The sequence below is a fragment of the Juglans regia genome, chromosome 2, assembly GCF_001411555.2.
Source record: "Juglans regia cultivar Chandler chromosome 2, Walnut 2.0, whole genome shotgun sequence".
Classification (NCBI taxonomy): domain Eukaryota; kingdom Viridiplantae; phylum Streptophyta; class Magnoliopsida; order Fagales; family Juglandaceae; genus Juglans; species Juglans regia.
Window position 1 is genome coordinate 14828804 of NC_049902.1, and position 72089 is coordinate 14900892.

General features: G+C 37.4%; 2 protein-coding genes across 3 annotated transcripts; both read right to left on the minus strand.

The window, feature by feature from the left end:
* Nucleotides 1-1469: 1469 nt before the first annotated feature.
* LOC108995708 lies at nt 1470-2099 on the minus strand. Its single transcript, XM_018971320.1, has 2 exons — nt 2039-2099; nt 1470-1849 (listed from the first exon to the last, which is right to left on the minus strand). The coding sequence occupies exons 1-2, from the start codon at nt 2097-2099 to the stop codon at nt 1470-1472; spliced, it is 441 nt and encodes a 146-aa protein (XP_018826865.1).
* A 26837-nt stretch (nt 2100-28936) lies between these two features.
* LOC108995892 (DNA repair protein recA homolog 1, chloroplastic) lies at nt 28937-57284 on the minus strand. Of its 2 annotated transcripts, none has more exons than XM_018971565.1 (13): nt 56928-57284; nt 48370-48461; nt 48124-48199; nt 43602-43664; nt 43343-43472; nt 43080-43159; nt 42872-42997; nt 42536-42640; nt 42381-42437; nt 41572-41634; nt 41420-41496; nt 33730-33802; nt 28937-29463 (listed from the first exon to the last, which is right to left on the minus strand). In XM_018971565.1, the coding sequence occupies exons 1-13, from the start codon at nt 57162-57164 to the stop codon at nt 29356-29358; spliced, it is 1287 nt and encodes a 428-aa protein (XP_018827110.1). In that variant the 5' UTR covers nt 57165-57284; the 3' UTR covers nt 28937-29355. The 2 variants fall into 2 exon arrangements, with proteins under 2 accessions (XP_018827110.1, XP_018827101.1); XM_018971556.1 differs by having other exon boundaries at nt 43080-43165.
* Nucleotides 57285-72089: the final 14805 nt, after the last annotated feature.

Genomic DNA, 72089 nt, shown 5'->3' on the forward strand with positions numbered 1-72089 from the left:
TTTTGATGTAAAGTAGATCTAACGTATTATATGAACCCACATCAGTTTGTAGGTTTAATTTTGTATGATCCCTTTATGTCTGTAGTACTTCTCTTCTATAAATACACCATGAAACCGGGTCGAGTTGCTTGTTGCAGGTTATGGGTATGGATCCTAGTTCATGGTTAGGTCTTGGCCCATCAAACAATTAGTCTAATGGGCTTGGGTCTTCGTTCCAAGACCAACATCCTAACCCAATTTCATTTACTACCAATTCTAAACCTAACAATCTAAACACTATAATCTAGGGTTTAAAATCCAAACCGTCCTATTTAACCTCAAATAAAAAACTGAAGCCTACTCAAATATCCAAATCCGAGCTAGGATCCCCAAAAATAATACATTGGATAAAATGATCGAGCACACCTAATAAATATAATAACATAAAATTACACATAAAATAATACATAAATCATAATAATTAATACTACAAAATAATAATAAAATAAATTATCTCCTAAATCATACTAGGGTTACACGGACGTTGGAAAGAATTTATTATTTTATGTGCTATTAAGGTGAATGTTAGGGTGAAATTATTATTAGCCTTTTAATCAAACCCATTGTTGAGGTTTATATTTTTAAGCTTGAATTAGACTCCAGAAGGTATGATGGTTGACACTAAGTGCGCAGACGTGTAAAGACATTAGAGAATGAGAATCTTAGAATATTAGGCTCAACTAAATTATCAAGAATTAACAGAGACGTGGAAATGTTGTAATGAATAAGTATGTATGACTTCGATCTTTGAGGTATTAGCAAATTCCGCGAGTGAAATTTTTGTAAGGAGTGGAGATTGTAACACCCGAACTTTGAAGGGTTCCATTTTATTATTATTTAAGATTATTATTACATGTGGGTAGTTTTATTATTTTGTAAGGTTCAAGTTGCTGACTATCAGAACAAGAACCAAGAACTAGGAATAAAAGCTCAGAAATAACCACACACAAGAACTGACTGAACAAGATTTCATTCGTAAACCTTGTCGAGATTTTCAAGGAACTCTCAACCTCCCAAACAAACTTTCAAGATCATTAACAGTACAATCCTTATTCTCACCTCTGCTTTTATAGAAGCAGATGACTAACTACTTTCTAAACAATCGTATGTAGTAAAACACAAGAATACAAATGTAAAACGCAACTATCTATTTACATCCTGAAACGCATCTTTTAAATAAAGCTCTAAAAGCAGCTTCTAAGAAAATAAAACGCAACACTTCTCTGAAGACTAAAACGATTCATTTCATTAAACCGTTTCCTTCTCTTAATTCCACTCGACGAGTAAAATCGTTGCATCAAACTTCTTAACGGCTTCATAACAGACTTCCCTCCATAGCTTTACTGGTCTGCACCACTTCAAGGCCTCTGCCAAGCACCCGTGACAATCTCCACCACTTCAAGGCCTTGCCCACAAGGCACCCGTGACAATCATTGCAAGACAGTTCCTACCAAGTGAGGGTACAAAGATCTGAGTTTCCACAGCTTTTCCCAAGAACTATCCTCAATAGATACCCCAACCCACTTAATCAATACCTCAGTTGAAGCCTGATTCCCCACCTTCTTCATTCTTCTTTCTAAAATAAGTTCAGGTTTAGGTTGCACATTCCCTTCACTGTCAACAGGACGTAAAGTAGATAATGGAGAAATTTGATCTCCAAGTTTCTTTTTCAAGCAAGATACATGGAAAACAGGATGTATTCTTGCTGAAGATGGTAAATTCAATTTGTATGCCACTTGACCAATCTTTTCAACAATCTGGAAGGGACCATAAAATCGAGGGGCCAGTTTCATATTCCTTCTCAATGCCACTGATTTTTGTCAATATGGCTGCAGTTTAAGGAACACCCAATCTCCCACTTCGAGGACTCTTTCAGTTCTCTTCTTATCAGCATACCACTTCATTCTACTTTGTGCCTTTTCCAAATTCTCCTTTCAAAGAGAAAGTACTTCATCTCAAGACTTAAGCTGCTGATCTACTGCAGCATTAGTAGTAGTACCTGGAACATATGTCAACAGCTTAGGAGGACAGATGCCATAAAGTGCTTGGAATGGAGTCATACCAATAGATGAATGCATGGTAGTGTTGTATCACCACTCTGCCATTGGTAACCAAGCACTCCAATTTTTTGGCTTGGTGCCAATGTATGATCTCAAATAGCCTTCAACACACTTATTCAAAGCTTCTGCTTGGCCATCAGATTGGGGGTGATATGCTGAAGTGAATGCTAAATTAGTTCCTTGCATCTCAAATAATTGCCTCCAGAATTTGCTAGTAAAGACCACATCACTATCAGATACTATGGTTTTAGGCAACCCATGAAGCTTAAAAACTCCAGCAAAAAACACCTCAGCTACCTTGCTAGCTGTATAAGGGTGTGCCATAGGAAAAAAGTGACCAAACTTGGTCAATCTGTCAACTATAGTGAGGATAACAGTCATTCCATTGGAACATGGAAGGCCTTCAATAAAATCCATTGCAATATCTAGCCAAGGAGTCTGAGGAATAGGCAATGGCTGCAACAATCATGCTGGACGGGTTGTTTCATGCTTATTCATTTGGCAAGTTTGACACTCCTTAACTAATCTTCTGATATCCTTTCTCATACCAGACCAATAAAAATCCATCCGTGCCTTTTGTAGTGTTTTATGATACCCAACATGCCCTGCTTCTGGGTTATGATGGATATAGTGTAAAATCTTGTCTTGCTGTAAAGCAGTGATAATACTGCAAAGATCATCAGAAAGAACATAACTTCGCTTAGGCTCATCCACCCAAATGGGAGTAGGAAAAGATATGAGAGCTAATGTAGTTGTCTTCTCTATCATTTTCCTTGAAAGAGCATCTGCTGCTTTGTTGTCCCCACCCTTCTTATATTCAATCTTGAAATCATATCCCATAAGCTTGGAAATCCACTTCTGCTGAGCTTCAGTTGCTGCCTTCTGTTCTAACAAGTGTTTCAATGCTTGTTGGTCAGTTTTGATTCTAAAAACTTGACCAAAAAGGTATGGTCTCCATCTTGCCACTGCACAAACCAAAGCCAAAAGTTCTTTCTCATATGTTGAAAGTAATAAAGCCTTGCCTTTTAAAGCTTTGCTGAAGAAGGCTATTGGCTGGCCTTCCTGCATCAAGACAGCCCCCAACCCCACCCCCGAGGCATCACACTCAATGGTAAACTCCTTTGAAAAGTCTGGAAGTCTTAATACAGGAGGTTTGGATACTGCATTCTTCAACTGGATAAAAGCCGCTTCAGCTTCTTTATTCCAAGAAAAGGAGTTCTTCTTCAACAGCTCAGTAAGTGGTGAAGCTATTGAGCCATTGTGCTTTATGAACTTCCTGTAGTAACCAGTAAGGCCCAAAAAACCCCTCAATGCCTTCACTGTTTTTGGGATTGGCCAGTCAATCATGGAAAAAATCTTGGCTGGATCTGCTTTAACCCCATTCCCCGAGATTATATGGCCCAAATAATCAATTTCAGGCACTGCAAATCTACACTTAGATTTCTTAGCAAATAAAGTGTGTTGTTGTAAAACAGTCAAAACTGCCTCTAGGTGTTCCAGATGCTGAGAAAAATCTTGGCTATAAACCAAGATATCATAAAAAAAAACCAAAACAAACCTTCTAAGAAAAGGCTTGAAGATATGGTTCATTAATCCTTAAAATGTAGCAAGTGTATTGGTAAGCCCAAATGGCATTACCAAAAACTCATAATGGCCTTCATGAGTTCTAAATGCAGTTTTTGAAATATCACCTTCTTTCACTCTTATTTGATGATAACCTGACCTTAAGTCAAGTTTGGAGAAAATCTTATCTCCATGAAGCTCATCAAGAAGCTCATCAATGACAGGTATGGGAAACTTGTCTTTAATGGTTTCATTGTTGAGGGCTCGGTAGTCAATACACATTCTCCAACTACCATCAGCTTTTTTCACCAGCAACACAGGTGAAGAAAAAGGACTTTGGCTAGGTCTTATAACTCCATTACCGAGCAAGTCCTTCACTATTTTCTCAATCTCAGCTTTTTGATAATGAGCATATCGATAAGGCCTTACTGAAACTGGTTGAGCACCCTCTTTCAACAGAATTTGATGATCAAATTCCCTAGGTGGGGGTAAACCCACTGGTTCTTCAAATATACCTTTAAACTGGCCCAGTAACTCTTCAACTTCACTTTGCAATTGCCCTTCCACTACACAAGTTTCCAAAGTCATTATCTGCAGTAACCACCCTTGTTGCCTCACAAAAGAGGATTTCAACAGATTCAGTCCAGGTTGTACTGCTACAGAATCAGAAACTAAGCCTTGCAAGGAAAGCTTTTTTCCCTTCACCACAAAGTGCATGGTCATTTTGGTAAAATCCCAATGAATAGCCCCCAATGTCTTCAACCATTGGACACCCAATACAATATCACAACCCCCCAGATTCAATACATGAAAAGGAACCAAAAACTCGGTACCTTGAATGCTGATATTTTCTTCACATCTGCCTTGGCTTAGTATTTTAGCACCATTAGCCACCTTCACTCGAAGACCCACATCTTTTATCACCTTGAGCTTTGCTGCCTCCACGACCAATGGATCCAAGAAGTTATGAGTACTTCCTGAATCCACCAAGATTTCAACAGAAAATAAACCAATCTTTCCCAACAACTTCATTGCATTGCTGTTAGTACAACCAGAAATAGCATTGATAGAAACCTCAAGCTCTTCAGATTCTTTTTCAAGAACTGATCCACTTTTGGTATCAACTCCCCATCCACTTGTTCTTCCTCATCCTGTACACTGCTATCCACATGCAACAGATAAACCTTTGGATTTTTACAAGTATGATTGGGGTTCCATTTCTCATCACAGTGGTAACAAAGTCCTTTCTTTCTTTTTTCATCCATTTGTAAAGAAGTAACCCTCTTAGCTAGGACCTGATTCTTTGGCCTTCTGTTAGAAAGTTCCACTACATTATCTACAACCCCTTTTTCACCAAGATTCATATTAGACTTCCAAGGCCTTCTCGAGGATAAAACATACTCCTCTTGGATCTTTGCCAATCCAAAGGCAGCCCCAAGATTGACAGGATTAAACATTTTAACAGGTAATCTGACTTCATCTTTTAACCCACTCAGAAAATAGCTAAGTTTATGCTTTTCAGATAGTCCTTTTAATCGATTAGACAAAGCTTCAAATTGTGACTTGTACAAAGTGATAGAAGAAGTTTGCTTCAATTTCATCAAGGCCTCCATTGGGTCATCATATGCTGATGGCCCAAACCTCACTTGTAAAGCCAAGATCAAGGACTCCCATGAATTAAATTGGCCAGAATCCAACCCTTCTTGGTACCATATCAACGCCTCTCCTTCCATATGATAAGAAGCCACTAACAACTTCTGATAAAATGGTGTTTGGTGGTAGTCAAAATATTGAGTGGCTTTAAAAACCCACCCATTAGGATTAGTGCCATTAAAATGTGGAAAATCCAAACGCAACCCTCTACAAACTACATTCCTATCCTCCCCATTCCCCCCACGAGCTTCTTGATTATTAACATGATTAGATTCAACAACAGAACATAACATGTCAGTAAGTTGATCTAACCTTTCTGAAATGCCATTGATTGCCTGCTGATGTTGCTCTAATTGCTTCTAAACCATTTCTTGTTGACCTTTCACCGAACCTCTAGTGCCTTCTGCCATTGTAGGACCGTCCACTGCTGATACCACTTGTAAGGTTCAAGTTGCTGACTATCGGAACAAGAACCAAGAACTAGGAATAAAAGCTCAGAAATAACCACACACAAGAACTGACTGAACAAGATTTCATTCGTAAACCTTGTAGAGAATTTTCGAGGAACTCTCAACCTCCCAAACAAACTTTCAAGATCATTCACAGTCCAATCCTTATTCTCACCTCTGCTTTTATAGAAGCAGATGACTAACTACTTTCTAAACAATCGTATGTAGTAAAACACAAGAATACAAATGTAAAACGCAACTATCTATTTACATCCTGAAACGCATCGTTTCAATAAAGCTCTAAACGCAGCTTCTAAGAAAATAAAACGCAACACTTCTCTGAAGACTAAAACGATTCGTTTCATTAAACCGTTTCCTTCTCTTAATTCCACTCGACGGGTAAAACCATTGCAACAAACTTCTTAATGGCTTCATAACAGACTTCCCTCCATAGCTTTACTGGTCTGCACCACTGCAAGGCCTCTGCCAAGCACCCGTGACATATTTTATGTGTTTCTTTATGCAAAAATCTGGAATATATTATTACTAGGCTTTTAATCATGATCCATTATTTTTTTATTGGCAATGGGTGTCTGGACACATCATGCTGACTAATCTCGGGGATGCCTAGGCTCTCAGCAAAGAGTTTCCTGCAAGTGCACCTTGGATTATTCAAGCCCAAAGTTTTTGCCACTTAAGCCAACCCCTAATGGTTATGAAACATTATTCAAGGTTTCCATTTTTAAGCTGAGATGGGGCCAGCCCTATGACTTTTAAATGAAGTTCAAATGAAATTATTGAACAACGGACCAAATTTTTGATACCGTTCTGGTGATCGTTTCGGTCAAGGCACTGAAATGAAATATTTTGATACCGATACCGTTTCAGAATAGTCTATATATGAATAAATTAATTATATATATGTATAAACTATATATATGTAATTAATCTACAAAAAAATTATCGAAGTGTTTCAAACATTTCTTGATCAATCTACAGTTAGTGATTGCTTTATTATATTTACAACACTGCATACATATTTACAACAAAAATAAACAACATCATCATCAAGATAACTAAACAATAAAAATATTTACCTAGGGCTCACGTGAAGAAGTACACACCCTTCCCCATAAAAAATTAAAAAATAAAAATAAAGGAAATACTAATTGGGGTAAGATAGTAAGAGTAAGATTAATTTGACAAATTGACAATATTTCACACTCAATTATTATCTCTCCAAGACTCACTGTAACAGCCCACTATAAATTTACTGGTGGAATTTCTATTGACTTTAGGAACCTTGTTAATACCCCATAAGTTTTTACGAATCGACCAATCGCACAGGTTTTAATCTATCAACATAGTCAATGTTATCACTCACTATGGTGTTAAAAATATGAATTTAATTATTTGAGATAGTTAGAAGTGTCAGAATGTGTTTTGGTCTACGACATTAGACTCAGTTGTATATTTAGGATTTTACACCGTAATAGCCCATTTTCATAATTCCGGATGAAACGTCTGTTCGAAATTGTGAAATTATTTTTAAGGGCACTTCGGGGTCGAATTTCAGTAAACAATTTTCATTATAGGTTATTATGAATATTTAGGATTTTTTAGTACTAACTTTATTATGCATTTCTTCGGAGTGAATAGTAACCTTGATAAGCGCACTCAGTACAGTGTTTTCAAAATCATAGTGTGAAATGTCCAAATTAGGTTAGAGAAATTTTATTTAGACACTTGGCAAGATAACCAGACATAATGAATAGTTTTATACACTTGGCACCATAAGGAACCATTAGATAGATTTGTGAAGGAAATCAATGTGTGAGATCATGCCACCTAAGCAAAATTTTTGTAACGCCCATCTTTGTGGTGTGACTTTTTATAAAATGATTTTAGAAACGACGATGGAAATTACCGTTCAATTTAAAACTTTTTACTTCCATACCCAGGGTACAAGACTCTACGTTATAAAATAAAATGTGTTTTGAGAACAAAAGGGGGTTTACAACGGAAAACATTAGCCTTAAGATAAAAAGGCCTCTCATACAGTTAAACCTCTCATGCCTAGACTTCCGTGCTCTTCATCTTGGGCCGTGTTCGTCCTGAAGCGTACTGCTCATTTAGTTCCTATGGGGGGAGGGTCACACATAAAAACTAAAATGAGTCGAATACTCAGTAAGCATTACTTCATAAAGCTGAAATATAATAACATAGGTTTTCATTCATGCATTCATCATTCCAAACATACTATACGTACATGCATAGATGCATTCATTTGAAAACATCACTGGACGAGATTTTTCTTTAAAAAGGGTTTTCTTTTCGTAAAACGTATTTCCCATCAATGCCTTCATTTCTTCAAGAGTTCAATGCATTCATGCATTCATACATTCTTTCTTATCACTTTCATTGGCCGGTACACACTGTTACGCCCCGGGTGTTGGGGTTAGTGGTATTTTGGACCCGGACTTCACTCGTGGTCACGGGTTGGGAATCCCTTTTCCATCAGGGGGAAGCACTGGGTGCACTACTAGTACTACTTACCCGGCATTGTAGTCTGCCCAGTCCATTGGTACTCTTTTCATTCATTCATATGGCTGTTACATATTTTCATGCATTTCATTTTAGTCCTTTCTTTCAGTTCAGTCCTTTCAATCCTTTCAATCCTTTCAATCCTTTTCATTTAGCAGTTCGTTCATGGAAAAACATCATTTGAAAGCATGGGCTTAAACGTCATTTTTTTCATGACATCCATAAAGCATCAGTTAAAGCGTCAGGCATAAGCCTCAACATTTCTTTTCGTGGATAATACATACAATAGATACTGTGTATAGTCATCCATTCATATGCATACAATTAATACTTTTGGTGCATGAAAAGGGGTTGCAAAGGAGGGTCATACATTCGTATACCTTTGAACACTTAGCATGCTTTCATAAAACATCTTTCGTGTCATTTTGTAAAGCATTGTAAAGGAAAAGCATTTCATTTTCATTTTATTTTCATGTCTTTTAGAAAACTCTAGAAGAGTATAAATGTAATACTTACCTAGACTCCATGCCATACTCATTTCATGTAGTCCATTCATGTCATGTCAGATGGCAACCTACATGCATACACGGAATCTTAGCGTCATTCTCTATCTAATGCATAAGCAACTAAACTTAGAATAGAACTACACTTTACTTGAAACACTCTCCTTCTATCTCGTGCTCTTACGTGTTCTTTACTACGCTAAAACCTTCAAAATCTACTTACGGTCACTACCTCTTCCAAACTCAAGGTCTTACCTCGAGTGCTAATCCACTAAAGTGAAACCATGATTCACATTAGAATTAAGACACTAAGACCTTCGTCTTACTCTTCTTATTGACCCCATCCCGATGCATGACTCATACCGACTAAGTCACGCATCTCAATCCTAGACAATACACCCATCACTACCTTCATGCATCTTAGCTCACACTAGATCTTCATTCTCATCCATACACGCCACACGGATTTAAGCCAACTCTGAGGCTTAAGAACCGTGCAACCATGCTTAGGACAAATTACCCATTACACATGGTAAATCCGTCTAGAACATGTGTCTAACCAGAATACACACGTACCTTATCCCTTCATCACCTAAGATCAATATATAACACGTTGATCACCCAACACTTAACACGACAAGACTCCATTCATAGTTACACCTTTCGTCATGTCATAGCTCGAGACTACTCCCAAGCTACACCGTGACCTTTTCACGTCACCCGACATCCTGCTACGTCATTTCTACGCCAACTTCTAACTCATCATGTATACGGTCCCTCACGTACTCCTGTGACATCATGACATCTCGTCATGTTCCTGCTACGCCATTCTTACACTAACTCCTCACCCATCACAAGCACGGCTTCTTGTTTAACCATGTCTCGAAGTGACATGGCCCAGTCATGCTTCCGCTGTGCACTCTTATATTTGTTCTGTCACTTCGCACATACTCCCAGCCATAAGTCAACTACATAGTGACACGTCACCTCAGACTACAGGCCACATCACAACTACTTTGGGACAATGTTTCATAGTTCGCGACACTTTCACAATTCTAGCATTTTGTTTAATCACTTGATTAAATCACTTCCACATGCTATTAATTAATCAAACCCTTGTTATGACACCATTAACCAACCTTGTAGACCTTGAAAATTTGATTGGGCAAAGAAAAATTGGATTTGGGCTTGATAGCATCTCAAACCCTAACCAAACCTTCTTTAAACCCCAAATTGAAACCCACTTGGTTGAGTCCCACCAAGGCCTACGAATTTGACCACCTTGGCAAAGATTCTTGAAGAAGTTTCCTCCCTCACATGGAAGACCATTCACTGCCATTGGCTGCACCCAATAGTGCCTTGATGTGAAGGAGAAATCCACCCCATCAACCTCCATATCTCACAGTTGCTGCAAGCAGTCCTTGCTCCTCTCTATTCTCCACTTTATGTCACATAGCCACCATCAATCAAGGGTCATTCAAGCCCATAGCTTCCCCCTCCATAATTTTAAAGTCGTGCAAGACACATTTGACTCCCTTTCATCACTTCTTCACCCCGTTCTTAGAAATAAATTCAAAAGAGCTCTTTCTGGTAGATTTCTGGATCTTTTTGCGTGGAGATTTTTGACCCATTGTAAGTATTTTCACACGATGACTCCTCATAAAAGTTGTTTCTCTTTGAGTTTAGTTTCCATAGATATATTACGTCATTCCATGCTCATTTGGTCGGTCAAAAGTATTTTTAACCATGGAAAGGTCATTCTGGACGTGAAACTCGAGAGTATGTTATGTTTTGGAATTTTTGACCAAGCTAATGGACATATCTTGGTCCGAAAATTTTATGGAGTGTTGTTAGCATGCATTTATGATTTTTCATTGAGGTTTTGTTGCATAAATAAAGCATTTGATGATAGATTTCCTTAGATCTAGAAACTTAAAAATTGGAAGTGAAAAAACAATTTTTGTTTTGTGAAAGTTTGAATATTTCATGGTTTAATCTTATTCCAAAGACTTTGATATTTTTATGTGATGTTCCTAAGTCTCTTATATACATTTTAGGATATTATTTTGAAGATACTTAGTATTATTCATGAGGATATGATTTTTTCTATGCAAGAGGAGTTCGGTTAGGCCTAAGATTTGATGTTGTTGGGTTAGATCCATGTTTTATTGAGTTTTAGCCATGTGATTTTAAGATTGATGGTTAGATCTTCTTTAGGACACATTGTTAAACCATGTGATGTGGTAGTTTGAAGATCACATGTTTTTAAACCATGGATCCAGAGATTGATCAAAGTTAGTTGAGAGAAAAGTTTTTGTTTTTGGACTAAGTGTAAAACCAAAAACTCCAAGTGTTGTTTTGTGATTTTTGGTGACTTTTGTTTCTATGATTTAAAGCATGGTTGATCTTAGGATGATGTTATGAATATGTTAGATGTAATATTTGATTTTTTGGAATTCTTGGAGATGTTTTTATTAAGGTCAAAACTTATGATTTAAGGGTTTACTTTTTGTTAAAAAATTTGGGTCTTCTTACAAAACGTTTGGTGTTGATGATTAGCTTTTTTTTAATAGATATTTTAGGTGTGTTTTTAAACTTAGGATAGGAAGATCTTTGTTACAAAATTTTGGTTTAATCATGGGTTTTGAATATGGAAGAAATTGCAACCAAAATCAAGAGAAATAACCAATGAATGTTTCGGCCATTGTGGGTTTTTCATAGTTGTGAATGGTTTTAAATTTTTTTGAGTTGATATTTGAGCTTAGAACAGAATTTACATGAGGAATGTAAATTTTAGTAATTTTTGGAGTTAGAATGTGAAATCCTTAAGTTAGAGGTAAAATGATCATTTTTCCACATGTAGAGGTTAAAATGGTAATTTTACTTTAAGTTGTCTCTTTTCACATTTCTAATTGTTAGTAATTAAATTTCTAACTTTTAGAATACCCTCTTACAATTCTTCGTGTTTCGCGCCTTATACTTGTAGAACATGACGATCGAGGTAAGTTAGCTCTTAACTTACTATCAGTTTCTGTGTATGTGTGATGGGTAAGGGAACCACAGTTTATGTTCGTATGCCATGCCATGTCATCACATGTTTATCTATTACACGAATTATTCTGTCATGAAATCTTATCTGTTACATAATATATTCTGTCTCATGTTACTATCTGTTGCAAGTATGTCACTTTATGTATGTTATATGTTACATGTATGTTATGTCACGTAATATTCACTGTTAGATGTTACGAAATATTGTTTGTTACATGGTATGTCATGTTACAAAATATTGTTTGTTACATGTATGCCATGTTATAGAATATTGTCTGTTATATTTATGTCTCAAAGTATGTCATGTCATGTTACGCTACATCAGGACTTCTGTCTTTTTGTATTCATGTCATCCCATCTCGAATACAGTTTGTGTATCTTAAGAGCAGTCTTGTTAAGTTATTCATGTCAATCACGACCTTAAGCATTAGGATAGGGTAATATCCTAGTGGAACTCCTTTGTTCAGTCTGAAGTATCTAAATAGGTACAAAATTTCCTGAGTTGACGAAGTACAGTCAACAGGTTATGAATGTGGCCTAACTAGCTGGTCATCGGAGCACGCCAGGCACTAACGCCGATGGAGCCACACTTTATTTTATGTGTGTCCACAGCAAGTGTAGCACAAACAATTCATGGGGTCACAACAACTGTGGAGTATGAAGTATGAGGTCACAACAACTGTGGAGTATACACTACGTGAGACACAGCGATTGTGACACGTAGAATACATGGGGCCATAGCAACTGTGGAGTACGTATTAACGCACTCACAGCAGGTATAGACACATGTGTTGTGATGCGGTAATCGGCAGGGACACGGCTCAAGGGGACCCGTGTAGCACTCGTATGGTCACTTTATTAATTAAGTCTATTGAATAAGATTTCAAGTCCATGTATTTCACATTCAAGTCATGTCTCACGTTATGTTATGTTCAAGTTTACATTCATGCCAAGTTTCAAGTTTATGTCACATCAAGCTAAGTTTCAGTTTCAGTCAAGTTATGTTAGCTCATGTCATGTTATGTCAAGTCACGTTATGTTTATTATTTCATGCCATGTTATGTCAAGTTATGTTATGTTTACTATTGACTTTGATTGTGCATTCATGTCTTTGTTGCCATACACTTTATTGCCATGCATGCATCATTAACATGTGTGAAAGTTTTTTGTTAACTTGCTGAGATTTGTAATTAAATCTCACTGTGGTAGTCTCAACTACCATTCTCCCCGAATGGTAGGCGATGTGTCAGGATCAGAGCAAGGAGCAGACACTGATAGACTAGGTTGACTAAACGCCATAGATGCAACACGAAGCTTGCAGCCTCCATAGTTAGGTCTTTAGATAGTATTCAGGCATCGTTAGTCGAGTTACGCAAGTTACTCAACGAACTAGCCCAAAGTGTATTTTAGTAATGTAATTATGGAGCCAGGTCTCCATTGTTTTGAGATTACAGTCTTCTGAGACCCGTGCTGTAATCATGGATGTTTATTTTGTTAAGTATGTATGGATTATGTTTTAACTATTTGGGATATTATAAGTTTCGTGCATAGTATTGCTAAAAAAAATTATCCGCTACGAAATTGCATAATGCTATATGTATGTTAGGAATATTGCATCTTATATGTCATGAACAGGGGCAAGTAACCTTTTGTTGCATGTCCCAGGGTTTCGGATCTCTGTCCGATCCCAAGTGAAATCTGGGGGCGTCACACTCACGTGCTCCTGTACTTTCGTATAATGCCATTAGATCCTTCATCGGGAAACGCAACCATGAGGGACGGCATTAGTCAACTGTCTTCTTTCTTTCATTTTTAACCTCGAAACCATCATTTTTCATTACATTCTGATTTTTATATATCGGGCGAAATACCAAAAACAGGCCGGTATTGATTAAAACGCACCAAAATGACCGGTATTTGACCCAATACAAAACACTCACATCCAACGTGCCAGGTACTATTCAGACAGGGTAAATTTTGGTCATACCGACCTGTACAAAACAGTATTAAAAACTTTGCAACGGACCCATTTTATTAGTTATCTCAAAAACTATTACGAGAGGAATATTGGTTTTATTGTGCCCAATAAGTTGGTTAAAAGCTCAATTAATTTTATTGGGCAAATGAACACGTGAAAACCCTACGACTCATGGGTCAAGCCCATAAAATGCACCCAACCGATTAGACCCAAGACCCAACCCATGTATATAAATTAAGCATAAAGCTACTTTGATGCTTCCACTTTACCGCTCCCATTGACCCCTTGACGTGGCTGCTGAGGTGTAGGCCCTGATGTGGCAAAACAGGAATTGAAAATAGAAAATTGAAAAAGAATTGAAAACCAAAGGGTTTTCAAACAAAAAAGAATTGAAAACCAATGGGAATTGAAAACGGTCTGGCTGTTTCGCGAGATGAACTTCTCCTCTGAACCCTAGTGTGACGCCCCCAAATTCCGCTTGGGATCGGACGGACATTTGAAGCGTCGAGACATGCAACACAAGGTTACCTGCCCCCGTTCATGACATATAAGATGCAATATTCCTAACATGCATCTAGCATTATGCAATATTCGCAGCGGATAATTTTTTTTTTCTTCAGCAATACTATGCACCAAACTGAAATATCCCAAATACTTAAAACATTCTTCATACATAATGACATACTCAAAAACTGATATCACAACACTAGTCCGAAAAGGTTGTGATCAAAAGAGTGATGGAGATTGAACTCCACAAATACAAGTAGTAATCTGAGGTAACTACTGTACGAACACCTACATCGCATCGTCGCTTAGGTGACCGTTTCCAGTTGGTCGATTCCCGATTCTCCTTCAGATCCTGTAAAAGATCTACCATTCGGGGGAATGGTAGTTGGGACTACCACAGTGAGATTTGATTACAAATCTCAGCAAGTTAACAGGAAACTTCCACACAGGTTAATGATGCATGCATGGCAGTAAAAGCATGAATGCATAATCAAATCATAAGTAATCATAGCATAACTTGACATACAACATAACATAACTGGCATAACTTAAACTGAAACTGAAGCTTAGCATGAACGTGACTTGAAACATAACATGAATATGAGCTTGGAACATAACATGGACTTGAAACATAGCATGAACGTGAACATGCATAATTTGAACTTGAACTTGAGCATGACATAACATAAATGTGAACTTGGAACATAACGTAAACGTGAACATAACATAACATGAACTTGGAACATAACGTAAACGTGAACATAACATAACATGAACTTGAAACATATTCTTGTCTCATGGGATTACCATGATTGCGTGAACGTAAACTTGAACGTAACATAACGTGAAACATGACTTGAACTTGGAATCTTATTCAATAGTCTTAATCATTAACATGACCATATGGGTGCTACACAGGTCCCCTTGAGCCGTGTGTCCCTGCCGATTACCGCATCACATCACAGGTTTCTATACCAGCTGTGAGTGCGTTAATACGTACTCCACAGTTGTTGTGGCCCCACGTATTCTACGTGTCACAATTGCTGTGTCTCACGTAGTGTATGCTCCACAGTTGTTGTGGCCCCATACTTCATGCTCCACAGTTGTTGTGGCCCCATGACTTATCTGTTTGTGCCACACTTGCTGTGGACACACATAACATAATGTGTGGCACCATCGGCGTTAGTGCCTGGCGCGCTCCGGTGACCAGCTAATTAGGCCCCATTCGCAACCTGTTGACTGTACTTCGTCAACCCAGGGAATTTCACACCTATTTAGACACTCCAGCGTGAACAAAGGAGTTCCACTAGGATATTACCCCATCCTAGCGCTTAGGGTCGTGATTGACATGAATGACTTAACTGGCAGACATGACATTTCGTAACGTGACGTAACATGAACGTGACATAAAAGACAGAAATCTTGACGTAACATAACGTGACATGAACGTAGGACGACAGACATGACATACTTCGAGACATAAATGTAACAGAGAACATTTCATAACATGTCATACATGTAACATGCAACATTTCGTAACATGGCATACCATATAACAGACAACATTTCTTAACGTGGCGTAACATGTGACAATGAATATTACATGACAAGAAATACATGTAACAGATGGCATACTTAACTTAACATGACATACTTGCAATGTATAGCATGTATAGCAATACGTGACAGAATATCTTGTGTAACAGATGAATAATTCATGACAGAATAAATTCTGTGTAACAGATAAATATGTAATGACTTGGCATGGCACATATGATAACATGCATACATACAATTTAGTTCCCTTACTTATCACACATACACATTAAATTGATAGTAAGTTAAAAGCTAACTTACCTCGATCTTCGCGCTTCGAGGCAAAACTCAAGTGCGATCACGGGAAACTGAAAGTAGTGATTTCTAAAAATTAGAACTTAATCACTGACAATTAGGAATATGGAAAAAATATCAACTTAGAGTAAAATTACCATTTTACCCTCTACATGTGGGAAAATGACCATTTTACCCCTAACATAAGGATTTTGCATCCTAACTCCATAAATCACCAAAATTTACATACCTTATGTAAATTTTGTCCTAAGCTCAAAAATAAATTCAGAAAAATTTAAAACTAAACACAATCATCAAAACTCTATATGGCCGAAGCTTACAAGGCTATTTCCTTTGCTTTTTGTTGTAATTCTTTCAAATCTCGAAACTCATGATTAAACCAAAATTTTTCTTCTACCACACTCATAACATATTCTTAAGAACAATCATGTTTTGAATCATGAACAAAAGTCATCAAAATCACTAAAACCATACTTGAAACTTTTTGGTTTCTCTTCAAAGTTCAAAACAGAATTTTGTTTCTAACTTGTTTTGATCAACCTCTTGATCCATGACTTATAAAGCAGTGATCTTCAAACCAAAACATCACATGGTTCAAAAAGGTGTCCTAAAACAGATCCAAGCTTCAAACTCAAGATCACATGGGTAAACATCAACCAAAACATAAATTTAGCCAAGAACATCATCACTTTGGCCTAACCGAATATCTCCTTGCATAAAATTTCATATGTTCGAAACTAACTTCAAATATCTTCAAAATAACATTCTAACATGTATATAAGATGCTTAGGATCCTCCAATAAAAATATCAAAGCCATTGGAATAAGATTAAACCATAAAAGATTTAAACTTTCTCAAAACAGAAACTGTTTTTCCTCTTCCAGTTTCTAAGTTTCTAGACCTAAGAAAATATTTCACCAAAACTTTTAATCATGCGACAAATCCTCAACCAATAATCATATACACATGTTAACAGTACTCCATAAAAATTTCGGACCAAGATCTATTCATTAGCTTGGTCAAAAACTCCAAAATATAACACACTCTCCAGTTTATCGCCCAGAATGACCTTTCCGGGGTCTAAACAACTTTTGACCAATCAAATGATCTCCAAATGGAACGAATAAGTTATCCACGTAAACTAGACTCCAAAAGAAAGAACTTTCATGAAGGAATATTGGCGAGAAAACACTTACAAAATCTTCGAAATAGGCGTTCAAAAGAGGTATGAAAAACTGTCCGAGAGTGTCTTTTGTGTTCTATGAAGGAAAAGTGTAAAGGAGAGCTGCTTTTCGTGGGAAGTGGACTGAAGAGCTTCTTACACAAGCTATGTAAAGTGATAGGACTGAATGAATGGTTGAGTGTTGGCCTTTTCTTCTCATAAAAATCAGACCAAGATCTTTTCTCAAGGTGGAGTGTGAGAGTGAAAGAGTGAGGTGGCCCTTTTGCTTTGTCTTTCTAGAACCTTCTAGGACCTTCTTGTACAGATCTGGCCAGCCAAGTGGGGGTACAAAACTTAGCCATGAAGCAATCCTATGGTGACCAAATTCGTGGGCCTTAAAGGGCCTAAACCGAATGGGCCTAAAATTTGGGATTTAAAGAGGGTTTGGGTTGCTATCAAGCCCAAATCCAATATCACTTGGTCCAATCAATTTTTCAAGGTTAACAAGGTTGGATAATGATGTTCTAACACAAATTTAAAGGATTAATAGCATGTGGAAGTGATTTAATCAAGTGATTAAACACAATACTAGAAATCGGATTAGAAAGGGTTTAGAGGCCAACTTTAGGGTTTTGGGGAAACCGTTTAGGGTTTCGATTTCAACAAAGCTTTTGGGCTTTCAATTGGATTCCCACCATTTAGGGTTTCACTAGGATTGAAAACCTCTTTGGTCTGGCACAATTTGGTTGAGCAGATGAAACAAGGTTTTGCTTAAGTGGCATAATCTCACACCTTGATTCCTTCAAATCCAACAAACATCCCTCATGGTGCCAAGTGTCTAATATTATTCACTAAGTGTGGCTAAGATCTTGCCAAGTGTCCAAATAAAACTTCTCTAATCCAATTTGGACATTCCACACTGTGATTTCGAAACACTGCAATTGGTGCGCTTACCGAGGTTACTATTCACTTCGAAAAAGTGAATCATAAACTTAACACTAAAAATTCCTAAATATTCATATTAACCTACAGTGAAAATATTATACCGAAATTCAACCTCGATGTGCCCCTAAAAATAATTTCACAATTCTCAACAGACGTTTCGTCCGGAATTATGAAAATAGGCTATTGTGCCATAAAATCATAAATAATCCACCGAGTCTAATGGCGTAGACCATAATGCATTCTGACACTTCTAACCACCTCAAATAAATAAAACTCATATTTCTAGCAGCATAGTGAGTGATAACACTGACTATGTTGACAGACTAAAACCTATGCAATAGGTCGATTCGTAAAAACTTATGGGGTTTTCACGAGAGTCCTAAAGTCAAAAGAAATTCCGCCAATGAATTTCTAGCGGGCTGTTACACCTAGCCCCTCGCATCCACAGTGCCGACCACCATTCTCGACGCTATCTCCAGTGAGTTTTTCATGTTCATCTACACATAAACTCCAGCGTGGATGTGACCCACCCATCGACACCCCAACTCGTTGTTTTGTTGAACCCGAATCCATTTTCGTTGTTCGACTCTTCCTTCGTTCAGTTCCCAGATTCGATTCCACTCCAGGCATAGTTCATCCTCACCACCATTCGATGCCTCCACCAGTCACTCCACGTCGAGCTCCCAAGGTAGAAATTATAAAGTGTTTTTGAAAAAAAAAAATATTTCTCTGTGCCAGTAGTTCTTAGTGAATTGGTGTTGAGCTTACCTTGTTAGTGAATTGATTTTGAGCTTACCTAGACTCACCTCACAGGCAAAATATTTTTTATTTTTAGTGATTGATTTTTGTCATACAAGAGATGAAGACAGAATATTTTTGTGAGAATTTTGGGCTTATGTTTGTAGTATTTTAATTTCTTATCCATTTGTTGTTACTAAGTTGATGTGTATTGGGTGGATGATAGTTCTCAATTGACCTCCAAATGAAAATATGATTTTTTTATGATTTTCTAAATTTAGGGCTGAATTTCATAGACTCCCATTTATAGAGAAGGGGTTATTATTTTTTCTTTATTCAGTTCTATTCTATTGTATTCTAGTTTTAAAAGTTGGGATTGTAGTAGTGTTGCAATCAATTTAGGAGAGGTCCCACTGACTTGATCTTTTGAATTCTTTTTCTTAAACTGTATCTTTCTATATATTTGGATGATTTGCTGTTGAAAGGGCGTGCTTCATGGAACGCTGAATGTGTGGACCTTCCTTATGATATACTGTTGACACCAAATGAAAATAGTTGCAAAATAGAATTGGTTTGTGATTGATGTCTACACCTGATGGAAGTGGTTTCATTTCAATAGATAGTTAAATTTGTCTCTTTAGTAGATACAGTTGTGAGATAGATACAAGTCAGTGTATTTAACATGCGTGCTTCATGTGCAATCTTACCAATCAAAAATTAACTGAGATGTGTGGAAACGTTGCTCATGTGATTTCTGTGTTGGCATGGTTATTTATTTGAATTTTGTGCTATCAAATAGGCGTGAGAATTTCAAGCATTTATTTTCTTTGTAAGTGTACCTTTGTTCGTGTACCTTTTTTCTGTGATTTTGGGTGGATAGCGATCTTGGTGATGCTTATGCTATGTTTTTCTGGCATTTTGGGTGAATAATGTGTGATATCAAGGACAAAATAATGCTTAGGTCCCACAGTAATTTGTTCTTTTAAATGAATGAGCCTTAGCTAGGAAATTTTCGATTCTTTTGTACTTTTAAATGAATGAGCCTTAGCTGAATGATATGCTACTTCAGTTGTTGGATACTAATTGTAGGTTCTCTAAGGGTGAGTTGATATGCCGAACTTTGTAGAGTTACCAGATAATGAGTATGATGAAGTAGTGGTTGATGATAGGCCTGATAATGATGATGGTGTCGAACAACCCAAAATTGGAATGACATTTTCTAGTGAGGAAGAAGTCGGGTCTTACTATATGAAGTATGCTAAGCATAAAGGGTTCGGGGTATGAAAATGTGCCATTTGGGGTGAAGAAATGTCAAAACTATATTGACAAAACTCGACAACTTCACCTCGGAGTTGGAGGTGTTAAAGCTCTAATGAACTACTTCCAGGATATGCAGAAAAAAAAATCCCATATTTTTTTATGCGATTGATGTGGGCCCTGACATGAGGTTAAAGAATGTGTTTTGGGCAGACGCCCGAAGTAGAGCTGTGTATCAATCATTCGAGGATGTGATCATATTTGATACAACATACCTGATCAATGCTTATAAAATGCCTTTTACGTTGTTTGTGGGTGTGAACCATAATGGTCAGTCAATTCTATTCAGGTGTGGATTGATATCCAATGAGGATGCACATACTTTTGAGTGGTTGTTTGAGTCATGGTTGAAGTGTATGCATGACCGACCACCAAATGCAATCATTACAGACCAAGATAAGGCAATGTAACTTGCAATTGCGAGGGTGTTTCCATCGTCTAGGCATCGCTTTTGCTTATGGTATATCATGAAGAAACTCTTGAGAAGTTTGGGTCACATTTTCAATATGACGAGATCAAGAGTACTCTACACAAATGTGTGTATGACTCGTTAAGTGAGAATGAGTTTGAAGAATGATGGTGCGTATTGCTTGACACATATGATCTTCATGATAATGCTTGGTTGGGATCTCTTTATGTTGATAGGCAGTTTTGGGTGCCGACGTACGTTAAAAACACCTTTTGGGCTGGAATGTCAACTACACAACGTAGTGAAAGCATGAATGCATTTTTTGATGACTAGGTTCACTCTAGGACCACATTGAAACAATTTGTTGATCAGTATGATTCAGCCCTTAGGAGGAAGGCAAAGAATGAAGCCATTGGTGACTTCAATTCATTTAACACTGAGATTCTTTGCATCTCCCGCTATCCTATCGAGAAGAGATTTCAAAAAACATACACAATTGCCAAGTTTAAGGAAGTCCAAGAAGAATTTCGAGGGTTTTTATATTTGACTACCTCATATTTAGGGGGTGATGGTGGAAAATATTCGTACGTAGCCACGGATGAGATTGAAGTGAGTGACGGATTCCTTAAACGTGTAAACTACATTGTGAGCATACATGAAGAAGATCCCCTAAATATTACATTCAGTTGCAAGTTGTTTGAGTTTAGGGGAATATTATGTAGACATGCTCTTCATATTCTGGCGCAATTAGGCAAGAGTGAAATTCCACCAAAATACATTTTGGATTGGTGGAGGAAGGATATAAAGAGAAAATATATCCAAATAAAAAGTAGTTATGAGGCGACTAGCAACCCCGAGAGACAAAGGTATGATCGGATCCAAACTTGCTTCTATCAATTGTGTTCAAACGCCGCAAAGACCGAGCAAAACTGTGTGAAATTGATCCAGCTAGAACAGTTGAAGCTAGAGTACCCAGATGACAATTCAAGAGAAGGTACTTCCACAACTGCTCCAGCTACTCCCATGGATGGCTCAAAGGGCAAAGTTCTTAGTCAATTGGTAGTTCGGAGTAAAGGGAGACCACCAACTAAGAGAAAAACGCACCCCATTGAGAAGGCTCTCAAGAAACCAAGTACAAGAAGGAGAGATTGCCCACAACTAAGACTATATATTGCACCATTATTTTTTAACATTTGTTTATTTGAGCTTGCTTCATTTTTTTATTTTCCATATGTTGATGAAGTGTCTTAAGTTCCAGCTTGATTGTCCAGATTGTAAAATTTCATCATAGGTTACATATTACGATATTATTCTTGATTTTTGTTGATATGCATAGAGGAGTAGTCACTTATCAAGAGAAGATACACCAAATTATAATGTGAGCGGCACACAACAAATGGCTCCACAAACCCAAGTACACTTAAAAAGTCAAGTGTCCACAAGTTTATTCATATTCTTTTCTTTTGTTTATGTACAGAATCCAAAAAATGATATTTGATCATTTTCATTGGTATCCTGGCAATATGATCAAGAAAGCCTAGTTTGGACACATGCGTTGGATTATTTTTGTACTCCCTCGACTGCTCCTCCACCTCCAGTACAAGTGCAACCTGTGCTATCAAATCTCTCGAACCAGGATGATCTATATCAGCCTAGATGGTGGTAGCCATGATGGTGTATTTTTTATGGTGTAGAAAAGCATAGGTGTTTTTTGTGTAGAAAGTATTTTTCCTATTATTGTTGAGCGTTTGTTGTAAATGAAGAAGTTTTTTGTATATATGATGGTGTTGTCCAGCAAAAGTGATTTTTGTACCATTAGTATCCTGAACACTTGTTGTATAGCAAAATGTTGTAAATGAAATGCATTTTGAGGAGGTGTTGTTGCTGTTATATAGCAGAATGTATAGCAGAATGTGTAGCAGAATTTATCAAGTTGTATAGCAGAGAATTTATCAAGTGTTGTTACTTTTTGAACATTTATTGTATAGCACCTCCTGTGTTTATTTTGAACACTTTAGGAGGTGCAGTTGATGTTGTATTGAGCTTTCGGTACTTTGTGATGCCCAAATTGGGCTCATCAATTCTGACTTATATCTCCAGGTATATAATAATAATACTAACTTTGAGGTATCCCCAAATGCATATGTTTTAATTAATTCTGACTTATATCTCCAAGTATATAATATTTTAGTGATGCTACTTGGGATTTTTCATTTAGTTAATTAGGTCTTCAAAACCTGTAAGTCCAAATGCACTCATTTTTTTCTCTTTTACTAAAAACAAACACATAAAATACAAGCTTTGTATACAAGGTCTCAAAAAATACAAAGAGCTTCCACAAAATACAAAGAGCTTACACATACATGGGAATATTCAAAGTCTCAACATTAACATGTGTCTTTGAACCAACCAGAACTAGATATAAGTAACCCAAAAAAGAAAAACCACGACAATGAAATTGTTAGAACATAGGTAGCCTTCTTCAGTTGCCTCTTGCGCCTCTCGGCCTCTATTTCCACACGATGAGTCAAGGTTTGGATATCCATTGATGCTTGGATATTTTCAACTTCAACTTTTAATTCATCAATTGAGTGTTGTAATCATTTGATAGTCTTTTGGTAATATAATGGTATTTTAGGGTCATACTAGCAGAAGTATCCACAAGACTTCCCAGACTACAAAAATCAATTCTCACTTAAAATTTGGCAAACAAGACTATCAACAAGAATGAGATATGAGGGCAAGAAGAGAAACTTCCATCATATAGTTTTGGCATCCAAAAAACCGTCGCCCCTCATTTTCCTCCGTATGCGCAGTTCTTTGACAAGCTTTAATTCCACAATAACAAATGGGGTACTCAACTATGGACTTTCTTAAGGTTGAGCTATTTCCACTATGTCTCAGACATTGCCGTTCATATACAAAGAGAACAATAAATGTACTTGCTTTCGGGTCAAAAACTTGATCGGTGTAAAACTGTAAGTGCACAGTATCGTAGTTTTATAGTAAAGTGATGAGAAGAGTATCGTCCTCAGGGATTGATAACTTACTTTTCAAAAATACTGAAATTATATTAATCTCGACTTTATTTAGAAAAGTCACTAAGATTCTTGTAATTGAAAATTAAAATAAAATTAATTCAAAGAAAATACTCTAAAGAAAAGAAAGATGTTGTTCGAAGATCAAATCAATGAGAAAGAAAATTTCTAGGAAATCGATTTCATCTAATCCCTCACTATGCTTTACTCATCTAACTAATTGAATTTAATTATCTCTGTTTGGTAGCAAATCTCCACAAACATCCAAAAGCCTCTTTCGATAGTCAATTAGAAATTATTCTTGTTCATCATTTTACATAAGAGTATGCAAATTAATAAAGCAAGAAAGCAATAAGACCAATAATTTTAATACTACATAGGTTCATACAAGTCTTTCGGTCTCTATATTTAACTATGCCAAATTATTCAAGATCTATCATATAATTCCCTCTTTTGACAACAAATCACAAGATTAAAATAATCTAATTAATGGCCAGTTAATTAGAAGCAATAAGCTTAAAATAAATTAGACAAACAGAGAAGAAAATTACTTCAAATTAGAATAGAAAAGCAAGCATAGTTCGAAACTAGATTATATCGTTTTTCTAGAATAAAGAAATTTAGTTCATGTTAAAAATTAAATTCAACATAAACGAATTTACTATAATTTTTCTGAGAAGTGAATGGAAGGAAATGAACATTGAAAAATGATCTCGCAGTCTGCTTCGCAAGTCACAGCGTCCCCCCTCTTTCTTTTTCTCATCTTCTTATTTTCTTCCCGGTTAGTTTTTCTTTCTACTTCTTTTTCCAAGAAAAACAAAATGTGTTTTTTTCTCTTTTTTTTCTTTTTTTTTTTTTCTTTTGTTACGTTTCTCTTTTTTTTTTTCTTTGGAAAAGTCGAATTCCCAATTCCTCTTCTCTTCCGTGCGTTCCAGCCTTCCAAGTCCGTTTCGTGCGTGTGTCAAAATTAGCTGGCTCCCTTTTCAGTGTCGTGCCTAGCTGTTCATCCAAGAGAAAGCCCGAATCTCACGCATGCCGCATCTCAACCAAGCCAAACCCGCGCCAGTGTATATCCGTTCAAGAGCCCAAAAATTCCACTCAAGCCACATCATTAGTCTTCATTCAAAATCAAAATAGGTATCCGTATTGATGCATTTTTCTTTTTTATACAGCAGCTCCTATATTCAAATAACATTTTCATTTAAATGAAAGAGTTCTTAGATGATAGGCTTGTAAAATTTGGTCTTCATTTTCTTCAAATCTAAAATAAATTTAAATAATGACAATGAAGTCTAAAATCAACAAAAATAAATAAAATTAGACTAAAGTTTAAAGTTAATAAGTGATAAAATATAAGAAATTATGCAAGTCATCAGTAGTTGTCGTAGAAAATGTCAAAAAACTATTAACATAATTCCCTTTATTAATATACTCCCACTATTCTTCTAGTACAAACAAACAAATAAACAATATGTATAGCAGAACAGATTTTGCTTCAGTATTTTTAACTACTATTTTTTGAGATTTAGTATAGTATAACATATTCACATTTTAAATGTATAGCATAATAGATTCAGATTCAGTATTTTTTACATTTTAACAGAATCAGATTCACTATTTTTTACATTTTAACTACATGTATAGCACAACAGATCCACATTCCCATTATGGCTTGAATGCTACATACTGTTACAGCTGTAGGAAGGCAAAGAAAGATTCACATTACCATTACCAGATTCACATTCCAAGTATTTTGTCATGACCTACATCTCTGTTCTAACTGAAAAGACATTGTGAAATAGTTTGCCACCTCTCACTCTCTCACTCTCTCTCTCACACACGCTACATTGGATCTTGGTGTAATCTATGATTACAGAGTGCATGAGCTACCATTGCTCTTTCATAAGACTTGAGCTTTTTCAATGGACAAAGACCCAGTAAACATTGCTTACTCGATACCTTTTGAGACATGCAAATCTCTTTGAAACTATTGTTTTAAAGAGTGTTCTGACAGCCCAATGCACAATTCAAAAAATAGAACCTCCATACATCTTTGACCAAAATCTAAGACTAGAGGGTTTTGCTATGAACACCTCCAAACTTCCTTGCTGGATACGTGCACCCCACCTTATTCACACAAATTCAAAGTAATTCCATGAACATAACCCTAATATTGAATGGTGTGGTTAATTTCGCCCAAACTAATACACGGTATTATAGTATAGTTCAGGGTGTCAATCCACAGGGAGTCGAAAGAAAGACAACAAGACGTAAGCTTAAAAGAAAAGATCAAATTATAATATGACAAGAATCTAAAAATTATACCTAAAGCACGTAATTAAAATGAGATTTAAGGCATGGATAAGAAGGCAAGTAAAGCTTTGGGCTTCTATCAACTGGATCCAATACTATGGCTTTTTCAATCCAAACGATATACACAATTAAGAATTATAATACCAAATTTCTAATTGGAAGATATGATAATATATTCATCTATTTTTTGAAATTTAATTCTAGAATTTATTCTCCCTTTACAAACCACGGTTTTCATATATAAAAATGAATATCAGATCTAAAAACAACCCTATGTTCATAAACAATAGTGCAGCAAAAGATCATATCAATGGTATGAAAAGCTTGTTTAAGTCACAATCATATATTCATAATCTTATAGCTCAACAAAATCAAACCATAGCAAGATTTAATATAATTATCTCAAACTTATAATATCCAAACAAATGGAGAATTGAATCCTAGAATCTTAAACAATAAAGCTTAACATATGAATTGAAATAAAATCAAAATATTTTCACCAATCAATTTCCACCCTAGGCTTTATCCTAGGGGTGCTATAGGGGGCGGGGGCACCCCTTCACCACACCCTGCCCCGCATGGGGCGGGGGATGGGGTTTTCACCCCCGCCCCCAGGATGCGGGGGCGGGATGCGGGGTGGATTCCCAATCCGCCCCGCCTCTTTTCACTTAAAAAAAACACTATATTTATTTTATTTAAAAATTATTTATAAGTGCAAAAATAATTAAAAATACATTTTTAGATCCAAATTATAAATTTAAATTTTGTAAATATAACTATAATTTAAAAGCTATGTAATTTTTAAATTTGTTAGTGCATATTTTGTGTAAATTGTAATGTATTAGTTTTTAAAGTATATAGTTTTTAAATTTGTCAATGCATATTTTGTGAACAAATCTAATAAATTGTAATATATATTTATATATAATTTGCAAAATATAAATAGATATTTATGTTTATATATATATATAAATGGGGACCGGGGTATGGGCTGGTTGGCCCTCCCCGTCACCCGCACCCGCTAGGGCCCCTAGATGCGGAGCGGGGTTGCCCGCCCCGCCATGCAGGGGCGGAGAGGAAGCAAGGCGGGGTAGCGGGGCCGGGGCCCCGCTGCCCACCCCTACTTTATCCAAGATTTAGTTCTCCATAGAAGAACTAAATAATAAAATGGAATTTTTCTCGTCTCTAGAACTGTGCCTTCTCCCCCAAAAAAATTTCAATTTCGTACTAATGAAATACTTATATAGTGTAGGAAAGAAACCCTAATGTCTTTCATATTCCCGCATACAAAATCATCTAAATTTTAAGACTCATCTTGGCAGCCACCTACGTGCTTCAGGAGTTTGAATTTAGAAATCTTTATTATAGACAACTTTGTAGCCCTTTAAGATAGCTTTCCAACGCATTACGAATCGTATCAATCAGATATTTGAATGGAAAGTTATGATCAAAATACTAAAATATGTAAGGTTGTCTTCTAGCAAATTTCAGACTGACTTTTTCTCTTGATCCGAATTACTCTCAAACTCCATCATTATTCTTATTTGAAGAGTCTTACACTCGTTGAAAGTTCTTAGGTTATTCCAATATCTTGCCCACTTGAAAGTCTTTTAAATTTGACTGAGTTTGGACTTGCTCTTTTATAGACTTTGAAATTAAATATAAAAATCTGCTTAAGAGTATCACAAAATAAATAGAAACTCAATTCAAGAATACACATTAATTCCTGTGATTTCTATTCACATTTTACCATTTTAGTTCAATAATAAGATATTTAGAATGCAATTTTGTACACTTATCAGTGGTCATCTCAAATTTTCTCTCACAATTATTATATTTTCTCTCACAATTATTCCATGCATTTATTAGTCGTACTTTGAAGAAATCATTGCTCAACAATTGAGACCTAAATTGGAACTCTTTTATCTAATTATAAAATTATGATATCCTTGTAATCTGATCTCCGTATCAACATCAACGCAATTCAAGACCTAAAAAGGAAAAGTACACAGAGAATCTCAAACAAAATACTACAACTAACAGTAATTCAACCTAATTCTAGACTTGAAAAAAATAAAGGACCAAACCAAACCCCCTAAGAAGCAAGTCGAAAGCTTTGAAAAAAAAAACATTCAAAAAACATTCCTAAAACAAACCCTCATGTCTACCTCTGAATCGAAGCTTTTGGCTAGTGGAGGTTACCTGAACTAAACAAACAATGAGGAGGGAGCCGAGCTTTTGGCGATGGAAGGCACTCGTGACGATGTTCAGCAAAGGGATGGTCACGAGGACGATGAGGGGACGGCCATGGGACGACGAGAGGACGGCTATGGGACAACGAGGGGAGGGCAATGGGATGGTTCAGATGGTTTTCTGAAACGATATCAAAAAAACATAGGGGGCAATATTTCTTATCCATTTTCATACCATTATGTTTTATTTTATTTTTTTTAATTAATTATATGTCACATCAGGCAGTCACTGGAGCGGTACTGTGCAAGCAGCACAGTAGCGCGACTCAGAAATTAAACCCCATATACGGAACAATACCATCATGGTCTTCAACCTAGAATTAGGGTTGCCGCTGTTCTCTAGCACTCCTCACATCACTAATTGATTTTGATGTTTGTTGAGAAATAAAGATTGCCAATCCTCAAGATTATATGAATAATTTTGCATTTTAAACCATGTTTTGTAAAATGATGTTACTTTTACAAGTTATCTTAAAATGCCTCACATTTAAAACATGATTGTGTAAAGGTGTAAAACAAATTCAACCCCTAAACAATAATTACCACATGCAAGAAGCAATCGCATAAATTATCATCCAGAATTGTGCTCTATATATTGTATGTTTCATTAACAAGTTGGTAAGCTACATGGAAAAAATCTACATTGACCACATTCATGTATGCAAGGATAAATAACTTGGTTTTTCTGACTAGTTGATATATTAAGAATCGATGCGAAGAAAGAGAAACAAGTATGCAGCCCCAAAACCGCTTTACCATCTTTCATCATGAACAACATTAGAGGTTCCAATTCCAATTTCAACCAGAAACAATGCTCTTTTAGCTTTTCATTCTCTACCCATTTTCACCCCTGGGAGATGGGCAATGATGTCAAGTACTTCACTAAACGTCACCGGCCTTAGAGTTTACACTCTAGAAAAAATCAACCTACTTCACTACCTCTTCCCACATCCAACTTCAATCACTAGCAGTATTGCTTCTTGTCATTGTATCTCCTCATAAACGTCTTCATGTTGATTTAGCAATGACGAGTTCCTCAAAGGTGGAGAGCTTAGTTGTCCCGTTCCATCAGCCAGTTTTGACCGAACAATCTGCAAATGCATTACCAATATCATTCCCTAGTCTTTGCAAATAACAGCACATGAGATTCTGATGAGGCAAAATGGAAATAGCAAAGTTCTCATTATGTCATCAAGAGGGTCTCTATCCTTTTCCTCTCCGAAGAGATGCATGCACATAGACGTTTTTTAAGTATAATATCACCCTTACTATTTGCTATTATTGACCATCAAATTTCTTTATCAAAACACTGATTATAGGTCTTTAACTATTAATACGCTATGTTCATTTTGATTCTTTCTGTAGAATATTATGGTAGACTGGTAGACAAAGGTATATAACTTTATCAATTAAATACGAAAGAGTCCAAGCCACTGAATAAAAATTCACTGCAGCTGTTGGTGAAGGCACCAGGTGCACCAAAGAGCAAATCATGCCCAGAGTCTGATTGAAGTAAAAGTCCATATCTATAAACAATAACGTATCATAAGGGTTTAAAGAAAGCAAGACAGTAATGAATTTAGCCTTGTAACTCGAGCTGTGAGAATATTATGCAACAATCAACTGATCAATTAATTACATAAAATTTAAAAATATCATTTAGATAAATATCGTGCTTTACAAAGTATATACAACCATGGTATTTGATAGCTATAATCAAAATAAAGTTCATAGTTGAATCAATATTATCCCAGGGGCTAATGACCAAAAAAGTTACCACAGATAGTTTTTTTTTTGTATATATATATATATATATATGAAAAAGTTACTATGATAGTTGGCAAACGCATTTTCAAAAATGGAAATTTATGCTGGTGGGAGAACACTCCTATTTTCTGGTAATTTAATATATCTTCTTTTTTTTTATAAGTAATTTAATATATCTTCTACTTATTGTCATACACGAACCCTTGGAATGCAATTTACTTCACTTTTAATTTTATTATCCTTGATTTTCTTAATAGTCGATTGATTTTCTTATTTATTTATTTTAATTCAAAAAAAAATCCTAGCTCCGCCACTTATGAAATTTTTTTACTTTTATTTTTTAAATACCTAATGAAATTTAATTGAATGCGCAGAGGGGATCAACCTTAGTAGAAGTATACAAGAGGTTACACCCCATCTATCTGCAAGAAAAAAAAAAAAAAGAGAGCAAAATTCTTTGAAATCTAGAAAGCTAGAGAACTGGGAACTATTGTCAGTAGCCATCCAATCATAAAGAGTCAAACAATTTGGCTTTTATTTCTGTCGTTTTCCTCTCGCGGTCTTCAAAAGTTCAGGCATTACATTCTTGCCAGATGCACCACATTAAGCACAGAAGGACCATCTTCCATACTTCTATATTTCTATGGGCCCCACAAGGACTCCTCCAGCATGCCAACATCCCCACCCCTCGTTGCGGCATGACCCACTCAATCCTATAAGTGTCGAACATTGCTACGCATAATTCACTAGCCACCCCACAATGTAACAAGAGGTGACACTTTCCCAGTTATGATTGCAAAGCGACCAGCAATCCATTATAAATATGCGTTTTTTTCTCAAGTTGTCCGTTGTGAGGATATATTTAGACTGCATGTGATCCAACGTAATTTATCCTCACCTCCACCACCTAAAAGAGTGCAACTTGTCAACAAACAAAGAGAATAACTCCATCTCCCAATTGTGGGCTGATGTTATAAAGTTAACATCCCAGTGAAGTATATTATCAGAAATCTGCATGTGTTCTGCAATGAAAGCTTCCTTGCATTGGGATAGATGGAAAAGTTTCAAGAAATAGTCTTCAAAGGTACGTCCCAACACCACACATCGTGCAAAAACCTGATTTTAGACCCATCATCCACCTAATATCTAATGAAACGAGAAGTCGCATACCCTCTCCTGATGTTTTTCCACACACCAACCCATAAGACCCACCTACCTCGTGAACACCATCCACCTCACATGCCACCACATTTTGTATCCACCACCAAGTGCCATAAAGCATCCCTTGCTATCGCATAATTGAATAAAAGCAAACTTCTAATCTCCGAACAGCCAAATGAGATTTGGGCGCAAAAAATTGTCCACTTGACTGGATGAAGCTTGAATTCATTGCCAATTCTTTTGTAGCTTTTTAAGACACTGACCTACACCAAAAAGGAGGGGCAAAAGAGAGAAATAAGTAGGTAAATTAGATAAATATAGCCATGTCCATCCAGCTAAAAGGTGTTCAATCTTTTCCAAGACTCCACTCCAAATTGATTTTTCCTTAAAAAGGAGCCCCCAATGGAAGACCTAGATACTTCAAGGTGTTGACCAGCCAATAACTTCAGTTTGATGCCAACCCTTCGACCAGTGATCAACTAACCTCCTCACCAGCACAACACCTGTCGACAGAACTCCCTTCCTTTCAAAGTACAAAATTATTGTCTAAGCTTGTGGCTTCAATGAGTAGCGATAGACAACTCTCTTACAACTTTTTTACAATTCTGTTTTAAATGGATAGCATTTTTATAGAGTCCCGCTACGAACATAAAGGGTTCCCACAAACTGATTTGGCACTGCGCCACCTCAGTTTTTTTTTTTCGGATCTCATTTGGGAAAAAAAGCTGTCCCGTTCCTTACCCGCTTCAGTCCCCCAAACCCAGCCCGTCGTTTGAGCTTCGTCATCCAATTCTTTTCCTAGTGTTTTCCCATTCCTTTGAGCTTCGTTGTCCCCTTTCGTCAACCAATAAGTTACTTTTTTCTCTTTTTTTTTTTTTTGGCTGTTTTTCCACTTCCGTCGGCTGCCTTTCCCCATTCTTTTCCACTTAGCATTTGTTGTCTTTGTTATTTTTGTTGTTTGTACTCATCGTCGGCGTCGTCCCTGACGCCGTCGCTCTCCAGCATAACCCTCAAATCCCAATCTCATTTTGCTATTATCACAGCTTAAAAAAAATTAATGGCTAAAGTGAAAGTATCAAGCCAAAGTCCCTCAACTCTCCCCTTCTCAAAGAAACCTTTGAGCGCAGACAACAGGTCAAGTCCTTGGAGGCCGAGTTTACACCATCTGCAATGGAAAAGAAGGTTCTGGAGGCCCAGTTGATTCAGGCAATGAAGGATCTCTCACGTATTTTCTTGGTCTAGAGATTATTGCTGGTTCACATGGTATCTTTCTGTCACAGCACAAGTATGCCCAGGACTTGGCGGCTGCTGCTGGTCTCCAGGACTATACTCCTCTTGATACTCCAATGGAACTTAATCTCAAGCTGTGCAAAGAAGAGGGTAACCTGTTATCAGACCCTGCAGCCTATCATACGCTTGTTGGCAGCTTGGTCTATCTTACAATCACTAGACTTGATATCTCTTATGCGGTCCAGCAAGTTAGTCAGTTCATGGCTTCTCCCTGGCACCTCCATATGGCTGCAGTTCGACGAATCATCCGATATGTCCAGGGCACAGCTTTGCGGGGACTTTTCTATCTTGCTGGGTACTTCACTTGATCTTGTAGCATATAGTGATGCTGATTATGCCGGGTGTAGTGACACTCGACGCTCTACTACAGGTAGGTGTATGTTTCTTGGCCCAGCTCTTATTTCTTGGAAAAGCAAGAAACAGGACCGTGTTTCTAAGTCCTTTACTAAGTCCGAATATAGTGCTATGTCCCAAGCTTGCACTGAGATACATTGGCTCCGCGGGCTATTGGTTGAGCTTGGTTTTTCTCCATGCGGTCCTACTTCTCTTCATGCGGATAATACTAGTGTCATTCACATTTCAGCCAATCCCATCTTCCATGAATGCACTAAACATATCGAGGTTGATTGCCACTTCCTCCGTGAGGCATTTGAAACTCGGACTATCTCTCTTCCCCATGTGTCTAGCAATCTTCACGTGGCAGATATTTTCACCAAGGCTCTCACATGGCAACGGCATAATTTTCTTACAAACAAATTGATGCTTATGGATAACCCGCATCAATTTGAGGGGGGATGTCAATAGGAGGCCATAAATTTTGCCGTGCCAATAGATAAATTCCTACTGAGTAATAGCTGTAATTGACTCATTAATCTAGATTGTATATACTCTCCTAAATAGGAGAGGAGATTTAGCTTACCATGTATAGCTCCCTAGGATCACTCTATGTAATTAGCTAGCTTACCATATATAGCTCCTTAGGATCACTCTATGTGATTAGCATGTACAGCTTAAGTTTCCTTGTATAGCTGGCAGTCTTGCCTATATTATGAAAGACCTTCTCAAAAGAGAAGACAATTCGAACCATTCTGTTACAAATAAGATTCAACAAAGAGTATTAAAGGCATATGCATCCTAACCTTTTCTATTTCATCATGAAGAATAGGATTGTCTTTCAAGTACTGTAATGCTCTGTCTCTCCCCTGTCCCAACCTTTTTCACAAGCATAAGACGACAATAAGCCACAGTAATATTTATAGACCAAGAATAAAGTTAACTTGTCTGAACAGACGGATAAGAAGAATTAATTGGTGATCAATCATGATCATTCTACAAAACATGGGGGCAGTATTGTACGCAAATTAAAAGTTAACTCCAATCATATGCAGCTATTTAAAATAATCCATTTTTTTCATCTCTCTAAGAAGCTCCAAGGGTGCTATAGTGAAAAAAAAAATCTTTAGCACAGAACAAGAGATAAGCAAAACTAAACTTAAAGAAAAGAAAGGATTTATATAATGTTCAAAGTAATTTTGTTTGCTTCTATTGAGCCACCTCAAAATTTTCTAAATCAATGTCATTTGCAACCAATTTATTATTTTTCATTTCAATTTATCTACCCCTAAGAACATAGAGTTATAAGTTTTGGATATACTTCTCTCCGTACACTTTTACAATGGAAATTTGCTCTGGTGACCTTTGTCGGAATTATACTCCATAAAATTTCTACTGGTTTTAAATGTTATTCGTTTAAGATGGGTTTTATAAAATAGTTAATCTTATAAATGGTCTGACCAAACTCTACGCAATAGCAGCCCTCCAATAAGTTCATGCCATGTAGACTTCCCATCTAAACTACAATGGAAATGCACTAAAGCAAATCGCAAATCCTGATCCCCTCACACAGATCTCCCCCTTTCACCCTGCAGCCCCTCGGTCCCCCTCTCACCCTCACCCTCGCAGCCCATACTAGCCGCTCGCCCAACTCTCGCCCACCCCTCAGAGCTTTTGTCGGAGTCGATCCTCTCGGAAGACTATTTTTTGCAAGCCTCTCTCAACTTTCGGTGGCCCATCTCAAAAGGAGTTACCTTTTAAGTTGTTTTGGTTGCATCCCTTGTCCAGCATGGTTCTTCATTCTTTCCTTTGTTTACGAAAAGGTTTGAATTGGCGACGAAGAATCAAGGATTTCGCGGTCCGAGAATTTCCTCGATATTTTTGCGAGAGAAGGGTGTAGAATGGTGGAGATATGCTGCGAGGAGCACGACAAACACACGGCAGGGTCGCGGTTTATTACCCATACGGTTAGGAGGGTCTTGGAGCTATTCAACTTGGAATCCACAGCGATTAATACCAAGGGGTGTGAGGCCTTGTTGGATTTGGTTGAGGACACGGCCAAGGACAGCTTTGATTTGAATTAAATGTTGTTCATGTACAATAAGAGCGCTTTGGAGATGTTGGAGAGGTTGGATTGGGCTTTCGAGGCATTGAGGAATGAGCTCTTCGGCCTGTTGCATAAATTCTTTCAAACCCAGGACTTGAAAAACCAACTCCTCTGCTAACATTATGTATAGGAGAGGCATCAAAATAGGAATAAGCCTCATTTGATGGAAATTATTTGTTTTCAACTGAAAGTGGATATGGGAGAGCCACTCATGACGTCGAAGGTGGATATGGAGGGGTAAGATTACTGGGGGAGAGGGGTGAGGGAATTTGCAGAGAGGAGAGGGGTGAGGGATATAGGTTTCTGTGGGAAGGGATGAATCGTCCTGGAATTAGTTCAAGACCCAATTGGACTGAAATGGTTGCGTCAGCGTCGGACTGAGATTGGGGCGGTGCAAAGAGGTGGAAGAGCGGGACAGCAAGGAAGAGGAAGACGAAAGAGAAGGCTACGAAATCACAGTGTATTTCCTCTTGATTCTCTGTGGTGGAGCCTATTCAAATTACGGTATATTTCCTTACGTGACAACAGTTGAATGGAGGGCTGTTTTTGTGCGATTTATAGCCCGACTGCTTAGAAACGGTTCTCTTTATAAAACACCTTTAGATGGAGACGAAAGTGTTTGTATTATCACTAGAGGGGGCGAATTGGTTTTGTATCACAGAGAGGAGTCGAAAGACCACTAAAGAGATGGTTTTTTCTCAAAGTGGTGCCCGTTGGCTGGCCAATGCAGTGGAGGAATGCACCTCATCGAAGGAAAGCAAGAACTTCTACAAGTCGTATCAGGATGGTACGAAGGCTTGGTTTGTACATTGTCGTTCGAATGACTTTGGGTGGTCCTTAGAAGTAACTAAATACGGCGGCAGTGGGCGTAGTGGTCCTTTGGTGGTACGGAGAGAGGGGGGGGGGTTGGAAATACCTCTCCAGGGAAATGAAACATGCTCTGTATATGCATGTTCTGGTAAATAAGAAGCCAACGTCGGCAGCACCCATGGACAAAGCAGCAGACAAAGGAAAGGGACTGGGGAGGCAGGAAATCTATGTAATGGGTGGTTCAGGCCAATCCTTGGTGCTACTGCAAAAAGAAAAAAAAAAGCGGAATAATGGTAGGGGTGGTGGCAGCTTGTCCCACGCTGCCTCAGTGGAAAGGGAGATGCAGGGAATCCTTAATGGTTTGAAAGAAGAAATCATTTTATTGACAAAGGCTATAGAAACTTGTTCAACTAAAATGGAGTTGGGCAAGGCCCTGGGCCTAGAACAAGGCCAACGGTCAACTGGTTCTAAGCTGATAGTCTAAAGGAAATGGACTGCACTTAAGGCCCGCTATAAAGGGAAAGCCAAGATCCAAACGGGCCAGACATGCCAAGCCAGTCAAACTGAAATGGTGCCTGAAAAGAAATGGACCTTTCTTTGAGAAGGGCTCCAAGTCCTCAGCTGGGCCATCACCAGCACGGGACCTCATCGCCAGCAACTTCTAGGGTTGTTCCCAACCATCTTTGCAGCAGGGTCAATGGGGCTTTCGACGTCAGAGGAGGCTGCGCAGCAGGTGATTTCGACGATTGCAGAGACACTATCCACCAGCGAGACATAGAACGATGCGTCGGCCCTCTCTGGGTCACATCCTGACACCACGATTGTGAAGGAGCAGTCCTTGGCACTGGTGGAGGAGATATCTCATATCCCTACAGAGGAGATGAAGGGAGGTTCGTTGGGAGGGCTGGAGCACATCAGGAAGCAATAGAAACTCTAGTCAACGACATATGGACAGTCGTCTGACCTTCACGCCATGCAAGGAGGCATATCGGCATCGGAAAATGGTTTGGTAGTCGAGAAACCCATTTCTGTTGACTCAGACAGTGTGAGAGGCCTAAGTAATTCAGAGAAGGGTACACTAGACGGGGCTATGGTTGTTTTCGATGCTACAAGGGGAGAGGTGATGACCGTTGAATGGCGGGTGGACGCCGAAAGGGATAGGTCCTCTATTGAGGGGGCAAAACCTACTCCATTGAACTCGTTTCATCCAAGGGTGGTAGATTGGGTAATTAAGAAAGCCATAGAGATCGAGCATTGCGTGGGGATAACATGTGAGGGTTTTGAGGAAGAATTTTTGGCATTACTTAAAGTTATTGAAGCTGGAGGTGCACAATCTACAGCAGATCTTTCCATTAATTTGGACAAAAAAAGAGAGAAAACTCAAAAGGCTAACATGGGCTATGAATGATGATGGAGTGGAGAGGAGCTCTAGCCGAGGGCATCTCAAGGGACGGGTAACGACGAATCCTATATGAAGCCAAAAACAATATCTTAGAGCGTAAGGGGGCTGAATGAGCACAACAGCTCCAGGTCAAAAATTTACTTTGTCAATGGCAAGGTGATATCATTTGTTTACAGGAGACGAAGCTAGAATTTATTACAAGGAAAATAGTTCGAAGTTTGTGGAGGGGACATCATGTTGGATGGTTGTATCTGCCTTCTAAAGGAGCATCCAGGGGTGTTCTTATTAATTATGTTCGATACAAAGGGTGGTAGAATGGTTAGAGAAATGTGTGGGTGAATTCATTGTGGCATCCTCCTTTGAGAATGTAGATAATGGTTTCCAATGGGCTTTTGCAAGAGTCTACAACCCTAATATTGATGCGGAAAGAAAGTCTTTGTGGGAAGAACTGGAGGGACTTCTTAGTTGGTGGGAGTTACCAAGTTGCATAGGAGGTGACTTCAATGTCTCTAGTTTCCCGAGTGAGAGATCAGGAATGTCCCACATCACACCTGCTATAAGAGATTTTTCTGACATCATTTCGAACAGGCACTTATGGATATTCCGCTAATGGGAGGTTCGTATACTTGGTCTAACACTCATGAACTTCCCATCCTGGTCAAGAATTGATAGATTTTTGCTAACTCCAGAATGGGAGTTACATTTTCCAGAGGTAACTCAGAAAAGATTGGTATGCTCAGACCACTTCCCCATCCTTTTAGACTGTGGAGGCATCCAAGGAAGCAGAAGGTATTTTAAATTCGAAAATATGTGGCTTAAGACTGACGGTTTTGTAGACAGGGTACGACAATGGTGGTCTTCTCATGATTTCCAAGGCTCTCAAAGCTTCATAATGGCGAAAAAGTTAAAAGCGCTAAAACAAGACTTGAAGCAATGGAATGAACAAGTCTTTGGCAATGTAGGTCTACAGCGACGCTCCCTTCTAGAGGAGCTAGAGGGTTTGGAGGATGAGGATGAGGAGGAGGAGGAGGAGGCTAGAACTCTTTCTGAATTCGAAACAACTCGCAAGAGTCAGATAGTTATAGAACTTGAAAGAGTCATACTGATGAAAGAGATCTCTTGGAGACAGAAATCAAGGACCCTATGGCTCAAGGAGGGAGACAAGTGCACAAAGTTCTTCCATACGGTGACTATTGATATGTTGATGATAGATGGAGCAGTATCTTCAGATCAGTCAATCATCAAGAACCACATTGCACAATATTATGAACATCTACTAGCCGAACAACAACCATGGAGACCAACAATAGGTGGTTTGACTTTTTCTGTACTAGATCCACAGTGTGCAAGGTGGCTTAAGAGGCCTTTTGAAGAGAAAAAAGTACGCAAAGTCATTAGAGGTATGGCTAGTGACAAGGCCCTAGGCCTTGATGGTTTCACAATGGGCTTTTTCCAAACCTATTGGGAACTATTAAGGGCAACCTTATGCAGCTATTTCAAGAATTCCATAGTAATGCTACTTTTGAAAGAAGCCTGAATGCTACCTTTTTAGCACTTATTCCCAAAAAAGGGAGATCAATGGATGTTCGAGACTATCGTCCCATTAGCCTCGAGAATAGGGTTTACAAGATTCTATCCAAGATGCTCGCGAACCAATTGGGTACGGTGGTGGAAAAGTTAATCTCGAAGTCGCAAAATGCATTTTTCAAAGGCAAACATATCCTGGATTCAGTCTTAATTGCTAATGAAGTGTTGGATGGACGACTCAAATCTCGAGAACCGGTTTTACTTTGCAAACTAGATATGGAAAAATCTTATGATCATGTAAATTGGAAGTTCTTACTTTATCTAACAAAATGAGGTTTTGGTGAGAAATGGGTGAATTGGATAGAATTTACATCTCAACAGTTCGCTTTTCTATATTGGTGAATGGTTCACTAGTGGGTTTTTTTTACTCCTCGCATGGCTTGAGACAGGGGAATCCGCTCTCTTACTTTTTTTTATTTGTCATGGAAGCTCTCAGTCAGATGATTGTGGGCCTCATGGAAGGTGGGTTTCTTTATGGTTTTTCAGTGGGGAATGGTAATTATGGCTCTATTAATGTTTCTCATCTATTGTTTGCAGATGATACTCTCATCTTCTACGGAGTAAATCTCAAGCATATCCAATCTATGAGGGCTCTACTTCTCTGCTTCGAAGCTGCCTCAGGTTAGAAAGTTAACCTCTCAAAGTCTGAACTGGTACAGGTAGGGAATGTTCCCAACGCGGCAGCTCTAGCCTCCCTCTTGGGATGTAAGGTATTTTCTCTACCCCTAAAGTATCTTGGCTTACCTTTGGGTGCTCCCTTTAAATCAGAGCAAATTTGGAATGTAGAGATTTTGAAAGTGGAACTCAAACTGGCATCTTCGAAGAGGTTGTATTTGTCTAAAGGTGGTAGGCTCACCTTAATTAAAAACACTCTTTCCAACTTATCCACTTATTTTTGTGGGTGACGGCTCGTGTCAGATTTTGGTATGACAACTGGTGTGGTGAATGAAGTCTTTCAAGACACCGTCCCTACCATATTTGGGCTTGCACGAGTGAAGGATGCAGTGATAGCGGACCACTTGCTTTTTTCTAGTGGCTACCCTCAATGGAATGTTGATTTCATTAGGGCAGCTTAAGACTGGGAGTTGGAGGAGATCACAAAGTTCTATGCTGCACTGTATTCCATACGTATGACCATGTACCATGAATCAAACGATTTGGAGTCTTTCCACGAAAGGTAAATTCACTGTCAAATCACTCCACAGAGTTTTAATGAGTCTAGGATGAGCATTTGGCAGACGAAAGCTCCTTCCAAAACCGCCTTTTTCATTTGGACAGTAGCATTGGGCAAAATTCTCACCATAGATAACTTAAGGAAACGTCGGATAATGGTGTTGGACTAGTGTTACGTGTAAGAAAGAGGGTGAATCAGTAGACCATTTGTTTCTACACTGTGAGGTGACGAAGACCTTGTGGGACTATTTTTTTACAGGACTTGGCGTATCGTGGGTCATGCTTTTTTAGATTGGTGGATTTTCTAGCTAGCTAGAGAGGTCTCCGAGAGAATTCACAAGTCACAGCAATCTGAAAAATGGTCCCTATTTGCAATGTGTTGGTGTATATGGCGGGAACGAAAAGATAGAAGCTTCGAAAACTGCAAGAAGACAATGGAGGAGCTGAAAGTCTTTTCCTTTAAAACATTGTTCTCATGGGTGGGAGCCATTGTTTGTAACGGACTAAGTGTCCATGACATTTTACTATTAGTTATAAACTCTAGTTAGGTATTTCTCATGTACACTCCCTCAATACTTGGGTTTTGCCTACTTTTATGAATAAAATACTTTGATTACCGATAAAAAAAAAAAAATTATCTACCCCTAGTTCCTAATTAGGTGTATTTTCTTGTATATGTCCTGAGTACTTGAGTTATGCCTATTTTTCATATTAATAAAATCCGTTTTACTTATAAAAAGAGTAATAGTTTTTTTTTTTAATAAGTATACTTAGAGTAATAGTGACACTCAATGTATTTCACCTGAAAATACTTCATCCCTCATTGAAATTTAGGGCTTATACGATTTTCGTGTAGATTGGATTTTGTAATGCAGTCAAAAAGTTATGTTTTAATTCCAACAAATTTAAAGGCTCATTTGGACACATAGAATATCTTTAAATATCTATGAATAGTAGTGAAATGGTTTGTAAATAGTAGTGAAATTGTTTGAATTAAAGATGTTTTATTGGGTTTCGGGAAATGAGAGAGAGAAAGTTAAAAAAAATATATTTTAAAGTTAAAATATTGTTTGAATATAATTTTTCAATATTATTTTTGTTTTGAAATTCAAAAAAGATTTATTGCTTTTTGTGTTTTGTTTCGCAGTTTTTTTTTCTAAGTAAAAGTTAAAGATTAGGTAATGATTAGATGAAAAGGTTGAAGATTTGAAATTAAAAAGTGTTTTGTGTTTAAGTGTTTTGTGCTCAAAGCACTTTTTATAAGTTCACCAAACTTCCTGTTTTTTCTTCAAAAGAACTTTTACTTGTGATTCAAGCTCTCAAACTCAAAACCAAACAAAGTACTAAAAAGGGAATCATCAAAAGTGGTCAAAACTAATGACCACTAGGAGCTGCAAACAGAAGTCCAGAGGCAAACCTGTGGTCCCCATAGCTATACCAAGAGCCCTTCTTCACCACAATATCCATCATCTCAGCACAATCCAAAATGCAACCCTGCAAGAGAAATCAATGTTAAGAGTGTAATTTCAACTCTCAGGGGGCAACAAAGTTCAATGTTACGTTACCGACCGATTTGCCCACTCCCTCTCCAAAGATTATTTCAAATTCAGCTTGCTTGTATGGCCTTGACACCTGCGCCAATTAATGAAATGAGGATCTTTTTAAACATGGGCAGATATGAATCAAAAGCACCCAACTATGATATATCAAACAAATTAAAAAATATAGATACAAGCTTATTCAATAAAATATGTTAAATGTCGGCAAAGCTCGTGAAGTAGCCACAGAAACAGAATAACTGCAGGCACCTTCAAATACATGGTCAAGTATCAAGGAAAGATTTAGTCAACTTAAAAAGGTGCAATCCGTTTAGAGAAGATCTTTGTTGGATTTTTTTATAAGCAATATTTTTAAAGGATGATGAAACTTTCAAGAGAGCAATAGCTTTGCCTAGCAGGCCCTGGCTTCAGCAAGACATTTAAAGCAATCTAGCCAAAATATGATATAAATATTGGCCACCAAAACTGTCATCCAATTCTTCCATATTATAGGTCTTTTCAATATAGCAGTGTAAATTTCAGTACGAAGAACTTCAAGAAATAGAATATGGTTGATAAAAAGCAAAAAATTATTCATCATCTTATGTAATGGCAGCAATCCATATAACCTATAAAAAACAAAAAGGAGCAACAATCCATTATTATAATTCAAGTGAACATCTCTCTCTCTCTCTCATTCAACAAGACAAGTGAACCTCAGAAACATTATTATTATTTTTTTATGGGTAACCTCAGAAACATTATACAGTATTTTCTTCTTTTTTTTCATTTTAGCTGGATACAAAATCCTCATACAATTTTGAGTCCGATCTACTTTACCTTGCTCTTTTGCACTCTTACACGAACCCGGAGCCCAATTTCTTCATCTCCTTTAACCTAAAGCAGAAAAAACGGATGCATGTTGAATGCTCCATAAAGATGAAATTTAAAGAAATGATCTCTTCACATAGAAATCATTAAGGAGTCGTGCTTACAGACTTTATCTTCCCAGTAGGACGTATCTCAAGCCGAAGAGAGGCAAAGAACTTTAATGCTATTCCTCCACTTGTCACTTCTGGGTTCCCATAGTAAACACCAATCTTAGAAACCCCAAAAGAAAAATTATATTAGTCTCTGGAAGGAGAAATAATTTGACTTCACAAAAGAATATTGTATCAGAAAACTAAAGGTCCAATGTAAATTAATACATATAGCTGAGACACAATTCAGTCAATTGGAGTTAGGCCTGCTAATGAAATAACAGAAATAATCTACCATATATAGAGGCTAAAAAAGCAAACTTGTAAATTATAACTAAACAATAGAAGTACCTTATGTCTTATTTGATTCAAAAAAATAAGAGTACAACCAGCTTTCGAGGCATTTCCTGACATCTTACGCAAAGCTTGGCTCATAAGACGTGCTTGCAAACCCATTTGCTGCATCCCAATCTCACCCTATATGATGAAGAATACAAGTCAGACATGGCCAACCTTGTCAGATCAAAGCCTAAAAGAGCAGAAAGAGATGATAGCCTACTTCAATCTCTGCTCGTGGAGTGAGAGCGGAGACAGAATCAACACAGATAAGATCTATGGCACCAGATCTGCACATACGATCTGCAACTGAGATGAGAAACTTGAGAAGTCAAGCATATATATCAGGCACAAGTGTAATGAATTCTATAAACATTACTGGTTCCATATTTTTTATTTTTAATAAGTAACATTATAGGTTCCATATTGAAGAGTGCCAGAATGATCAGTTCGATTATCAAACCACATAGACAGAGAATATATTACTCTCAAGTGCCATCTCGCCATGATCAGGTTGACAGACAATCAAATTCTCTACATCCACTCCCAAAGCTTTAGAATATGCTGGATCAAAAGCATGCTCCGCATCAACAAGCATTGCATTTCCTCCCAGGTTCTGCATATTATGGAAATGAAAAGCTATGTACCGGACTCATCACATTATCACATACAACAATTAATATGAAGTGCCTCATATTCCGAAGGAAATAAAAATTCAGAAGTGAAGTTCAGAAAGAAACAATACCTGCACTTCTGCAATTGCATGGAGTGCCAAAGTGGTTTTCCCACTACTTTCAGGACCATATATCTGGAAAGAAATATGGCAGATTATACAAGTTATCCAAACTCTTAAGGACCACCACAAATCATGATAGGAGTAGAGCAAATTAAGTGGCACACTCAATTTTGTTTTGTTTTGTTTCCTTCTCTTTTGCATATCCCAACCAGATTCAGGTGCTTATATAACTTTCGTATAGTCTGTAGAATATTCGAATCATAGCATGAATCTAAAAAGACTAACACAGGTACAGTATAACAACTCAGACAATGAAGATGTTTTAACATATCTTATGTATTGTGAAATAAGAATTATTAACTATACAAACTTTCTTCATAAGTCATGCTTGTCTTTATCACATACAAGTTGATACTTTGAGATATGCAGTCCAATATACTGCCCCTAAAAGTTCAAAAAACATGTGCTACTTTTTACCACAAATACTCCTGTAACATATGGGTTCTAATTTAGGGACTAGATTATTATTATTATAATTATTAGTTTCTTTATTATTATTGAAAAACCTATTAATTAGATAGTGATTTTATTTGAGCGAGATTCTCCTCCCTCACACCTCTATTCTCTCAAGGAAAGATTTTCCCTAGTTGAATTTTCCCAATGGTTACACGGCTAAACCCTCTTATATTCCCACTGTTTCCTAAACCTTCCCAATAAGAGCCGCAGCGATTACTCTCACAGCCAAACCCATTCTCACAGCAAACCCAAAAGTACAGAACCCTCTCCTTTCTTTTCATCCTCAACCAGCAGTAAACATCAAACAAGAGCCACCATAGCATTCCTTCAGCAAGCCAAGAAGTCCATCCCGCTGGAAACCCTCACCGGGACCATCACAGAGCACGCCGACGGGAAAGGAAGAACACCACTCAGTAGGCACAGAAACCACCAACCCAGCCACCTGAGTTCAGACGCGCGACCTTCTCTCATGTTTACAATTTGCTCCACCCCCCTCGAAACTCTGCCGATGTGGTTCTCGCCTCAGCCACCACCATCAAGTGTCTCCTTCCCTCTTGGTGAGTCTGTCACACAGCCCTTCTCCAGTGAATGTGTTTCCTTTCAATCAAGCTGCGTGCTTTTGTTTCCTGCCTTCCCGAAAAGTCCCTGCCTGTTTATGAGTACTTCCCAAAATGCCTTTCAGGCCCCGTTTGAATTCGGAAAGTGTTTCATCTCATCTCATCTCATCATTACAACCTTCTCAAATTCGCACAAAATATAATAAACAATTCAATTTTTTCAAATCTCAAAACAATAATAATATTAAAAAATAGTATTCTAACAATATTTTTTTCAACTTTCATCTTTCATCTAAAACCATCTCATCTCATCTTTGAATCCAAACCTGCCCTTAGTTAGGCTGATTGCTTGTGGGGCATGATGTTGTTGTTGGGCTGGGCTTGGGTTTTAAATGGGACTTGTGTTTTTAAATTGGGTTGGGCCCGGTTGTATTTTACAGAAAACCCTTGTACATTGTTTTACTTGGGCTTGGTTTTACTTGAGCAAATATTAACCAAAAACTTTATTTTTTAGAAAATGCTTAGGAGTTTAAATTATGTTATTATGTATTAATTTTTACAAACCAATTTACAGCAGTATACTATAAGGGTTCAGATTTTATTTTTAAACGTTTTGAATGTGATTAAACCTATGTTATAAAGTGAGATTTCCACAGCTTATCTAATAGATTTGCATAAAGCCTAATTACGCTACTGAGTTGTAATTGGTACTTAAATAATTATATGATATTAGTATTTATTAATTTTAGTATATAACAGAATAGTTATTAAATTATTCACCCTAGTATGCATTTAACTAAATAGAATGCTACGACACGCTTTGCTAGAAATTCCGTAATGTTTAGTGCTTCATATAGGTGACGAACTAAGAAGTGAGATTTTAGAAGTAGCGCTAAGAGATAAGTAGCATGATCATAATCTTAATGTGCTGTAACTATTTTGTCCTACATGAAAAAGTGTTGTTCATCTATGCTATGTACGAGCCAATTCAAGGTTAGCCCCTTTTCATGAACCCTCGACGAATTATGACGATATGCTTATGAATGAAATTATGTATGTTATGCTGATTGGGTTGTTGTTAGAATGGATGCTATGTCATGAAAATCATACATATGCCATGTAATGCTTATGTTATGTTATGAAATGCTTAGATTATGTTATGCAATGCTTATGCTATGGCTTATGTCACTATGCCATCTTTTTAATGATATGCCATGCATATGAGTATGACATGTCATGAAAGTCATGAAGTCAACATGTTCACACACATTATAAAGATAATAAGAAGTCATGTGAATGATTAAGCTTTAAAATTGGCCTTATGTTATGGGTGGATGTGCACAAGGATCTTTAGGGGAAGTTGTGGCGTACTATTGATAAGGAATGAAATGGGAAATTTTGGAAATGGAGATGTCACGGAATTTGGAGAAAGAGTCTCATTAGTTGCATTTCATTCTCATGCATTTACTTATTTAAGTAAATATCTGTCATTCCATTTCATCGTGAGCATAGTCTTAGGGTTAACTTGCCAAGATTTTATAATCTCACTATGGTAATCTCACACTACGGCACCAATCATCAAAACCGTAGATTTTGCAAACCAGTTTGATGAGGGAGGGTTTGAGCAAGACGTCCAGCCGCATGAGGATGAGTGAAGAGGGTGCCAGGTCATTAGGTCATGGACCACTTATTACTTTATTAGTCATTTACTTTCTTGTTTTATTTACCTCGATGGGGAGAACAATTATTTAAATTTCTGAATGATTTCATGGACATGTAATGATACATGGTACTTATGGATGTAATTGTGACTTGTGGAGATGTTACTGAAACAGTATTATGAGGTTTAAAAATTTTCTCGGGTACTAAGTTTCTTAGACTGATTACTTATCTGCTGCAAACTGTTCATACCATTAGCAGCATGCTAGATACATGCATATTACTTTCATGAACGTATGGGGTGTGTAACCCAATGTTACATATCCCGACATCTCGACTACACATCAAAACACAAGCAGGGGGTCAGGAGCGTCACACTTGAGCCTCCCTTGGGGCATTATAACTTCATATCCTTTCTTTATTTCTAATTCAGTTGCAAAGAGATTAGAAAAACTTCAGTGGGACTTCTTGTTTAGTGGAAGCACGGGCAACTTAAGTATCGTTTGAAGGATGGTGTGGTTTCATGTTCAAATTGGAGGATCAGTAACCAACGGCACTAATAATGATACAAGATAAAAAAAGATACATGGAAATGTCTTAAAAAACTAGAATACAACATTAGAGAATATTTTTGTTTTGATAAGATACAACATCACGAGAATATTAATGAAGCAACATATAAATATATAATTTACAAAACTATTATATGGACGAACAAAAATAATGGCATGACCATCATGGAATAATTTTGTAAGAATGCCACCCATCTTGTCAATTATCCAATTGTTTACAATTTTCATTTTGGCCGTATAGATTTTTAATGGCTAATTCTGCTAGTTCATTTTCTTAATAGGTAATGAAATTTTATAATTAATGATAAATAATTTCAATATACATATGCTTATTTTTGGTTATATGATATATACAAAAACCAAAAAAAATATAAGAGATGTATAAACAATAGAACTTATTTAGAATGTATAAATCAAATTAACTTCTCTTTTATATAAAAATAACTGTTTCTAGTTCCTAAATAGGTGTATGTATTTGTATACCCCTAGTGTACTTGGACTATGCCTATCTTTCTATCAATGAATTACTTATTACCTATCAAAAAAAAAAACTTCTCTTTTATATAATTGCAACAAAAGCATAATAATACCATCACTCAACCAAGGAAGGAAAGAGGAGGGGGATGGGGAAAGGGGGAGGGAGAAGGGAGAAGGGGGCAAAATATTAATATAGTGTCCTCATGGTTGAGTTTTGTGGAAGATAATAGGAATAGATGGGACTCTTTCCTGCACTGCATATCCTTTAAAGTAGGTGATAATGGTAAGGATTTAGTTTGGTGGGACCTGTGGTATGCTAGTGTTCAAATAGGATAAATTGTTTTACAGCTCAAGAAGAAAGGTCCCACAAAGTAAACATAAAAGAAGATTGAGTATTCAAGTAGTCAAGTAGCTTGTCAATAAAGGGGAGAAAGAGAAAAAAAAAAAAACAGCTGTCCTTATAAAGAAGTCTGTCAACATAATGTGTGCACCGTATTGGTGACTGCTCTCTATCAAAAAGGATTAAATTATCCAAATACATAATTGCAGTTGAAGAATAGTTTCTCTTACCACCCTGTTCAACAGGCATGCAGGATATTGTATTAAACAAATCAAAGAAACATCTAAACAGCCAAGAAGCAAAGCATGTTTAAACAAACCAGTTTCTTATTGAATGCAAAGCATGTTTGACCCATGCAAATGTGAAGAGGAAATTAGTGAGGAAGCATGAGTAATGCAAAGAGGTAATACCTCTACAATTCTCCCCTTTGGAAGGCCGCCCCCTAAGGCAAAGTCTAAAGTCAAACAGCCACTGGGAAATGTTTCACTGCAATGGACAAACATTACAGAGCTAGCTCATACGATCAAAATCCTACAAGTGGACCTGGTGCAACCACAAAGCTACTTCCAGAAGTTTAACCCCACGAAAAAAAAAAAAAAAAAAAAGTGCCAAAGAAAGGATCTAAACTAAATTTTAGTGGCAGGAGAAATACATACACCAACGCGCCACCAGCACTGCCTAATCTTGTAACACTTCCTTTTCCAAATGAGTTATTTATATCATTCATTGCTGCTTCCAGTGCTTTTTGCTGGGGAAAAAAGTAACAATGTTAGATCTACCTTATCTATGGCCCAGTGAATCATGACACCGTTTAGCATCCTAAAAGTAATTTTTGGTTCATGGTCAAAGTCCTCAACTACAAAGATTGTGTTAAAGCAAATAACTAGGCTCAAATCAGAACACATTCCATGATAAAACATAAACCAAAGCAAATAGATTTCGAAATCCCTAAATGCAGAGCATAAATTCTCAAATATGGGAAATAAACATATTCTAATTCCAGTATAGCAGTACTATAATACTCAGACTTGTGGCCGTTAGGTGCAGGTACCTCTGCAAGTGTGGGATTCAATTGTGTTCTCAAAATTATTTCCCACCAGTTGCAAGTGTCTGCCAGCCAAATCTTAGGAGACGTTTGGATTCGAAGATGACTTGAGATGAGTTGAGATGGATTGTGAATAGTAGTAAAATGAGTTGTGAATAGTAGTGAGATTTGTGAGTTAAAGTTGCTGAATAATAATGAATAGTAGTGAGATGAGTTGAGATGAGCTGTGAATACAAACGTCTCCTTAGTGTAGTGCCTTGTCAAGGTGAAGTGCAGGATCCAAGCAGAATAGCTGATCTTTAGAGGTTTTAAAATATAAGACCTTTACAGTGACAAAATTATTCATTCTAATATGCTTAACTATGTAACCCATCTTTCATCCATCAAACAACAAGCACACCAAGCCCCCAATTTGTCTAAAGGATAGTCTATGTCTTGATTCTGTCCTCATACTGTCTGCTCTAATCAAATGAAAGGTTCACAAATACAAATTTTTGGACATGCGAGAATATGAATCAAACTTGTTAAGTGTCCTAACCACCAATATAAAAAAGAGAAAGAAATCCAATCATCTACTGATATCAAGTTTTACACTGTACTAACATAAACTGCAAAGTCAAAAACATGCTTTAGGCACTAATAACTACAAACATGTTGGTGGGCTATAGCAAACATGTAAGGCGGCGCAGAAGAGATGGAGAACTTGGAAGGGAAAGATCCAAGTACATTCTCGGTATCTAGGCGATCCTATGCAACCGCTTTGAAGACGGATCATGCCTCAAGAGTTCAGAATGATGGGGGTTTGCAAATCACCCCTTAGGATCCGCTTGTAGAGATGTACAATTCTTTAAAGGGGATGAAAACCCAACTGGTCGAGTTGAAGGCAACAATAGCTTGCTTGTCTACGAAAATAGACCTGCTTTCAGCTGGAGACAATAGGATTGTAAGAAACAAGACGGGCCCGAACCCTTTAAACTCTAAAGGAAAACGAAAAATTGGATTCGGCCCTGTCCCTATAACCTGATCCAAGAGAGTATAGCGAGTCAAAAAGAAATCTGGAATATATGAAGAAGGGTCTACATCCGGTATCGGCGTTGAGACATCAGTAATGGAATGTCATTCGCCTTTGGTTACACCCTTGGTCCCTGAAGAAACTATGGCTCTCTCGTCAAAGTTGAAGGAAAATGGTGTACTGCCAAGGTCTGAAAGAGATGTAGAATCCGATACCTTCTTAGAGGTGAAGGAACTAGATGTCACCCCAAAATCTCCAGTGGGGACCTTGAAACCATTGGAGAGAACCGATGGAGTTGCTAGAGAACCAATAAGCTTGGCGTTGGTGTCTTGTATAAAGGAATGTCCAGAGTCGGGAGTGCAGTTGGATACTGTGTCTAGGGATAAGGTTGCTCCATTGGTCTCTCTTCCTCCATTAGCAGATTGGATTCTGCATAAAGTTAGCGAGATTCAGCAGTTTGTGAAAATTTCACATGGAGGATGTGAAGACCAATTTAAAGAACTAATCACTGCGATTGAGGCAAGCCACGCTGTAACGCCCCAATGGAAGGCTCAAACCACATGGTCTATACTCCAAAAGGACTAGTCAATAATACAATTAGAGCCCCATTAGAACCTTCTAAAGAGCAAGAATTTTTCCTTCCCAAACAATGTGGGATCTCATTCAACATCTACCCCTATCCTTATCATATGGGGTATCACAATCTACCCCCCTTAAATTCCCGACATCCTCGTCGGGCCTATCAGTTATAGGTGGCACGGCTCAAGTCCTACATTTCTGGTTGGGATCGGCTCTGATACTATTTGTAATGCCCCAATGAAAGGCTCAAACCACATGATCTATACTCCAAAAGAACTAGTCAATGATACAATTAGAACCCCATTAGAACCTTATAAAGAGCAAGAATTTTTCCTTCCCAAGCAATGTGGGATCTCATTCAACACCTACCTTTATCCTTATCAAATGGGGTATCACACACGCGCTTGAAACCAAATCGAGTTTCAAAAAAAGCAAGGAGTTACAGCATCTTTATTGGGCAATCAACTACGGCGCTAAGGGTGACAACTCTACTAGAGAGAAGTCCAAAGGGAGGGCATTGTGAAGTTTTAGTTCTAAAGGAGGAAATAAGGGGTTGGGGTTGGGGTTGGGTTTTCGGGCAGTGTTTTAGTTCTACGGGAAACATGTGGTTGGGGTCGGGCTTGGTGTATTTTGAGTTATTTTTCTCGGGTTTTTTGGGTCATTTGGGTCAATGGGCAAGGTGTTTTCTTTTATACATCAGTGTACTTGGTTACTCCTTTTTTATATATATAATATTTTTACTTATAAAAAAAAATAACTACAAAACTAGAAGACAAAAGGTAAGCCATGTAAGAAATATCAAATTATAGAAACCGCCTTCCATGATATTGCAGGATGAGAAGTAAAGAAGATCAAGATCATAGGGCCATAACAGAACCAATATCTAGTAAATCTATTTTATAACTTGGTTTAGAACTCATAATATCACATGACAGTTAATCCTACAATGCGGCAAAGAGGTGTCAAAAGGCCATCAACTATTATGAACTTACTTTTTGTCTTGAAGAAAATCAATGAACCATGAACTCGCCAGAACTAATATTTACCCTAATGCATACTTAACTCTTCCTCTGGTATACTTCATATGTACTTACGCAACACATTTTCATTTTTCAATGACATTTTTTATTACTTATAAGAGACTTCACTTGCTGCCTACTTTCTATATATCTGGTCTGAGGATAGCTCAAAATCAAAATGCTCAGAAGCAGAACTAGCATCCTTCAAGAAATAATAGCAACCAATGGAACATGTCATACAAGTAACCCAATGTAATAAAATTTTCCAATTCATGCATTAACTGGGTTTGTTTCTTGTGTTGCAGATCGGCTCACATTGCAATATCTAATTCCAGCAGACTGTGCCATTGTAGAACAGAACCAATATCTAATTTCGCCAGGTTCTCTTTTGAATATCTTAAATATCATAGCACAATAATAAACCTAATAAGCAGCAAGGAATGAGAAAAAAAAAAGGTTCGGCCCAGCTTGTTCATATTTAGTCTGATAGGAAATAGACCTATAGTGAAATCTAAGAAACATTGCTTTATGAGGTGTTCTTTACTCCCTTGACAACCTAATTGGGATATGTCAGGTATGATGATAGTCAAAAGCTCAGATTAGGTGCAGCAACAGTTCCAATGACAATAAGAATCAATGGACCACAACCTATGAGTAAGTTTTAGTCTTTAAAAAAAATCTCCAGTGCATGAGTCAAGGTGGAAATGTTTCTTGCAGTGCAGCTAGATTCACAAGGAAATTACGATTATGAATATCACATCAATAGAACGACCTAAGCATCTCTCTCTCCACCAAAAAGCAGTTTTGATCTATATGGTACGCGAATCAGGCAAACTTTAATATATATATATGGCATGCACATCATATAAAATGCTAATTGGATACTGTGAGCTATGCAATCCCGGAGTTCACCTCTTCCTCAAAAGACTATTATAAAGGTCTCCATTCTAGCCCTATAAAACCGCCTTTTTGAAGTGACTCAATATCTTTTGATAGGTGAAATGGGTCTAAAATTTGAGAATGATATCATCATTCTATTTTCTTGATGGTTTGTTGCAATCAAATGTAGTTGGCAAATTGTAATCATGATAACTTTTGGGAAGCTTATTTGTGGTTCACAAGTCTCTCTCTAGATAGTAATTGTAAGTGTGTAGGGTGCACTTCTATAGTGACTTCTCTTCCGCGTCTACTTCCATAGTAGGCCAAACCAATGGGCCCATCTACATTCGAGGTTGGTCCTCCTCCGACGCTGCACAAAATCTACTGGCGCCTAACACCCACCTGACGGGGTCACCACAGAATCGACCAATGGGGGAAGGCAAGCCAGTGGCCGAACTCTCGGCCGAGTGGGGACGCCGTCAAACATAAGGGAAGCTAGGTTCATTTTGAGATAGATAACGACAGCGGATCTGCTCAAACAGACAATAACTCATCCCAGAACATACCGTCTGTGGAAATGATGGACCGGGAGAAGGATCAAAGAGAGGTGAGGGGTTGTGAGGCTGACACGGAGGCAACAAGAAGTCCTCTCACTGTGATGGTTGCCTTTGACTCCAATGCGACTGAAGGAGAGTAAATGCATACGCTAGTTTCAGGCATAGGCAGAGTGGGGATGGCACAAACAGCCCCTTTGGTGTGTGAAGATGCTTGCTGAGTAGAACCAACTCCACTGTTGTCCGTACATCCAAACAAGAACAGCAACATCCAGGCCTAAGATTGGGTCTTAAACAAGGCAAAGGAGATTCAATACTGTGTGGGGATTTTATGCGACGGTTTCGAGGATCAGTTCATAGCCCTTCTTGCAGCTATAAAAGCTGGAAAGAATATTTTGGTATCACCTAGGGAGCTTGCATCAACTAAGAAGAAAGCAAGAGAACTCCAAAGACTTGATTGGACAGTAAATGATGGAGCAAGAGAAAAAAGCTTTAACCGGGAAAGGGAAGGGCAAAGGAGGTGGTTTTATGATACCAAAAATTATTTCTTGGAATGTAAGGGGACTGAATGAGAAATATAAACGCCTTAAAGTTAGAAATCAGCTCCATAAATGGAAGGTAGACATTGTATGTTTGCAAGAAACGAAACTGATAGTTATTTCCCTCCGTATTATTAAGAGTTTGTGGGGATGTAGTCAAGTGGGATGGCATTATTTACCATCCAATGAAGCATCAGGGGGCATATTAATAATGTGAAACAAAAGAGTTGTGGAAAAAATGGAAGAATGTCATGGATGGTTATCAGTTGGCCTTCACAGGAGTTTATGGGCCTAATCTTGATCGGGCCCAAAGTTTACTATGGGACAAGTTGGCCAGTATTAGCAGCTTATGGGACCTACCTTGGTTTATTGGAGGCGACTTCAACGTGACTCGTTTTCCTAGTGAAAGATCGGGTGGTTCCGGCTTCAATCCACCAATGGTAGACCTTTCTAACTTCATCTCTAAACAAAATTTACAGGATATTCCCCTTGCAAGTGGCTCTTTCACTTGCTCAAGCAACCGAGGTCATCCACCTTGGTCAAGGCTTGACAGATTTCTAATCTCACTAGATTGGGAGGCACACTATCCAAACTTCATTCAAAAGAGACTCCCCAAGTTGTGTTCAGACCACGTTCACATCCTATTGAACTGCGGAGGCATTCGAAAAGGCCCAAGGTACGTCAAATTTGAGAACATGCGGTTGAAGTCAAATGGATTTCTAGACAAAATACGACAATGGTGATCTTCTTACTAATTTCATGGCAATACTAGTTATATTCTGGCTTGTAAATTAAAGTCCCTGAAAAAATATTTGAAGGTGTGAAACGCGCAAGTGTTTGGTGATGTGGAAAGCCAAAAAAATGTTCTCTTGGAGGAGCTTAAGGGCTTGGAGGGCGTGGAAGAGGAGAGGATACTATCTGAAACCGAGCAGGCTTGCAAAACCCAAGTGACTGTGGACATTGAACGGATTTCTCTTTTGGAAGAAATATCTTGGCGACAAAAATTGCAAGCATTATGGTTGAAGAAAGGGGATAGATGCACCAAGTTTTTCCACCAGGTGACCAACTCACATAGGCGAAACAATGCTATAGAAGCATTGATGATAGATAGGGCGGCCTCATCCAACCAAACCGAGATCATAGATCACATTGTCAATTACTATGAAAGTTTGCTTTCGAAACAGTTTTCGTGGAGACCAAGACTTGATGGGCTGGCTTTTGATGTTCTTGATCCGAAGGCAATGGAACAACTTGAAAGACTGTTTGATGAGGTAGAGGTCAGGCAAGTATTAAAACTTATGACGGGTGACAAAGCTCCAGGCCCGGATGGCTTCTCCAGGGCCTTTTTTCAGACTTGTTGGGATGTACTTAAAGAAGATCATGGGGGTTTTCCATGAATTTCATGAAACCGGACGGTTCGAGAAAAGTCTAAATGCAACTTTTATAGCACTCATTCCTAAAAAGCCAAGCGTTGTAGAGGTAAAAGTTTATCATCCCATTAGCCTGGTGGGTGGGTTATACAAAATCTTATCCAAAGTTTTGGCGAATGGGTTAAGCAAGGTGATAGAAAGCATGATTTTGAAGCCTCAAAATACCTTTGTTAAAGTCAGGCAAATCCTTGACTCAGTACTTATTGCCAATGAATGCTTGTAGAGTCGAATTAAGTCGGGAGAGTCGGGGCTCCTATGCAAGTTGGACATGGAGAAAGCTTATAAATCATGTCAATTGGAGATTCTTATTTTATATGCTTGAGAGATGTGGCTTTGGCACGAAATGGCGTACATAGATCCATCATTGTATCTCTACGGCTTGTTTTTCTATATTGGTGAATGGTACGTCAAAATGCTTTTTTAAAAGTTCCTGAGGATTGCGACAAACAAGGTGACCCTCTTTCTCCGCTTCTTTTTGTTTTTGTGATGGGCTTTTAGTAAGATGATTTCAGGGGTCGTGGTGGGAGGGTTCCTATCAAGATTCTCAATGGGTGAGGTACTTACAGGTTCGCTAAACATATCTCATTTATTGTTCGTTGATGATACCCTAATCTTTTATGGAGCCAAACATGAGCAAATTCGATTTTTTCGAGCTCTCCTATTATGCTTCGAAGCCGTGTCAAGGTTGAAGGTGAATTTGGCTAAATCAGAGGTAGTGCCAATGGGGTATGTGCCCAATGTGGAGAGTATGGCGTCCATCTTGGATTGTAAGAAATCTCAGCTACCCTTGAAATATCTTGACCTCCTATTGGGTGCGCCGTTCAAATCAAAATCTATGTGGGATGATGTGCTAGAAAAAATGGAGAGGAAATTAGCTGGTTGGAAGAGCATCTGGAAGACAAAAGGCACCTCTAAAGGCAGTATTTTTTGTATAGACGGCTTCTTTAGGGAAGATTCTTACTATGGACAACTTGAAGAAACATCGTATTATAGTTATGGACTAGTGCTATATGTGCAAGAAGAGCGGAGAGTCCATACTACATTGTGAGATTGTCATGATCTTGTGGAATGAAGTTTTTGCTCGATTGGGGTTAGCTTGGGTTATGCCGGAAAGGGTATGTGACCTTCTAGCTTCTTGGAGAGATATTCGGGAAAACTCTCAAATTGCATCCATATGGAAGATGATACCTATTTGACTATGGTGGTGCATTTGGAGGGAGCGGAATGCAAGAAACTTTGAAGACCAAGAGTGATCTATGGATGAGGTTAGAAATTTATTTTTCAATACTTTACTCAATTGGTCGATTGTAATTGATTTCCATGGCATGACTTTTCATGAATTTCTTGTATCTCTAAACTAGCATGCCTAGACGTTGCTCTTGTATATGTTCCGTATACTTGGGTTTATGCCTACTCTTTTGATCAATAAAAACTTGTTTACAGATCAAAAAAAAATCTTTGATAGGTGACTTCTATGGAATAGTGCAAAATCTTAGCCCGAGTATACAAGAGAAACGGCTCATTAGAAACAGAAAGTCATACGATTAAAAAGGTGCTCCGTAAAATAGCGATCCCAAAATGTTATTGAGCATTAACAAGAAAGATTGACAATCAACGTACAACACACACCCATACAACTAAGACCGATGTATCCGCACAGACAAAATGAAGCACGTAAATAAATATTTCTACTCCGTCAGTCAACAATTCCACCGAAAAGTAGTGAAAAACATATTAACTTGCAAAGAAAGCAAGACGAAAATAGTAAAAATTGCAACTTTTCAGCATACAACAAAGAACGATGTATCCGCACAGACAAAATGAAGCACGTAAATAAATATTTCTATTCCGTCAGTCAACAATTCCACCGAAAAGTAGTGAAAAACATATTAACTTGCAAAGAAAGCAAGACGAAAATAGTAAAAATTGCAACTTTTCAGCTCCAAAAACAAAACAAAAGTTGCTAATGCTGTTTTGATAGGGTCAGGAGACATAAATAATAAAGTTAGAGTGTTAGAGATAAACTTTATTTAATTTATATCACAAAGAACAACAACAAAAACGGTCCAACTAAATCAAAAGCTTCGACAGAAGAAAGCATGGGACAAGATATAATTGCACTAAGAGCTTGAAGAAGGAGACGAAAGAGAAGCAGACCCGGTCGATGAAGCGGGGGTCGAAGTCGGCAGAGAGAGCACCATTTGCTTTTCCATCGAACTCACTACGAATTCTGAGTTGCTTAAGCTTGGAGGCTGGAGTTAAAATGCGTGTAGACCAGGATTTAAAGCTCCTCTGAGGGAAAGGATAGAAGAGGGGTGATGTTGATGATGGCCAACGGCATGCTTTTAAAGGGACAGCGTTGGCATTTAGATATTGAAAGAACAATGAATCCATTATCGTCACGAAGACGACTATTGCTGTGATTGCAGCGTTATGCTCTCTCCCGTCATCTGCTAAATCGGCAGATTTTCTTTAGTTCTCGTTTGTTCACGAGTTGTCTGTCTGTTTTAAACCCTTGTCTGGTGGATGTGGATCTCTCTTTCTTCCTCTCCTTGTATCGTTTGCTCATCTTTGTGAGCAAATCTGTGTCGGCCCAAAAAGAGTTGTTGGGTTATGCTGGGCCGCTAGCGGTCCTCGCGCTTGATATTTTTTCTTTTTTGTCGTTTGTCGTCATATATGTCTTTGATAAGGGGATTGATTGGGCTTTGCAGTTTGTTGCTCAAAGAGGCCCCGTGTCTCGGAACATTCATGTGATATAAGGGATTTGCAAGAAATCCACATATCATATATATATATATATATATATATCCTTTTTTTAAAAAAAAACCCTATTGGTTACGAGAAGGAGAAAGAATATTATGACATTAATAGCAGATTTGAATATTTAGAATATTTCAAAATATCTGTGAATAGTAGTAACATAATTTGTAAATTGTAGTTAAATGGTCTGAGTTAAAATATTTTATTGGATTTTAGAAATTGAGTATTAAAATAAAGAAGATTTTGGTGAATCATACGTGTATAATTTCTATGTATTCAAAACTATACAAAGTATGTCTATATATTGTTTAATATGGTCAAAGTAAATAAGGAAATATAATGAAGAATGAAAGATTCTAACCTAACATAATTACACGAAACTAAGAATATTATCATAATATTCTAAGAATATTAGGTATAATCTAAGATAGATAGATATATATATATATAAGCACTAACATCCCCACTCAAACTCTTGGTGGCGAAGTCAATTGGAATTTGGAAACAAGATCACCAAATCGACCAGGTGGATGTGATTTCATAAAAATGTCGGCAAGATTATCTTCATAGGGGACTGGGTATAACTGGAGGACACTGTGCTAAAGATGATGGCAGATGAAGTGAAAATCAATCTCAATATGTTTGGTATACTCGTGGAACACATTATTGTGCGCAATCTAGATGACACTACGATTGTCACAATGAATAGGAGAACTTATTGACTAAGGAATGCCCATGTCTTTCAGAAGCCAACGTAACCACAAAAGTTCAGATGTCGTATCAACAAGGGCATGATACTCAGTCTCAGTGCTTGAACAAGTAACAAAGGACTGTTTCTTACTACGCTATGAAATCAAAGAAATACCAAGTAAGAAACAATAACCAGTGGTGGAGCGACGATTACTGAGATCACTAACCCAATCTGCATCAAAATAGGCCTATAGCTCAAGAAAAGAGTGTGATGAGAAGTCCTAACCACGAAACAGAGTGCCCTAAATATAGCGTAAAATTTGAAGAATAGTAGCAAAATGGGTAGATTGAGGCGCACTCATAAATTGACTGACTAGATGAACAACATATGAAATGTTAGACCTACTGACTGTAAGATAAATGAGACTGCCAATTAATTGTCGATAAAGTGTTGACTGTTGCATCCGAAAGTGGGAAATCTTCAGTGACTAGGAGTTTGGTATTATCCTCAAATGGACTAGAGGCTATCTTTCTATCTGTCAACCCAACTTTGGAAAGTAAATCAGAGACATATTTGGCTTGAGTGAGATAATAACCATCCTGACTCGAAGTAACTTCAAGGCCGAGGAAGTAGTTAAGGTCTCACAAATCCTCCATCTCAAAATTCTGGCTAAGAAAAGTTTAAAGATCTCGAATACCAGCAATATCATCACTAGTAACAATCATATCATCCACATAGAGAAGAAGAAGGATAGTACCTACACCAGTAGTACAAAGAAATAGTGCAAAATCATATGGGCTAGAAAGAAAGCCTTGTTGAGAAACCACTGACCGAAATTTATCTAATCAAGCCCGATGAGCTTGTTTGAGCCCATAAAGAGCTCAACGGAGATAATAAACTTTATGTGGAGGATGCTCATAGCCATGTTGTGGTTGCATGTAAACTTTTTCAATAAGACCACCATTGAGGAAGGTTTTTTTAACATCCATTCGAAAGAGTTCCTAATGCCGGACAACAGCAACTGCAAGTAAAGATCTAACAAAGGTAAATATGGCAACAGGAACAAAAGTCTCATCGCAATCAATCCCATACTCCTGGATAAAACCCTTTGCAACAAATCGAGTTTTGTAGCGTTCAATTGATCCATCTGCCCAAGTCTTGATTTTATAAATCCACTTGCATCCCACTGCATTTTTATCAAGAGGTAAGTCCACTAGATCCCAAGTATGTGTTTTGACAAGAGTATCCAATTCATCAGACATAGCTTGCTGCCAAAGAGGGTCAGTACGAGTCTCATGATAATTGTGAAGTTTGTGAAAGGTAGCAAGAACAAAGAAACAATGATAATCACGAAGATGAGTAGGAGGAACACTTACCCAACTGGAAAGACAAGGTTCAGGGAATTGAGAAGGCTCAGGAATGGATGGTGTTGCAGGCGGTCCATCAAATGCATCAACTAGATTGGGAGTAGCGGTGGAAGAATTGTCTGAGGAGCTCAAAATCTTTGTAGAAGAGTCAGGAAATAGAGCAATAGAGGGATCAGTGAATATGAGTGAGTGGGTGAAGGAGGAAGGGGAGAACATGGATAGGCTAGTAAATGGTTTGTATTCCCAAAACTCCACATGGCGAGAGACTCAAAGATGTTTGGTGACAGGATCATAGCAACGATAACTTTTTTGAGTTAAGTCATAACCAGAAAACAACATAACCGAGAGCGGGGTTCAAGTTTGATCCATTCATGAGAAGGAAGAGTAACAAAACATGCACAATCAAAAACTCAAAGTAAGGAGTAGTTAGGAATCATATCATAGAGAAGCTCATAAAGAGATTTGTTGTGAAGTATGGGTGAGGGTATGTCACAACCAGCCCCGGGAAGGGCAGGATCGTGACGTACGTGCCTGTCCTTTTACTTTTCTTCATTCTTTTTCTTTTATTTTCTTTTATTTTTCTAATAACATGTGATCGGCATAAACATGACACACGTGTACCCTAAATTTCTAATATAATAAGGGGAATACCTGATAGACGTTCTATTCAACATTCATCCATAAAAGACTCTCAGAGTTCATCCCAACATAAAAAAAATGTCTATACATAAACATAACCTATCATCCATAAACATAAATGTTCTAGTTAGGGAAGATCCTAGGCTTCTGACTCTCACTCTGCAATAATATCTTGCTCCCCAGTCTTTTCATCATTACCTGGACGTTTAAAACATTTAAAACAAAAGTAAGTCAAATACTCAGTAAGCAGTACACCATGCAGTGAACATACTAGACATCTATTCTTTTCTTTTGAAAGCATGCATACATAAACATTTGTTAATCTTGACAATGCTTTCATTCATAACAATTAAAGAAATAAGCCATACTTTTATGCATAAACATTTTAAGGAATAAGCAATACTTTCAAGCATAAATAGTTTAAGAGATAAATATGCTTTCATGTATAAACATTTTAAGAAATAATTATACTTTCATATTTCACTTTCTTTGGTCGGTACACACTATTACGCCCCATGTGTTGGGGTTAGCGGTCTTCCTTTGGACCTGGATTTCGCCCGTGGCCACAGGTTGGGAATCCCTTTCAATCAGAGGCAGCACTGGGTGCACTACCAGTACTACTTACCCGACATTGCAATCTGCCCATTCCTTTCGTATCCTTTTCATTCATATGACTATTATGTATTTTCATACAATAAAAACATTCATTCATTCAGTCTTTTCTTTCTTTCTTTCTTTCATGTCCTTTCAATTCTTTTCATCTAACAGTTCATTCATTGAAAACATCGTTTAAAAGCATGAATTTAAACATCATATTTTCATCTTACAGTGCATTCATGAACAAAAACATCTTTTTAAGAGCATGGGCTTAAACATAATTTTTCATGGCATCCATAAAGCGTCATTTCATAGGGGCAATTTAACATCAGTTTATATGGACATTTTAAAACACTTTCTTCGCGTCATTTAAAGCATCACTTAAAGCATAAGGCATTGACGTTCCTTTCCTTTCCTTTACAATTAAAACATTTTCATAATTTTTTTTACTCCGATGCACATGCATTTTTATGAAAAAATACATTTTCATGATATACTACATATAGGAATAATCAATAAGTTTATTGAGATAGCATGTATGGAAATCTCATGACTTAGAACCTACGTGCATGCATTACCTTATACACATACACACAATTGTAATCGATAGGGTGCTTAACAGGGGCTATCAAGAAAGGGCTTGTACATATTCATTTACTCTTTTCTTTAGAAGAACATTTGCAATAAGAGAGAGAAACATTCTTTCATAAAGAGAACTTGGTGTAAGAAGCATGATCATAGCTACTTACTTCTATGCTCATCGATACTCTCATCATCAATATTCCTATTCCAATAAATAACATAAGCGTGTTAATACTCATACAATATTATTTAGCCCTCCCTTTGAAAGAGAAAGCCATGATATTACAATCTAACATCCATTCTATGCTTAACATTAACCCAAATGACTACTCTTCACATCAACTTACAAGAGAAATAACTTAAATATTAAGACATGCTAGTTGTCCATGGAAAGACTATTTTAAAAGCTTTTATGAAAAGTAGTTAAGAATTCATAGGCTTCAAGCAAGGTTTATTTGGTTCAAGCTCACTTTGAGTTATGGACATTAGGAGATAAAATCTGAAAATTCTCAATAATGAGCTTTAAAATAGATTTAGGCATCTCAAGTAGGCTAAAGAAGCTTAGGAAACATGCCCCTTTAAATCAACTTGTGGTCCCTCATTATAAAAAGGTTAGCTTATCAATATTTTGGACTCTTGGGTTAGGTAGAATTTAACACAAACGAGGGACAACATAAATGGGCTACTTTTACATCAAGACATGGCATGACATAGGCTTAGGGGTACTTGGACAACTTTGCATATCATAATACATCATGCCCAAATAATCTCTTATATCTAAACTAACGAAGCTATAACCTATTCACATAAGAAATATTTAATTAGTTTAGATAAAACCTCTTATTAAAATTAAAGTAGCATAAAGTATAGCAAAATTACCAATTAAGAAACTTTGAAACATTTAAACACTTAAGTTTATGATTTACTCACTTAATACATTTTTAAAAGCAAGATAAAAAATTATAAAACCAAGCAAAACCTCTAAACCAAACCTCTAGCATCCTAAAAATAAATTACCAACCGAACCTCATGTAACATACGAGTCCAAATTTAGGGCTTAAAACTAGTATTTTATTTATTTATTTATTTATTTATTTTTATTGTCTTTATATTTTTATTATTATTTTAGAAAATGTGCTAACAGATAGATTAAATTAGTGATTCCTTCCCTATCAAAACCTTCGTATACTTTATCCATTAAGTTCCCGTATTAGATTCGGTTTCCAGTTTGAGACTAACTCCAACTCAAACTCTTCAAATCCTCTCAGGATCTGTATCCTCGTAGGAATAGGTTCCTAAAATCTAGGCAACTTCAAATTTCAGCCAATCTCCTGAAGGTTCACATTGTTTCCTCCCATCGCCTATAAAAAACCCACAAAGCCTCTGAATTACACACAAAAAAATTCCTGGAGAAAACTCATTCATGCAGAGAAAGGAAACTTACTCCCGCAAGCACCACCGTAACCCCTCTCAGCAACCAACAGTCACCTCGACGGACCACCTCCCACACCACCACAGAAAACGCCGACCAACCTAGTCCCGTCGTACCCACTTCCTTCCGGTAAGCCCATCGCCGTCGGCCACTAACTTCTTTCCTTAGTGTTTTCGGTTTGTTGGTTCTCTCTCTAAACTCTCTCTCTCTCTCTCCCTCTCTCGGTGTCGCACCACCATAGGGACCCCCCAGTCACGTTGTGGGTCAGTCCCAGCCACCCAGAGCTGCCGTCGCACTCAGCTCTCTCTCGTTGAGCATCGCACTGCTCCCTCTCCCGTAAGCCTGTTTTCTCTTTTTATTTCTTTTGCTTCAATTTTCCCAAAATACCCTTTCTACTAGACTGAGTTTTATTGGGGCTGGGCTTAGTTGTAACTTGATTGGTTTATAAATCTGGTTGGACTTGAATTATTTCAGAAACTATAGTACTAGGTTAAGTGGGTTGATTTCATGCGAGCCTGAGGTTTAAACTGGGTTGATAATTAAGTAGGCCGATGCTTTTAATTGAATAAATATATTAGTCATATACTTATTTTTTATAGATAAGTATTTAAGGGATTTAAAGCATAATTTTAAAGTATCTTTTTTTAAAGTATCTTTTGAGTCCATTATTTAGTTAATATTCCAATCGACTTTTAACTAAGATTTTATAAAATTATTAAGTTAAAATTTAAATAGAAGTTAAGGAACATGTTATGAGTTTTTAATAATATTATTATATATGATTTTAAGAATTTAGAATGTTATGACACATCTTTTTAGAAAAGTTAGTGATGATTAGTACCTCGTATAGGTAACGCGCTACAAGTTGGAAATCAGGAAGCAGCGTTAAGAGGTAAATAGTGTGATCATATAAATGCACGCATACTGTGATTATTATTGTTTTGTATGAAAATATGATGTGCTTACGATGGTTGATTACGCTACGCTAAGAAGCAAGTCAAGGTTAGATTCCTCTTACGATCTTTGATGAAATATGAGATTATACTTGAATGAATGAATTTGTTGTTCAATTGATTGAATGTTACTAAAATCATATGAAAGCCATGAGATGTTCATGTAGTAATTCAAGTATGCCATGTAATGGAATAGTCAGATTATGCAAGTCATGTCCATATAATACATAGATTATGTATGCCATGTTCATATAGTACTTAAATCATGTATGTCATGTTCATGTAGTACTTAGATCATGTATGCCATGGAATGTCATAAAATGTTCAGAACATGTTATGTCAGGTCATGTTATGCTATGCCATGTATAAGAAAATACCATGTTATAATATGTCATGTTATACCATGTACAAGAATACGCCATACTATGCCATGCCATGTACAAGAATATGCCATGTTATGCTAAGCCATGTACAAGGATATGTCATGTTATGCTATGCCAAGTACAAGAATATGCCATGTTAGAAATGTTCATGATATCTAATAAATTCTCATGCATTAAGAAAGATAAGAAATGTTACGGTGCCACGGACTCAAGCGTGGTTAACCACAAGTTAAGTGAAACACGAACTCAAGCGTGTTTCACTCCATGTTACCCAATTAAGTGAAACACGAACTCAAGCATATTTCACTCCATGTTATTCAGTTAAGTGGAACACAGATTCAAGCGTGTTTCACTCCATGTTAAGACAAGATAAACAAGTTATTATGCATTCACGTTACATATTTACCCTGATTATGTATGCTTCCGCTCATGATGATGATATATATATATATATATATATGCTATGTGAATATATGACGATATATGTATATATGTGAAGTTTTTTAGAAAGATATATTACGTGTATGATTAGGAATTTGTGATGCTATATGTATTTTGTTAAGAGTCTTCAGAAACTAAATCCATGCTAGGCCAGATTAAGTTTTATAGTATGATGTGCTATTTACTGAGTATTCAACTCATTTTTGTTTGTCTTCTTGTTTTCTTTCATGTCTAATTTTTATAGATGATATTTATGACGATGCAGATCTGGATGGCCAGGAGTAGATTTAGTACAAAGAACTAGAAAGGAATAAGTGATATTCACATAAGAATTAGATATCTTTTACGTCATTCATAGGATTAGTTTATATTATTTTACTTTACATTCAGTTTTCAAGACGATTATGTTCAAATTAGTTTTAACATTTTATCGCTTTTCAATAAATGAGGTATTTCAGGATATGAATCTCTTTACCGGGCATTATGTTATGAATGTTAATAACATCTCTATCTTATGAGAACGGGGTGTTACACCTCAACACAAGACACATGGTACCAAAATATATAAATTTAAAATCACTTTAATGATCACCTATGATTAAACCAAGTTTAATAGCAAAATAACATTTTCGAAATATAAGAAAATACATAGCAAAACAACCATAGTACCATTCGGTTTGGGCCAAAAAACAGGGCATACATATTTATTTTCAACATAAGAAATTAAACAGGGCATCCATGTCTCTTAGCTTCTTTCAAACACAAGTGAAAGACCAAATGGTGGTATGACCGTGTAGATGAAGAGCCAAAATGATAGAACTGTTTTAAACCCAAAAACTAAAACATAAAAAATCATCAAAAGAAAACTCACTTGATCAACCATGGCTAAATTCGAAATATACCAAAGAGAAGGATTAAGGGCACTCTTATCTTGCTATTTTCCTCTTGAGAATAAGAGACATGGATGCTTGGCTTGAAGGAGATGAGAGGAGTTTGGTTTCTTGAAGAACAAAAGAGAGGATCGACTTTAGCTTGGAGAAGAAAATGAAAACTTTTTTTTTTCTTTCTTGGGTGAGGGTCGACGGGTAGAAGCAAAATACCTTCAAATTTTTTTTATTTTTCTCTTCTCTCTTTTTGACTTGCCTTAGACGGTGGGTGTAATGGCTTCCTTAGGAAGCTTAAGGGTCAAAAGTTTAATGGCTTGCCTTAGTACGGGTGCAAAGGGATTTAGTTGCTTTGGTCAAAACTTATCATATAAGCTTGGAAGATGAATGGTGGAGCTCTATCCACCTCAAGGATGCTTTTCACCTATCAATCCAATGGTAGAGAATACTTGGTTAATTTCTTAAATAAATAAAATTAAAGGGCTTAAGGAAAATACTTCAAAATCATACCCTTGATTTATTTTAATAAATCATATTTTAAAAATAAAGCATACTCATATTAAAATAAAATAATTAAAAGTAATAAAAATCTTTATCTCAAAATATTTAAATTAAAAAATTAATAAAATGACGTAAGGACCTACGTAGTAGGACTCGGGTATTACAGGGTACCCGATTGATTGTATACACAGTTGTAAGAGCAGTTTCACCCCAACAATTTTCAGGTAAAGAATACAAAGTAAAAAAGCTCTTACAATATTAAGGATATGACGATGTTTTCGTTCTACACGACCATTTTGTTGAGAGGTATAGAGACAAGAATGATGTGACATTGTACCTTGTTGATTTAAAAACTCAATGAGAGATTTGTCGTTGTATTCCATGGCATTATCTGAATGAAAAACTTTAATGGTATGAGAAAATTGAGTTTGTAACATTTTGTGAAAAGTTTGCTAAACACTAAACACAAATAAGTTCAGATCGATGTTGTAATAGGTATAGCCATGTATAACAAGAATAATCATCAACAAAGATAAAAAAATAATGAGATCCCCCCTTAGTAGGAATGGGTGCAAGACCCCAAATATTAGAGTGAATCAAATCAAAAGGTGCAAATGAAAAAGATTCACTTATATTATAAGGTAAAGGTGTTTGTTTCCCAAGTTGACAGGAGACACAATCAAATGACTCAAACCCTATAGAACCTAGGTGACCTTGGAAGGCTAAAAGGTGAACACAAGGTAGAGAGGCATGACCCAGCCGAGACTGCCATTACTGGGAAGAGACAACAATGTCAACAACATAGCGAGACAGATGGGATGAAAGCTGCAAAGAAGCGAGCTCGAACAAACGTCCAATCTTACGGCATATCCCAATGAGTTGACCCATTTGTGGATCATGCACATCAACACCAGAATTAGAAAATGTAAGTTTAAGACATAATTCACAAAGTTGACCAACTGGAAGGAGATTTAAGGACAAGTGGGGAATATGCTATGTGTTCTCAACATATAAGGTAGGGGAAGAAATGAACCCAATGTGAGTAACAAATAAATGAGAACTATCAGCAGTATATATGATTGGATTGGGTGACAAAGCAGTTTTTTGAGAAAAAATGGTAGAATCAGAGGTCATATGATTACAGCATGCAGAGTTAAAAAACCAAAGAGATGTACTTGAGGTGACAGACAAAGCACTAGAAGACCAGGATAAAACTTGATGAATCAATGCCTCAATGTCAATAGCAACGACAGTAGTGGACATTGAAGAAGGTTCAGTAGCAGACTCAGGAGTAAAATTAGTAGTTGGAGCCACTACAGCAACTTGAGACAAGGGAGCCCGAGAATAATTTTTATTCTGCAATTTATGACATTCCGTAATAGAGTGACCAGGACGTTTGCAATATTTGCAGAAGACGGTTTTCAAGGACTGAGAAGGAGAATGACCTGAGACTGTGGAAGACCCAAAGGTAGTCTTAGGGATGGTAGCAACAACTGAATCTAGAGTTTGCATCTTCATGGTTGAACGACGATTCGCTTTTGAGATGAGTTCAACAATTACAACCTCAAGAGAGGGAAGGGGTGTGCGATACAAAAGAGATGCCCTAGTAGATTCAAAATCCTCACGAAGTGCCATCATAAAATACATAAATTTGCGACGATCACGATAGGTTGCAAACAACTCAATATCCTCAAAATATTTCAGTTGAGGATCTACAACAAAAAACTGTTTTAAAAGATTATTAACTTGAGAATAGAAATCAACAATAGACTGACTTGATTCCTGACACATCTGATAAAGCTTAATCTCAAGTTGAAACTACAATGAAGCATCATGAGTGCAGTTGTATCTTTTAGCAAAAATCCCAAGCAGCTTTAGCATTACCAAGCTTGGGGAGCAAGCTATGGATTGATGGAACATAAGTGTTGATAAACCAATACAAGATTTTGTAGTGAACACTATGCCAATCTTCAAGGTGGCAGGCAAAAAACTCAAGACTCACATTCTTGTTGCTTGGGTGTAATAATATCACTAGATACATAGCGCCAATATTTCCATTCTCTAAAAAATACTTCCATATTTTGGGCCCACATATTATAATTAGGGTCATCTAAAATATTATCAATAGGATAAACAATGGTTTCAAGTTTGGAAGAGGTGTGAGACATACTACTGTAGTTTTTTTTGGGTCAACGGTCAACTTTTCAAAGGGGTTTGAACAAGTGGGCCAAACTGGGTTGGGCTGTGACTGGGCTTGAACCAAAGTGGGCCAAATGAACAAATAAAAAAATTCTGGAAGAATCTTACTTGGGCTAGGCAAAACTGGGCTTGAATTGGTTTAGATCGGGCTGCTAGACCGAGGCGTGCAAGTGTGGAGCATGGTCAGACATGCTTATTGAAGCAATGGCACGTGAGGCAGTTGAACAAGAATAGCTTGACACAAAAATGCCGAGAAAACTCTCAGGACTCCCTTTATGATCTGATTCGATGAGAATCTAAGCAAGAAACAAACGTAAACACGTGATAAACCCACTGTCAAGTGCAGAGGAAGCCAAGTACTGGTGTGGAAGAAAGAAACACCAAAAGGATGGCTTGAGACAAAGTAATCATAGACACTAGGTTGATGGTGACTCTGATGCCATGTTAAAATAGAGAGGGTTTGGTGAATCATATGTGTATAATTTCCGTGTATTCAAAACTATACAAAGTAGGCCTATATATAGTTTAATATGGCCAAAGTAAATAAGGAAATACAATGAAGAAGGAAAGATTCTAACCTAGTAAACTAAGAATATTATCATAATATTCTAAGAATATTAGGTATAATCTAATATACATATATACACTAACAATGAGAAAGAAAAAATTGGAAATCTATTAGGTCACGTTTGGCAATTGGAAATGTCTGAAAAATGTTAAAAATGTTCTACCATTAAACATTTTTATAGCCAAACATTTTTTTTAAAATAAAGAGCCGGTAGCCACACACATAGCTGTCCCGTCCTAAATTTATTAATAAACCCTCACTTGTGGCAGATGAATATTGTAGTTACAAGCAAAGCATCTAAGAGATTACAAATATGCGAATAAAATACTCTCAAATACAAACCAACAAACATAATGCAGATAAACAAACTAAACAAGCCTATAAAAAAGAGCAATACTAAACAAGCCTATATAGTAAAAACCAAAAAACTCTAATAACAAAATTAACAACATCTTAAGGAGGGAAGACCAGATAAATCCAAACGAAGCAAGCCTCTAAGGACCCGAGGCAGTATAGAATTATTTGGGTAGACCAAATCGACACCATTGGCGCCATCCTTGGCCAACCAATCAGCCACCTTATTCCCTTCACGTAACACATATTGAAGATGACAATTAATGGCTTGAGTCAAACTAACAATTTCTTCCCAATAATCCTATAGGTACCAAACCCCACACTGCCCTCTATTTCACTAAGAAATAATCACCAATGAGTCAACCTCAACAATCACATTAAGAATATGAAGAGATTTGCATAATCGCAAGCCATTAAGGAGCACAAAAAGCTCCGCTTTATTATTTGAGCCAAAACCAATAGGAGAGGCGAATACTTGCACAAGCCATCCTTGATCATTGTGAATAGCTCTACCAATACCACTAGAACTTGGGTTCCCAAGACTACTACCATCTATATTCAATTTAAACCACCCTGATAAAAAGGTTTATGCCACTTGACTACTTTACATCGCTTTTCTTTTAAATGAGCAGGTTTGATCCGTAAGGCCTCCAGAATCATGCCATCAAACTAGGATAAACTATAAGAATTATCAATCGCCTGACAGAGAGAACCAATCCAAATACAAATAGATTTCATAACAGCTTCATGAGATTCCAATGTGCCCTCCATTCGAGCTAGACATCGTCTTCTACAAAGTCTCCAAGTAATAATGGTAGATAGCAAGCCAATAACAACACTCACCTGAGAATTGGACTGTGTATGCCGGAATCTAGAGGAGACATGAAGTTTTCGATTGCTACCAATTGGTAGTCCAAAAAGGTTGCCGAAAAAGGACCATATTTTTTTAGGAAAATCTCCCTCAAAGAGAACATGATTAATGTCTTCATAATGACTTGCAATACAACAATCACATTTGGAAACAATATGAATGCCAAAACGGCGCATTCTGTCATCCACATTCAAAGCCTTGTGCCAAGCCTTCCAGAACTGAATAGACATTTTTAGGGGAATATTTTTATGCCAAATCCAAGAACACCAATCAAGTAAGGAGCCTCTGACTCTAATACAATACCATGCAGATTTAGTAGAAAACATACCTGTCTCTGAAGGGGTCCAGACAAGAACATCCTTACCTGAGTTTTGCTCAGATAAAGAGGCTAAAATATCATCAACATTCTCCAGGCCAACCAAATTCTCTAGAAGATTCATATCCCAATTGTCTGACAGCCGACACTTTTTAATTTTCAACAAAGGCTGACCCACAACAGGCAAGTCATTAATCAAAGGGCCATTGTCCCTCCATTTGTCATACCAGAAAAAAATATCTCCTTCTTTAACTCTCCATTTAGAATTATTTAATATCAAAGGAAACTAGCGAGCAACCATTCTCCAAAATCTTGAACCTTTATCAACATCAATAAGGAACCAAGGTTTCGAACCCACATATTTGGCCTTAAAAAAAAGTTGCCCAAAGAGAGTTACCTTGTAAAAGGTTCCAAGCAAACCTCATATGCAAAGCTTTCTGAGTATCCTGGAGATGCCTAAACTCGAGACCTTCTTCAGCCTCAGATTCTAGTTAAGCGATTCACAATTATCTTGGAGCAAAATTTATAAAAAATCAAGCAAAGACTAATGGGGTGGATCTTGTCAAAACCTATTGGAGAATCTTTGGAATTAAAACCAAATAAGAGGCTGTAAAAAAACTTTGGGAGGGACTTGGAGGCAAAGAATTCCAACACTGCATTCCACAAATCATTTTTAACCACCTCCCGGCAACTCTTATAAAATCCAGAGCCAAAACCATCAGGACCAAGAGCACTATTAACAGGAATTTAGGACAAAGCATCAAATACCTCCTCCAAAGAAGGCGCACAAACAAGGGAGGCATTCTCCTCCGCAGAGATAACCAGATTTATAAGACCCTCAAGATTCGGATTCTCAATCGGCAGATCACCCTGGAGAAAAGATGAAAAATAATCAATTGCACCTTGGTGGATGGACTTCGGGGACGCATAAACCACATTATTCGAACGCTTCTCAAGCACCCGCTTACGCTTTTTAATGGCTAAGCAAGCATGAAAAAAATTGGAATTCCAATCACCATCCACCGCCCATTTTATCTTTGCCATTTAAGCCAAGCAAATTTCTTCTCGACGCCTCCAAATTGCCAGATTCGAATTGGCCACCTGAAACTCTCGGTCAAGATCTTCTTCCAAGTTTGATTGAAGCTGTAATTCGAGCTCCTCAACCCGATTTTCAAGAGTAGCAATCTGGCCCAACGTATGGCCGAAAACCCTTTTATTCCAATCCCTCAAAGCAACCTTAGTCTGTTTTAACTTCATAATCAAATTCTGAATGGCTGAACCACCCGACGAGATGTCCAAGCATGCCAAACACAATCTAGAAAATTGTGATGTTCCACCCACATTTGTTGGAACCGAAAAGGGGCTGGGCCATAAGAGAAAAGGTCTTTCTTGAGCTCAAGAAACATAGGAGCATGATTCGAAGTAGATCGTGGCAAGTAAGAACAAGTAGCATTAGACCGAGAGAAAAGAGGCATCAATCAGAACACAGTCCAACTGTGCCCAAGAACGAGCAAGGCCATGTTGCCCATTACACAAAGAAAAAACACTCCCCTTTGAAGCCATTTCAATGAAAACCCCATGTTGAATCTAGTTATTAAAATCCTCCATAGCTCCAAGTGGTCGAGGCCTACCCCTGCATCTTTCTGACTCCTTCCGGATTATGTTAAAGTCCCCAACAAAAATACAAGGGTCTAAGCCCAGAGTCTGGGCACTACCCACAATATGTGCCGATCAGACATTGTACATTTAGCATAAATAATTGTTAACAAGAACTTCTCAAC

Excerpts from the sequence above, each read along its gene's own strand:
- LOC108995708 (XM_018971320.1), bottom strand. The coding sequence starts at position 2,099 with ATGACTCCATTCCAAGCACTTTATGGCATCTGTCCTCCTAAGCTGTTG. Across the intron at positions 1,850-2,038 it reads GCTGTTGACATATGTTCCAG|TGGCATTGAGAAGGAATATG; the intron begins GTACTACTACTA and ends GACAAAAATCAG.
- LOC108995892 (XM_018971556.1), bottom strand. The coding sequence starts at position 57,164 with ATGGATTCATTGTTCTTTCAATATCTAAATGCCAACGCTGTCCCTTTA. Across the intron at positions 42,998-43,079 it reads CTCCACGAGCAGAGATTGAA|GGTGAGATTGGGATGCAGCA; the intron begins GTAGGCTATCAT and ends TTCATCATATAG. Across the intron at positions 42,438-42,535 it reads CTACTGGGAAGATAAAGTCT|GTTAAAGGAGATGAAGAAAT; the intron begins GTAAGCACGACT and ends TTTCTGCTTTAG.